The 71,562-nt window shown below is 42.4% G+C and overlaps 4 protein-coding genes across 5 annotated transcripts in view; all 4 read left to right on the top strand.

Annotated features, from left to right (window-relative positions):
• Positions 1-6,802, top strand: part of znf219 (zinc finger protein 219) — a 14,842-nt gene extending 8,040 nt beyond the window's left edge. The window contains exons 1-4 of one of the 2 annotated variants that reach the window (XM_070929789.1): positions 759-851; positions 1,105-3,427; positions 3,620-3,766; positions 5,448-6,802. In XM_070929789.1, coding sequence (XP_070785890.1) covers positions 1,108-3,427; positions 3,620-3,766; positions 5,448-6,649 — 3,669 coding nt within the window. In that variant the 5' untranslated portion in view covers positions 759-851; positions 1,105-1,107 and the 3' untranslated portion in view covers positions 6,650-6,802. Of the gene's footprint in view, positions 1-758; positions 852-1,104; positions 3,428-3,619; positions 3,767-5,447 lie in introns of those variants that run through there. The other variant, XM_070929788.1, reaches the window with a different exon arrangement.
• Positions 6,803-45,013: 38,211 nt separating this feature from the next.
• LOC139305844 (E3 ubiquitin-protein ligase TRIM39-like) lies at positions 45,014-55,094 on the top strand. The gene is made up of 8 exons (XM_070929798.1): positions 45,014-45,056; positions 46,405-46,877; positions 47,248-47,439; positions 47,758-47,853; positions 50,512-50,745; positions 51,971-52,118; positions 52,922-52,948; positions 53,745-55,094. The coding sequence occupies exons 1-8, from the start codon at positions 45,035-45,037 to the stop codon at positions 54,281-54,283; spliced, it is 1,731 nt and encodes a 576-aa protein (XP_070785899.1). The 5' UTR covers positions 45,014-45,034; the 3' UTR covers positions 54,284-55,094.
• A 2,079-nt stretch (positions 55,095-57,173) lies between these two features.
• On the top strand, positions 57,174-61,159 carry LOC139306239 (E3 ubiquitin-protein ligase TRIM39). Its single transcript, XM_070930189.1, has 7 exons — positions 57,174-57,434; positions 57,816-58,109; positions 59,071-59,166; positions 59,260-59,490; positions 60,122-60,269; positions 60,484-60,510; positions 60,606-61,159. Exons 1-7 carry the CDS (start codon positions 57,174-57,176, stop codon positions 61,157-61,159), a joined length of 1,611 nt encoding a protein of 536 aa, XP_070786290.1.
• A 1,371-nt stretch (positions 61,160-62,530) lies between these two features.
• LOC139306238 (E3 ubiquitin-protein ligase TRIM39-like) lies at positions 62,531-67,053 on the top strand. Its single transcript, XM_070930188.1, has 6 exons — positions 62,531-63,109; positions 63,194-63,289; positions 63,385-63,618; positions 64,469-64,616; positions 66,350-66,376; positions 66,473-67,053. The coding sequence occupies exons 1-6, from the start codon at positions 62,531-62,533 to the stop codon at positions 67,051-67,053; spliced, it is 1,665 nt and encodes a 554-aa protein (XP_070786289.1).
• The last annotated feature ends 4,509 nt before the right edge of the window (positions 67,054-71,562 follow it).

Here is a 71,562-nt window from a genome sequence, read left to right as displayed (position 1 = left end):
ACAACGGCAGAATAAGCTTACATTTGTACATTACTTAAACAAGTAACCATGACTAAGCAGTGCATGGGTCAAAGCCACCACACCCAGGCAGTAGATTTAACAAATATCGCCGTGCATAAAGTGCATGCATACTGTACGTGAGTGTGTGTGTGTGTGTGTGTGGTTATGTGCATGTGTGTATAGAGTCCTGATTTAAGCAAAAAAGCTGCTACTGTATGAGAGTACAGGAAGGGTGTGTGGGGAAGTCAAAACATCGCTCGCCCATCCTGTTTGGGACAGTCCATGTCCTGTGGTGGTGCCCTTAACTCCTAAACACACACTAACACACACAGACAGATACACACCGGTGCACATTCACACTCCGGCTAATCATCCCATATGTGCTAACAGTATGCTGGAGTGCATTGTGAATACATGCAGGAGGCAGAACAGGTGCACACCTGTTACACATTCAAGCGCATGCATACACCTACGCAGACTGGAGAGTAGATGAAGATCAAATAAAGATTTGCTTTGTACTAAACATTTACATGCATTAAACCACATTCAAAACAGTGCTGTAATAAGTATGCATTTGATTCTCTGCTAGTAGCATTTAAGATGAAATACATTTGAAGAGTCTCGTCTATATTGACACTAGTATTGCTAATTTCTTCTTTAATAAAGTCTTTATTTAGATAATAGCTATTTGATTGCAAATAACTCATATTTAAGTGAAGTTTCTCATTTATCATCAGGGGGGGTTTTGTTTGTTTTTGTCCCCTAGAAAATTAAAGGAGGAGGCTGCCACAGAAGTGTGTCCACTGTCAGCCGAGACACTAAAGAATGGCATAACATCACACACACTGCTGGTAATTCCCTATTGTTCTCATACGTACACATATACAGACATATGAATGTATGTTAGGCACACCAATACCTTTTGATTATGGCTATTTCTTTGGCTATTTTCCAGATCTGGTCAAGGTCATATTACAGTTGACAATTATGCACAGCATGCAAATTTAACCTTTCCTCTAGGTTTTTAAAGTTGTAACTCCTCTTAAGTCATCAGTCCCACTCACTATCTGCCTCTCTCCTTCTCTCTGTGTTTTGTACTGATAGAGGATGGATTCTCCACCGGAGTGTGTGTTGTCTCTTTCTTGTGAGCAGCCCCAGTCTCCCCCAACACTGCCATCCCTTGACCACAGCCCCCAGGCCTCCTCTCCTCACACCCTGCTCTCTCTGCCTGACAGCCCTGTTGTCCTGCCCATTCACAGCCCTGAACCTTCCCCTCAGAGCCTGGAGTCCACGCCTTATTTCCCCCTCTCTCCTTTCCCCCTCCACGAGGACAATAATAACAATCACCACGATGTTGATGAAGAAGATGACGACGAAGAAGGGCTGGATGGAGTTCCTCCGTCCCCAACCCCGGCAGTGGCTCTGTTCCCAGGAGGAGCGGGACAAGAAGCTGGACGCAGCCCTTGTTTGGATTCCTCTCCACCGGACACGCCATCAGCGCCACTCCTTGGGTTTGGAGCCCTGGAGCTGGCCCTCTCATCAGGGCAGAGTGGAAACTGCAATGACGAGCTAGACCTCCAGCTGTTCCAGAAGGATACTGTTACCAGGGCGATACCTGGAGTGGGAGGGGCCTCATCAGGGCCTGCACTCAGGTTTCCCTGTCACGTGTGCGGGAAGAGATTTCGATTCCAAAGCATTTTGTCTCTTCACGCCCGAGCTCACAGTCTGGACCGAGACCGCCGAGCTTCAGCATTATACCGGACTGGACTCCCCTCAGCACCCCTAAAGCAGCACCTCAAAATCCAACAGAATCACAAAGACTTGAACCAGAATCACAGAAGTCACCCAAACCAGCGTTTACTGCCAGGGACTCTCATCCAGCATCTCACAGAACAAGAGGATGTTGATGGTGAGGTCAAAGGTCTAGATGACGGCCAACAGACAGACCAGAACCCAAACTTTTTACTGGATGACAGCACACCATTGACCCCTCCACTTACAGAGGACCCTGTTTCTGTGACCTCTCCCTTCTCCTCTACCATTGTGGAGGGTGCTTCTACTCCCATAGCGCCTACGTTTCGCTGCCATGCCTGCAAAGGAAAATTCCGCACGGCTTCGGAGTTGGCGCGCCATGTCCGCATTCTCCATAACCCGTATAAATGCACTCTTTGTCCTTTCTCTGCCAGCCAAGAAGAGAGCCTGGCTTCTCACTTGCAGGAGTGCCACCCTTCCCCTGAGGTACCTGCTCTGCCACCGGCCTTCAATTCCAGGCTAGTCATTGCAACCCCTGACACTCCTGTGCCCACCCCAACCCATACCCCAGCCCCAACCCCAAGTACCCCACAGGTGACATCAGCCGCTACAGCAGCTGCGTCCCCCTCACTGCCAGCATTTCGCTGTGATATTTGTGGACAGCGGTTTACCCAGTCTTGGTTCTTGAAGGGACACATGCGAAAGCACAAGGACTCCTTGGACCATAAGTGCCAGGTATGCGGCCGTGGCTTCAAGGAGCCTTGGTTCCTCAAAAACCACATGAAAGTACATCTCAACAAACTTGGGCTGAAGGCTGGGCTGGGAGCCCTTGGAGGACCAGGAGGTGCTGAGCAGCAGGCCAAAGGCTCTGTTAGTAATCAGTCTCTGAATGCCCTCTACTCAAGCCTCCTTCTGGCCCAGCGAGGAGGTGGCAGAGGTGGACAAGGAAGATCAGACAGGGAAACTGGAGGCAGAATTGGGATGGGCTCAAGCAAATCAGCCATCCTGGGCTACCTGGGGTTGCCCAGTGATGGCAGTGGGGCCAGCTGCATGGAGAGACTTCAAGCAGTGGCTCAGGTGGCAGAGATGGGAAACGGTGGTGGAGGCATTAGTGGCTTAGGAGGAGGGGGAGCAACTAGAGGAGGGGGCACAGGTGAAACTACAGCTTCAGTTTCAGAAGGAGGGGACCAGGCAACTTGGTGGCAGCTGGTGGCTCGCAGCCTGGCAGTAGCTCAGCAGCAGCAACAGAGGCCCCACCAGCGAGGCCAGCAGCAAGGCCAGCGAGGCCCAGGTCGGAGCTCGGTGATCACAGAGGCCGACCAAGTCAGAGCCTACCTTGGAGGCCTGGATCCGAGAGAAGAGTCTGGAGGAGCGGGAGGGCCATGGGAATGCCCAGACTGTGGAAAGCTATTCCGCAGCCTGCAGCAGGTGGTGGTTCATGCTCGCGTTCACACTCAGAGGCCCCAGAAAGGAGGTGGGGGCGAAGAGGAGGGGAGTGGTAGTCGTAGAGGAGCGGGGCTTGGAAGAGGAGACAGCGGTGAGGGGAGACAGGAATCTCAGCTACACAGTGGTGGATCCCAACAAACGGGAGAAGTGAGACAGGAATCAAAACTGCACAGTGGTGGATCACAACAAGCAGCTACGGGCTTTCACTCTGTCATCTCAAGCTTCAAAGGTACAATCATATCTGCTATTTTTTATTTTGTGTTTTGAGTTGTGTTTGTTTGCTCACATATAATGTAATGAGTTGTTATCACAAGTATAATATTTTCATTCTGCTTTTCTGTTGTAAATAGAAGCTCTCTGGGGGGGGCTTCACACCAGCTGTTATCTTTACATTTTTTCCACCCTTTTTCTCCACTTGCAGGAGAAAATGGCTTGACAGCAGTCTCCTCCATACCTTCAGTTCCCACCAGGGAGCGAGTGCGTGGTAGAGGGATAAAAGACTGCCCCTACTGTGGTAAAGCCTTCCGTTCTTCACACCATCTCAAAGTGCACCTGAGAGTTCACACAGGTGAGAACTGCTGTGAGTTTAACAAACTACATTTACTTTTTTAACCTTTAAAAATCCCTGGAAAGGTTTCATTGAGCATCCTCGCTTTAATGGCATTACCTTTTTCTTTTTTCTTTTTTTACATATTTACCCCAGAGAGCTGGCCAGCGCTAATCATAGCCCTCTACTGCAGGCAACCGAGCAGCTCCAGTGGAGCAACTCCTGGTTAAGTGCCTTGCTCGAGGGTATATTAACAGTAGTTTTTGAGGAAAAATCAAACCATTCCAGGGATTAAAATCTCAGTAAAAAGCTCACTTATCTCACTAGCCTGTAACATCACGCCCAAGAAAGGTACAAAAAACCTTTTATTTATTTTCCAGTAATTAAATAGTACTCTTTTTTTTCTCATCTTGATTTGCCGAACTCTAAATTATGCAAAGTGAAATAGTTTTTTAGATAAAGTATAATGATTCTTATGTAAACATCACGGCATGAAGTATACGCTCACAGATTTCTCTACAATACATTTTTTGCCTTTAATCTTTCTCACAGACTCACATTCTCTCACCTTATCTTTGAAGCAAGCCAATCTGCAATTTACCTCAAATCATTTCTAAATTATTCTGACTGTAGAGCAGAGACACAGGGCACTCCAGCAGACACTTTCAACAACAGACTCTTAACAGGATTTTCCAAGACTTAAAGAAACAAAACAAAAATTAAAAACCTCATACTGAATTTCTGGTGACAAGTGAGTAGGACTTAAATGAAAAAAAATGGGAACTCTCACAGCACTCACTCACACTCCATATGATCCATATTCATTATCAGCATGAGCCATTGCCATTTTTTATTATTTGCCTTCGTTTGATGTATTTGATCAAAATTAAGACGCCTCTTCCATTTCTGAGATGCCACCAATCTCCGGCAACTGGTAACTGGAGCACATCCAAGTCTTTCCAGTGAGACAGTGCCCAGAAAGCATTCAATGAAATCTATTTAGTATTGCCATTATGAATACTCATCTATGGCTGACAGGACCTATCACATTACAGCTATATTATTCATGATAGCATACAGCTCTTTTTTTCATGCACTATTGCTTCTCTGTGCCATCAAGTGATTACCACATGGTCAGTAATTTAAGTGAAGGCATCAAATTATCATAATACTCTCTTGATATTACTGTCCTCTTGAGATTATTGCCCCTCGAGACTTACATCCCTTTATTTCTTTTTGCTTCAGCAACAAAATCAAATTGTTCATACTTTTTTTGCTTGCACATCTGCATTCATCAATAGAGCTGTGTTCTTCCTACTGTGTTCATTTTTTTTTGTTGTTCTTGTGAATAAGATAATTTACGCTTTTCATATGCAATACATTTCCTGTTGTTGATATGCCTCATTCAGCATGATGCCCCCTCCTCTTTATCTTTCCCAACAGTGTAATTTTAATCAGTGATGGAATACTGCCATCTCCCTTTAAAATGTGTAACTACATCTCCCACTCACCACAGTTTAAAAAGGACCATACCAGTTATTTTACAATTTATTGACCATTTGTTGTCTGTAGTGTTTCAGACTTTTGAATGTATTTTTCTGACTTTTCAGGCCGCTATTCATTTCATTATGTTTTAGGTGCTACTTGTTGAAACTCCAATACCATTTTCCCCATCTTATTATGTTAATCTTGTTTTCTCTAGGTGAGAGACCCTACAAATGTCCCCACTGTGACTATGCAGGTACCCAGTCGGGCTCGCTGAAGTACCACCTCCAGCGTCACCACAGGGAGCAACGCAATGCCTTAGCAGCCTCCTCCAATTCCTCCTCCACTGGTCTCACCTCCACTATCAACAGTCTGACCTCTGGAACCTCTGGGCTGGCCAAGCAGCGCCGATCCCAGCTCAACCACTGCCCAGTCAACCGAAGCCCAACCGACACCGCCACCTCTCGGCCCAGCCAGCAGTCCTGGCTTCTAGGACTTCCAGATCAGCGGGAGCATCGGAAGGCCTTGGCAGCTCTAAGGGATGTCGACTTGGAGACCCAGTACAGGTATCTGTCTGGGGTGATGGGGGCCCTTTACCAAGGTGGAATGGAAGGAGGCTGGATCAGGGAGTCTCCCCCATCAAAGGCCCCTAAAGTGTCCCGTCGCAAGCCCCTTACTACTAGCCGAATGGTTCAGCCGTTGAGTGACAAGGAAGGACCTGCATCTTCAACTCAAGAGGGTGGGTTTGAACCCCTGGATCTGTCCCGTCGCCCCTCACCTGGCCTTGGAGGGATGGAGGAGGATGGAGGCATGAGCGTAGGGGAAGGAGGAGGTGTCGGAGGAGGTGGAGATGGCGGAGGGGATAGTTCAACAGGGGTCAAACTCAGCCAGTGTTTGTTCTGTCCTTTCCGTACGTCCTCAGGAGAGCTGATGGCCATGCATCTCCAGGTCAACCACACCAGTAAGTCCAGGCGCAAGAGAGGCCCTTCGACTACCTTGGATGATGATGGAGCCTCAAAAGCTACCAAGCCCAGGACGGATCACTCCGACCTTGACCCTCTGACAATATGGAGGCATGTGAGCGAGGCAGAGTCCCAGGCACCCCTGGGGGAATGGTCCTCAACTCAGGCCAAGACCCTGAACGGGCTCTCTGAGGATACAGCAGAACACCTGGACAACATTCTCGACCACCCAGACTCCAACGTGGCCTCAGTATCCAACAATGTAAGAGACGGCCTGGCACTCAAGGGGAAGGTGGAGGGGGATGAGGAAGAGCAAGAGGAGGAATTGGAAGAGAATTTGGAGAACAGCAGTCTGGAGGATTCGGAGGACCAGGATCTGAGGATGTCCCTCACTCTTTCACCAGGCCTGAACTCCAACCACATGTTGGGAGAGGAGGAAAGAGTCTTAACAGATTAAAATGATTTTGGATGACACCATTTAAATTGGAGAGTTGGGTTTGATGTTTTCAACTACATTTGACACAGAACTGAAGAAGGGGCAGGTAGCTTTTCAGAGAGAAAAGGGGTTTAAGGCTAAATTAATAATTGCACCATTATACTTTCATTTCTGGACAGAGGATTCTTGACTCCTGACGTTTTGAAGAGGACGGGGACCACTGCTGTTATGGTCTCTCCGACATTATTCATCTACTTCAGTTCTGACAGTGTGGTCATCCACAAAATAACCTTCCTGTATAAAAGAGCATGGATGCATCTTTTCAGGATCTTGTAGGCCACTTTTTCTTCTTTTTTTCGCCCAAGCTTCCCTCCAAGATGGATGATTTTTAAGATTTCATAAATGAAAGAAACATGTATAAGATTTAGGGGCAGATCCCGCATCATTCCACATGCATTTATTTTACGCGAATAATGGACTGTATTCCCCAGACTACTATACTGACCAAGTTGAAGCCAGCTGTGAAGAGATGCTCTCCGGACTGACCATTGAACAGTTTGAAACCTCAAACTTCAAGCTCCTCCTCAGCCCACACAGATATGGAGGAAAGTTTAGTCTAGAAAAGTTTCAAGCTGTGAACCTCAGCTAAGCTATTTGGTATTAATTTAAGGCATGAGGTAACTTGCAGGCCGTGTGCTTTCCCTCAACTATATATCACTGCCTTGTGTGTCTGAAAAGTGTTTCTTGACGATTGTCCTAAAGAAAAACTGAAAGAAAAGTTTGTAACATTTTTTTCTTTTTCAGTTAGTGCCTGTTCATGTATGTTGTCAAGAGAGTCTCTGGTATTCCTTCGCATCAAGGCTCTGTTAGGTCATTCATTTTATCTGAATATACAGTTTAAAACAATTTAAGTACAGTATATTTGTTAAAAGTGGTTCTAGGGTGTTGTGAATAGTTAAGTTGTAAAAGAAATGCTACGTCGTAGCGTGATGTCCTTGACACAGACGGCAGCCGTTTTGTGGCTCAGCTTGAAAATAAAACAAAAAAAAAAAAGCAGTAGATATAAATAATGTATAATGCGATAAAAGAGGTCAAAGGCTGAGTGATAAAAAGGGGTCACAGTTCAAAATTCAGTGTTTACAATGGTGCCGGATGCAGGTTGGGTTGCCAAGGCAATGTAGATGCGTGGAAAAGAACAAAAACACAGAGCGGGAGTCTGTTTGAGGGCTGTAGGGACGCCGCTCGAGCCCCTGAAACACAATCAACTGACACACCCTCTTTAAAGAGACAGAGACTTAGCGACTGTGTCAAAAAAGGAACAATTTCATTTTTTTTCTCCACAGGAGAGAAGATACAAGGTAGAGAACGCAAAAGAAAGCAGTATCCCTGCCAAACAGGACTAAATCTGAGAAACAAACTGTACTCTTGGGGTATGGTGTCTTCTAGATGAGTAGATTCCCTCTCTTCTTCTTTTTTATAAGAAAAGACAATGGTAGGAGTAATTATTAAAACACTAACAAATGCATAGACATCCCAGTAGAATATGTGTAGCTTTTGTAAAGACAAGAAAAAAAAAGCAGATTTTTGTTTATTTTCATTTCAAAATGCTTACAGAAAAAGGTTATCAATATAGGTAATATTGATTATAATGTTTGTGAGCTAAGACTAGTTGGAATGTCTATACAGAGCACTGTGCAAGGTTTGAGTTCCCAAAGTAGTTGTTTTTATTTTGACTTTATCGATAGACCAAACGTTTTTTCAATGGAAGTTGTCACTTTCTGTTGTCGTTTCAAATGTGTAAAGCTGTGGTTTCAATAGATTTACCCCATCGATTAGCAAAATCGGTCAATCAGTTGATCAGTGTATCAGATATCCAACCACTGAACTGGTTGTTAAAGAAAGTTCAAATTCAAAGTGCATCATTTTTGTGTGAACATCAACACATCCACTGCTATTAATTGAAAACAATCTTATCTTGAATTCTTGTGTGTGAGAGAGTAATATCCCCTTACGCTGGTTATCAACCACTATTTATCTTAGACGACTTTTTGATGGGGTATTCTATGGTTGCAACCACACCATAATGTGCATTAATGTGTTTAAGTTCTCTTTTTAGAGCACCTTATGAGTTTTGTAGTGAAAGTCCCTTAGTGGTGTCTCCTTAACAACTACTGTCAATGCCATCGTGCCTTCTGTTTCAAGCACTTCCTGGTGTATTTTGTAAAACTCACCAAAAGCACTTAGCCTATATCTACACACTCTCTTTCTTCCTCTCTGTCTCTGCCCTTACACTTCCCTCCTCTCTTCCTCTTTTCTCTTCCTATCACCTCAGCCCATTTTCCTAATCCTTTTCTCTAGTCTTTACCTCCTGACCTCTCTCTCCTGGGGGGGGAAGCCGTCTTCATACCAGATTTCTCTCCTACTGTTCAGGCCCGTTCGGCCTTAAACGAGGTCACTAGGCCTGATTACAATCTAGCATGGCTAGACTCTTGAAAGAATGGACTACCTAACCTTTAGACCTTTAAATCATTATAGATGTAGGGTTAGACTACTTTTGGTCTTAATACTAACCCTTGGTAAACCAAAGCCCAAGTGTAAGTCTAATGGATATTATATTTAATCTCATACGGTGCCAAAACATGTCCGAGGTGACACTAAAGCATGTATCAACTTGAGAAAACAAAATAATTCACCTGTCTTCTCTCTTTCCTCATACTTATTCTTTAACCCCTCCTTCCTCCTTTCCCCTCTCATGCTTGCTCTTCTTCCATGCCCCTCTCTCGTCTGTAAACTGTCTATCTCTAGCACCACTTGAAGGTGACGTGTACTATCTGGTATTGAGGCCTTTATTAGATTTTTATTTCAGTTTGTGTGGTGTTTGTTCAATGCCGTTGAGATGGAAAAATGCTCTTCTTATAATGATAATTATTATTGTTTTGGCATTATGGTTAAAAAAAAAAAACAACAAAAAAAAAAAAACAAGAGAAATGTGTTGTTGAATGTTGTACAGATAGCACTAGAGATGTTGTGTTTTTTAAAGAGAGCACAAACCTGAGTGATGGTCCCTTCTACTCCTCCCACCGGCAGACGGGAATAAAACAGCCTGCCAATCAATCTAGATGTCTAATGACAGAAATATGCTCAGTGATGACAGATTTTCAAAATAAACCTTTTGTGTAAGTAGCGTTCTTCTCTGGAGATTTGAATGTAAAACAGCAGCCTTTGACTCAAACTCCATTCCCCAAAAAAAATATCCTCTCTGAAAGACTTAAGCAGCACTTGAGCCAATTTACTCTTTTGAAGGTATATTTTGATTTCAGAGAAACTAAACTATCTACTTACTAAGAGTTAGACAAACACATGGGAGCCTTTTTTGTGTCTATGTGATCAGTAGAAGTGTCTCTGATAACTGGTGAAATATACCTTCACATTTGTCCAAAGATGGACAATTGGTCTATTAAAACCATCTGTTTCAAGAAAATGTATTTATAAAGTTGCTAATTTCACTTAAGGAAGTGAGATAATATCAAAGTAGCAGGAATATGAACTCTTTTTTGGATAAAATAGTTCCAAACTCCTGAGTGTTGAAGGTGTATTTCCCCATTTTTGAGAGGAGCTCCTACTTAGACACCCATTGGCATCCATTAAATGAGCAAAGCAAAGGTGAGTTCACTCTTCAAATTACCTTCAGACTTCACAAAAAGACCAAGAAAGCATCCTTGAGTTCGTTTGACTCTGAGTTAAGTTGGAAAAACTATCCTGTCACATTTGCACGTGTTTTCAGCTGAATACAATGTGGCTCCCTTGTGATTTTTCAAACGTGTGAAAATTGCACCTTATTTTCTCTGGAATGTGAATCAGATAATTTCACCAAAAGGATAACACTATAATTTAGTGGGTATCATATGGGCTGATCCTACGTATACAGTATATATAGGTATGATTGTTTTGAAGGTGTTGTTTATTATGAAATGACAAATCTTTGCGAGGTGAGGGGGCCATGCTGGGTTTGGGCTCTTGTGTAGTTTACTGCCATTGCAGTGAGGGAAAACTGATCTAACATAGTAGTGACTAATATGACTTTGTGGACAGATAAAAAAAAATAAAAATAAAACGCATTAGAAATAAATAAACACGAACAAAATAACCTTGTCTCTCTTTTTCATGTCTTTCTACACCAGACGCCTTGTCTCTCTTTTTTGAAGGTTTATATGCTCATATATGTGCTTACATAAACCCCCAGACTTCTGACGGTCATCTACCCTAAATATTTGTTCATATCAAGAGTTAAGGATGCTGAAGTACAATCCACAGTCTGAACCAAGCAGTGCTTGTTTCCCAGAGAGCAAAACCAAGTGCAACTTTTGGAAAAGGGAGCCCTCTTGTGGCTTTGAGTAGAAATGCAGGAGGTGGGACTCCCCATTCCTCCCCTCCAACTTGATCTTTGTTTCTACACAGGTTAGGTTATAGATATAGCTCTAAGGGTGTTACAAATGGCGAATAACTCAATTTGAGTTACCTGTAATAAGAGGAGAATGTCTACATATACATACAGTTAGGGACCACTGACAATGGGTTTGTATGGTCGGGACATTATGTATTAGAAATTCAGGAATTTAAGCTTGTTAATCACAGTTTCATTAGTATTCTACAGCAGTGGTTCCCAACCCTTTTGACTTAATTGTGGCCCCTTAGAGGAAGCAATGTGATGAGTGCTTTTCCTTGCTATGGGTATATCTGAAAAGGTTTTTGAGCTGTGAAGATGTGAAATCATTCAGTAATTCTCAAAGAAAAAAACCCCAAAGATTTGAATAAATTCTGAAAATTAAATCTAATTTTGTTTGCAGAAATCATCTTGTGACCCCTCCAATTTATCTTGAGACCCCACGTTGGGAGCCACTGACTGACTCAGAAGGTTTATGTTTTAAACTTTGAACTGATCGATGTCAGAAGGAAGGTTATTGCTCTTGCTGGAGACGTGAACAGAAACACTTCTGATGTTTCACAGTCCCCATGGTAAATCAGCAAATGTTCCACAACGACTTTTTCATGTAATGTCTCTTGTCTTTTCAGAAACAGTTTGCAGGTTAAACATAACTCTCACTAAACCATAAGCAAGTACAGAGGCTTAGGGGCCAGACCCTTTGTATGAAGCGGTCTGGTTTAGGGGCCCCTTGACCCGTCGGGTCCCAGGGTTTGTACCCGGATGTCTCATCTATCCGTGTACCTCGGCTATTCTTCCTAACTGCAACAGAAATGTTGTCAACTGTAAAGACCACTGCAGTGTCTTCAGGCATCATCTCATTAATTAATTCCTAATTACGTGTACCTGGAGAGAGTTTACAGCAGCCTCGAGATCCCCAACCAGGAGCAGTTTGGGATTTCTGATGGTGTAACAGCGCCCTCCAGTGGAGACACTTATAACACGGTTGAAATAACCAACTCATACTCTGGATTATAACTATTAGTGACACCAATGACATATGACATTAATTAAACAACAGCACTATTAACTGTGTAGGTTAAGACACATTTTGTATGGCCCACCTCAAGAAATGCAGTCCAACCAGCGTAAAGTCAGCAGTTTGCACACAACCAGATGTCATTGGTTTTTCTTTCAAAATAACATACAGAACACTATGTCTTTTAAAATAAATACAGTACTAGATCTATGAATATGCAATCAACAGCGCAAACGGAAGAAAGCAACAAGTTTATTATCATTTAACACCGATTTCATCTTCAAAATATAATTTATTTGTGCTTTTGTGGTTTAATAAATGGGATTTATTTTGAAAGACATGAGAGGAAGTCGTACATTAATTGCGGCTGGCTTTACTTAATCACTCTACTATAATGGACAAACATCAGCTCTGTGGCAGGGGCTTCAGGAAAAGGTGCAAAATCCACCTAAACAGGAAGTCGACCTCCACACCTTTTAATTTGTGAAATCGTCTCTCTGTAAGCTTCTGGACTAAATAGATTCAGAGCACAGAGCTCAGGATATTAGCACAGGAAATGAATAGATAAATAAATATATATAAAACATCAATTAACACTATTCCGTTAACGGCAGAGTTAAATGCTCCAGGGTTACCCTTCTTATTATGTACCTATTAGCCTACATCCCTCTACTAGGGCAATAGTCTGCTCCCTGGTGACTGGTTGAGACTGAGTGGGCGAGACAGCGAGAGAGAGCGAGGGAGGGAGGGAGAGAGAGAGAGAGAGAGAGAGAGAGAGAGAGAGAGAGAGAGAGAGAGAGAGAGAGAGAGAGAGAGAGAGAGAGAGAGAGACAGCGAGAGAGAGAGAGAGAGAGAGAGAGAGAGAGCGAGAGAGAGAGACAGCGAGAGAGAGAGAGAGAGAGAGAGAGAGAGAGCGAGAGATCCTGTTGCCCATAAAGCCCTCCGTTACAGCCACTAAAGCTTCCTTCCATCATCTCTACCGGAGGAGAACTGAGCATCACTTCACTCTGTCAGCCCGCCGCTTGACTCGGTCTCGGAGCATCCACAGGCAAACAAGACTGTTTTATCTTTTGCCACAGCTTCTTCCAACACACACACACACACACACTCACACACTCTCACACGCATACATCCACACACACTGCAGCACTCTTTTACGGTTTGGCATCGGTTCTGAGAGCGGCTGAGCACGGAGAGAAGAGAAGACTGTGAAGTCCACTTCTGCTGCAGAACTCCCTCCGCACACGTTTCCAAGATGAGCGAGGTGAGTGTGTGTGTGTGTGTGTGTGTGTGTGTGTGAAAAGCATAAATCATGACTGGTGTTAAGATCGGATCCGTTTGGAGTAAGTGGTGCAGGCTACAAGTGCAGTTCTTGGAGTTATTCCGCGCTGCAGTCGGCGCTCTACTTCTTTCCTCTCCATCATATTAAACCCTGTGTCCACATCGTGCACCTGTGTGGCATTAACCGTGTCATTTCACTCCAGCAAGCATGCGCAGGCGATAGAGGCTCGTGTCATTTCAACGTCCACACCGTCATCTCCCCCCGCAAACCCCGCAGCCAGGGTGCGGGATCAGAACACAATGTTTTAGCGCAGCGCTCTCCACTCTTGTTGGCTTTGGTCCCAAGTCTGGCAGAAGCACTGCAACGAGAGGCGAGCAGCCGCGGTGACACCAGCTCACATCGCCAGTGGGCACTATGAACATCTGGTGGGGCATGAGGGTTTCCCCAAAGTAGGGTCCGGGGACCTCCGGGGGGCCCTGTGGAGGTTCCAGAGGGTCGACAAAATTCTGATTTTTAAAAAATGCACTACATTTAAACTCAGTTTTTATTCCTCTGTGCAGTACATTCCATGATGCCATAGTGTTGGAGGGTATCTACGGAAAACAATATGGAAACATTTTAGAGATGAGAGCCGAGTGTGTATAAGAAAGCTGACTTTACATAAATCATGCAGTATATAAAGTGCTTTATTTCCTGCAGAACTGCTGCATGGATCCTTCCCAAACTGGCTGCATATGCATCATGTCTGTCCCTGCATAATAAAGTAGCTTTTTTTTTTATGATGGATGTGGGGCTTAATGCTGCAGGCATCATTGCTAATGGAAGAAGACTTGGGGGGTGTAGTCATGTATGATTGAAGAAGGGCTATAGCAATATTTATGGACATTTAACTGACCATTGATAACGTTGATACATGGTTGAAAAGAGAAAGTCTATATGCCTGTACTGTAGGTTAGCATAGCATTGAACAGACCAGTTTTAATGTTGAAAACCGTGATAAAACTCAGCTTTAGTCTGACTTGCATTCAGTTGTCTGAGGCTCTCTGTGAGTGCTTCATTACTTCTGGGATACACTTCTAATCCTTAAAGTTTAATCTGCAAGTTGACGTGGAAGTGGCTCCACAGTGGAAAAGAGAGGAACGATTTATTACAGGCTTCAGTGTTCACCTCTCCTTAGCCCTCTTAGTAACAGCTTGTGTAACATCAGTCTGACATTCATGGCATCCAGGTGTTTCTCTACATTGGCTGTACAATGAAAACGATAATCAGACAGATGAAAGCATAGTCGCGTTACGTAACCTACAAACTCATACAGCATTGTGCGTCTCCTCAGCGATGGCTGCTCAATCGATCAATTCCACAGCGATAAAAATAACGTCATGGAGGTCCCCGAGGAGCGATTATTTTCACTTCTCTGTCACAGAAGTAGAGCATTGCTCCGGTGGGACTGTTCATTCTGTAGATGTGCTGTGTTTCGACGGCCCTCACTACGCTCAGCCCTGGGCAGATGGAAAAGTGTCGGTGTCTTTTGATAACGTAGCAGATGATGCCGCTGCTGCACATGGGAGTTTTGAAATGTAAACACGCAATGATGGACAGAACATCTGCAGGTCACGTCTGCACTTCACCGATAACACGGAAACATGCATTTTGGAAGCCTGCGCTCTGAGAACGGCCTGAGCTGAAGCTGACGTGCCACTTATTGCCTTCAGTTTGCCTGCACAGCTGTTTAGAAGAAGTGCACTTACTGATGGAAGCATCTGACACAATTTTCTAAAAGGTCAGAGAAAATATTGCTGCATTAGTTTCCAAGTAATGATGCCCTTTAATTACAATAATTCTCAAAATTTGAGCTTAAACGAACAGTTAATCAGGTATCAGTAGTCGAGTCATTTTTCAAGGGTTAGGGTTATGTCCAGCTTATTGTTTTTGAGGATTTGCTGCTTGTTTCTTTGTCTTATGTGATAGTAAATCAATAATTAGGGGCTATTAGAAGACATCAATTGGGCCTAGGGAAGCTGTATGGGGCAGTTTTCACTATTTTTGGACATTTTATAGACCAAATGATTGAGGGGTTAATCAAGAAACGAATCAGCAGATTAATTTATAATAAAAATGATCATTAGTTACTCTCAAGATGGCCGAAAAAAATCTAGTTTTATGTTAGTCGATTGCTAAAATCTAGTTTACATCTTTCATACATTTTCTGTTCCCCTTCAAGTACAAACCGGCATTTTAAAAGCAACATGAGGTCCCCATCATCCTTTTCAAAACATCCATGTAAATGCAGCAGTGTTCTGGTAGAGCAGCTGACTTGGGAGACCTACAGCGTACATAGTGGTCCTTCTCACCAGCCTGTAATCTCTGGCGGGACATCCGTGCCATCCTACTTCTGAAGCACGCCATTTGGACGGATGCAAGTTGAACCCCTGACCTCGTGCATTAGACTGCAGCCATGCCACAATCCCAATGGATGAGGCACTAAGTGGAGTGTAAAAAGCATTTCTTGTTTTTCATTTCAATTTTAAAACCTTCGTCCTCTGACACTGGATCATGCAAACACACATGTGCATGTACACGTTTACGTAATACAGACGCATAAGTACTTACAAACGTCCACTTTGGGTCTATGTAGAGAGAATAACATTTAATCGCTTATTTATTACTACAAGAACATCCTAACGTAGATGATCTTAATATGCACTTCCTCTTCTTTTTATGTGCTGAAGAAGACGAGGGTGTGTGTCATTACTCTACAGTGAATACAGCGTATCTGCGAGCTACATACACTCTCATTGAAGTAATGGCGATGAGCTATCGCACTGCACCTTCCCACTGCTTTGACAGGCTGTCTCCTCCAGCTGAAATCTTGTCACCCACTGCCTCATTTCCTCCTCTTTCTTTTCACGAGCGTCTATTCATCCCCCCCCTCTCTCTCTCTATGCTTTTTTTTTTTCCCTCTAAGGGCTTGACTGTATTCTCCTTAGCAACAGCGAGAGAGGACTCAGGCAGGGTATTAACACTTGCATGCGCACATCCGGGAGCTAACATCTGCACAGCGTGAGGCGTAGAAGAAGTCAAAAAGAGAAGGGGGAGGAAACGGGGGAAGAGAGAGGGGAGGATTCGACACTTTTAATTTGTGGGAATATGAATGGGATATGGAGGGAATTAAATGAGTTTGGGACTGTTATGTAATTCGTGTTTGGCAGAGGTTCCACTTTTGACAGCTGTTTGGCGGATTTTCCTTTTATCCCCGCTCGCTCTCGAAAGCAGGGCGGCATTAAGAAGAAAAATAAGAAGTCATTTTTAATACTTTTAAAATAAGGCCAGTAATCCAAAAAGTGCCTTCTTGTACAGCAGAGAGCGTACACACACACACACACACACACACAAAGTAAGAGAAAGGTAGCTTTCTCATTATGCTGGTAATTATCACTTAGCAGGCTTACCCCTCACAAAAAGCCACCATATTCCTAGCAAGCTGGCAGGGGATAATTACCAGGGTCTGATGTGGCTCGGAGGCCAATCTGAAGCTAGTGAAGAGAGCGCCAATCCTTGTTTCTCTTTGTCAACCTGCCTCTCTCCATCTGTCAATCCCTTCCACTTTCTCCCTCCTCTTCCTCTTCCTTCCCTCCCCTCTGCATCTTCCTCCCCACCCCCGCCTTCCCCTCCAACTGAGATTGTATAGCATCTGGCATGTCTGGAAATCACTGGCTTTCCCCTACTCCTTCATGGAGGTATAATCCTTTTATTTCTGTCTATAAATACATTTCTGCTGAGCTTTCAGAGGCTTTCTGCCTCTTTTGCCTCCTCCCCCCCCAACAGCAAATGCAGCACTAAACCCTGTGTGTGTATAGCTTAAGAAATGTACTGTATGTGTGTTTTCAAAGAAGACACTGTTGAGAGTTGAGCAGAGACAAGCACAAGCTGAGAAAGGGGACCAGGAAAGGAGGTGTTTTTCTATCACAGGAAACCTCAATACGTGCTGACAGTCCCTGGGTTGTTGCCCCTGCTTTTTAGCCACCGTTTTTCAGTCCCACCACGGCTAGTCTTGTCCCCTCCTTTGGTCTTCTACCCAGTCACCTCCTTCCATTTCCCAGAGGGGTGAAGCTGTGAGTGTTTATCCGATATCAAACACTGAAATGTGAATAGGTGAATGTTTGATGACGGGAAAGCGTGCTTTGAATATCAATTGCAAATTACTTTGAAGATGTCAAAGCCACCACTGAATCTTCCCTCCTTACCAGCAGCACTTATTCCTCTCAATAAGCACATGGATGTTTAGTGTCTTTTGAAATAAAAAAACAGGTAGAAACATGAATCCATTTTCTGTAAACTGGGATCTCACGTATAATAATCACTCTCAGCGAGGGCTGCGATCTTTTGTCTACAAAATAGTGAAAAAGCCCTGTCACTAGTTCACAAAGCCCGAGGAGACGTCTTCTGATTGCTTTTTCTGTCTCACCAAACAGTCAAAAACACCGAAAGACATTTTCTCATATCCTCACATTTGAGAAATACGCTAGCGGTGTCAGGTGGTCGGACCACCGCTTTGGTTCAGACAGAAATATCTCAACATGACATGGATTCCCATGAAACCTTGTACAGACGTTCATGTTCCCCAGAGGATGAATCCTCATGTCTTTGGTGACCCTCTGGATTTCCATCAAGCACCACCAGCAGGTGATACGTTTTCACTAAACCAGAAATATTTCAGCAGCCACTAGAATTAAACCTGAGACGTTTAAAATAAAACATAATACAATATACTGTCGGTTCTATAGATTCTGGTGCACTCTCTCGATGCTCTTTCATTGTTACTTATTCTATACCAAGTCCTCTCACATGTAACACCAGCCATTATCCCCATCTACCCCCAGGAATCATAACTATTTCTGAATCGCTCTCTCACCGCGCAGACCCACACCCACTGACTTATATAAAGCCATTAACTGGCATTGTGCTATTTTTAGTGGGCAGGTACAGTGTGTTTCAGCATGAAGAGATTGTTACGGCTCGAGAACCGAGGCTGAGGGGAGCCGAGCTGCACAATTTAACAGATGGAGGAATGGGCTCCGGTTTTAAAAATAAAAGTGGTCACAAAGTCACAGGAAACGTGTGGATGGGTAAATGATGGCTGAATGCACCAAAACCGAGGCTTTTCTTATTTTCTCGCATTGTCAGAGGATTAAATGTAAACGTTACATAATGCTGAACATGTTCACTCTATACGGATGCAAATGTTGGCTTTGAGGGACAGCGAGACGGATTATAGCTACATATGTAAGTGTATCTACAGCATTTCTCCCCATGTTGAGCTCTTAAGTTAGGGGTCATCTAGTTTGGAGCCTAAAGCACATTTAATAATACATCCATGATAAGAACATAATCTTGTGAACTTTTGTTTGTCAGACTCGATCTTTACAGCTCAAAGTCCAGCTCTAATTCTAATCACATCAGAGCCTAAAGTTCATTAGAAGCTACAGCCAATCAGTGTCCATTAGAATCTGTAATTAAGATCTAAAAGCAGCAGTTTGAATGCACAGAAGTCCTGGCTGCATGGAGCCAACCAGAGAGCTTAACAGCTTGATCCACTTTATGTACAGTGAGCAGATGTTCAGCTCGTACAGTAGCACACACTCAGCACCGACGCACATCTGGGCTGCCCGGCCAAACGCAGACCGTTAGCCGAGTGTCCTCAGAGGAGGGATGGAGAGATGAGGAGGAGGAGGAGGACAGCGTAGATGAGATGGAAACAACAACTGGGTGGGTGTAAAATTGAAGGGTAGAGTGCAGAAGAGGACAGAAGAGGAGATGAAAAGAGAAAAGAGCATGAGTCCGCCCAGGCAAAAAAACGTAAGCACTCATGGAAACTATAAGGTGGATAAAAACACCCCCCCGATGGCATATGTTACGTAAGAGAAGATGAAAAAAGAGGCAGAGATACAAGAGATGGATAGTTGTAGACAAAGAAATCCCCAGCTAGAGCCTGCTTCCCTTTTTCTGGGCACAAATAAAAAATTAAAAAAACAGTAACAATGTCGCCTCCCACAAATGATGCATCCTCCCTCTGGACCAATCAGTAATGTACCCAGTACGGCATTGTTTTGACACGTAATTATTGCGCCCCCCCCAGCTAGTTAACACTTTTGTAGTACTCATTTATTTTTTAGGCTAGTTTCCCAGGACAACATTTTAATTTTATTATAATGTAGAGACAGAAATATTGTTTTCTCATGCATGGGACTAAACTACCTCATAATCTCTTTATTGTCCTATTGATGATGCATAAGAGTCTAGTTATTGTCTACATGATGTTCATCACGGAGGCGTTCCTCTTAGCAATTAAAAACTTCATAATGATTGAAGTAATATTGGACAAATCAATCAACTGGCTGGAGAAGTGAAGTTTGAGTTCTCCTCACTTTTTGTGTAATACTTCGGCTATTTTTCCACTTTTATCAAGAGGATAAAACCACTGTTGGACATATTTGTCGCATCTGAACTTTGAGCCTCTTGGTGGGCGTTTCTCATGGCAGCGGTTATCTGACATCGTGAGAGCTTTTTTTAACAAGCAAACATAGCAATGGTTGTTATCCTTTAGCAATTTAAGCCATGTCTGTTTACAGCAGTCAGCATCTGGACCCATCGTACTGTGAAGTGGAAGCTAGTTAGCCTAGCTCGCTAGTACTGATTCTACTTGTTCATATTTTTTTCAACACCTGCTGAGTGCTATTGTCAAGCTCATTTGTTTTCGTACAACATTATACAAAAGGAGGGGGGTTTAGCTGGCCCCATTTGTGACCTCACTTCATATGTTACTCTGTAATTTGGTCACATCTTGTTTCCGTGCGCAAACCTTGGCAAAAAGCTTTAGCGGGGCAGTAATGTTACAGCAATACTCTAAATATCTAAATATCTAGATCTTTTTTTTAGGATAACAGGGTTAAATAAATATTAGCACTACAACTGTATTTGCAATTTCACACTGTAATTTTAAGCGCTGAAAAAGTACAATAAAAAGGTATCGGCTCTTGTGCTGAAGCACTAAACACACTTTTGTTTTTATTTGTTTGGGAGAGATTCAGTGACATAGAGGTCTTGTTTCTTTGAGTCAAATGAATGTAATGTGATTTAAGCTAACTAGATAATTAAATATGTGAAACCACCACAGCTGCTTATTCTACCAAAGTTTGATAAAATCAGATGAGTAGTGGAATGTCAGATGTCACATGCAACAAAATAAAGAATGAACAAACAAATAAAAGATTATAGGAAAATCAATTAGATTAGAAGTAGATTTTTCTGGTTATTTTTTTTTAATTCCTCTATGATAATAAACATCATAAATATCTTTGAGTTTTGGATTGTTGGTCGACCAAAACAAGCAGTTTGATTATGTCAACTTGGGCTCTGCAATTTTTCAAATTTTTCTGAAATTTTTTGACCAAACGATTAACCAGTCCTCTGGAAAATAACCAACAAATCAATCAATAATGAAAATAATTGATAGTTGCAGCCTTAAAGCAGATTCGGACAGACAGAGATGATACATAGTCAACAAAATGATGACCCAAAATCCCCCCAAAAACAAAACAACTCCTCCAACAAATGAGTTTGGATTCAGCAGCAGACAGGAACCGCGCGCTGGGCTTCGATTTGAATCATCCCTGACAACAGCAGGCAGCTCTCTACAACCTTATATAACTAATCTAATATTTATTACCTTTATTCCAAGAAGACTTGGCTTTGAGATCAGGGGAGGATGGGAAAAAGGGGGCCAGCTAGGAACGGATAAAGAAATGTGACAGAAGTGCGAGGAAAACAGCTTGGAGAGGTGTATACCCAGGAGGAAAACCTTGTTGTAAACGAAGTGCATCGCATTGTGCGAGAGGAGAGAGTTGGGAGGGGGGGGTGCGCATGTGTTTCTTTCTTCTGTATATGTGTGTACAGTACGAGCGTGTGCGCGTGTGCGTCCATCTGGACTCCATTTACGCCAGCCGAGTCTTTTCTGAATAGGCCGTGTATGTTCCAATCTTTCTCACCGAGCCAGTCTGCGAGCTTATTTTTTTTATCACGCTCTTGCTACAATGCATGTCTCTTTCTCTCTATCTTGCCTCCCTCTTCCTCCATATGTGTCTTTCTCTCTCTCTATCACCTTCAGCGGCTCCCCAGGGCAGGCTGTTAAATGCTGCAATCTGTCTCTGTCTCCCATCCTTACCCTCCCTCCCTCCCTTTCTCTCAGCCTTTCTCCGAGGCTCGCCGCTCATGAATCACAGCGCTAACTACTACATGTAAAAGAGGGAAATCCCTGACTAAAAGCAGAGGGTGGAGGGAGGTGGGGGTGATAAGGACATATCTCAGGGGGGGGTAAAGCTAGCTCATTTGTGATTAAGACGGAGGAAGTGGAAAGGACAAGAGAAAAAGAAGAAAGGATGGGACAAAAGGATGGACAGACGATATGAGGATTATTATATTAGGATATCAAGGTCGGAGGTCAATTTCTAACTGCATTTCAGCCAATTCAGAAAGCTCATTTGTGACACCATTAGAAGCAGAAACATCTTTGCGAGGAGAAAAGTGCTGAATTAGAAGAAGATAAGGTTGTTGTGCTTCACATTAATACAGTTACTTCCTTACAGGAGGCTGCTCTGCACGGTAACATCAGTCTTCTGTCGATCACAGAGCAGCTTCACTGGAGTAAAAGGGGGTTAAGTGCCCTTCAAAACTAATGGTGGTGGGAGAGGAAAGTGGTTCTTACACGCCATTTTCAGGCAGAAATATCCCAGAAGGTCCGAGACACAGAGCGACGACCTCACGTGTCACAGATTCTTTAAACCCACAGAGATTTGGTTTGTGTTTTAAAAAAGGGGGGCGAACTGACTGCCACTCTGGACTGACCACTTACTGAAAAGACAAGAGAGAAGGCGTGAGGACAGGGGACGGCTGTGAGGGAGACGATAATGGAAGCACAGATGGGAATAGCGAGCAATGCAAGCTTGAGACCAGGGGGAAACTAAACCCGACTCCCAAAATGGTAATTAAAAACTTGATGGTGGTGTCAAGAATTAGTGTTGGAAACTTGGTGACGAAGCGACTGCAGTTGGTTGTGGCTATTTTTGCTTGTGGCAAAATGACTCCATTCGCCTCACTTCTCGTTTAGCAAGCAGAGCCGTGTAAAATTTGACAGTTAATAATGACTGCTAATTGGTCAATGGCAGGAATATGTGTGCACAGTTCGCCGAAGTTGAACTCTACACGAAAGCACCAGGCGAATTTACTCCGCTTCCATGACCGAATCCACTGACCGTGGGTATTTCATGAAGATGAACTGATTTCGATAGACATTTCACTGTTAGAAATGCTGACAGAGGTAAGTGCATCGGTACCTCTAGCATTTAGAAAAACAACATGATTGGCTTGATGTGGAAGCTGGCTCGATTAATGACTTACATTTACATGCATGGTTAGGCTACAATTCAAATGTTTAAAAAGGTCATGAGTACATTTCATGTCCAGCATGTCCATAGTTCGGTGTTTGGATGCTGTTTTAGCAGGTGCCTTTGGAGATTTTAAAATATGGTAACAGTTCAGTTCAGATATTCTTTTTTGCAGCGAGTAAGGATAAAGATCTTCGCTCTTTCTGCCTTCATCATCTCTAACATCTCTCTCTAAGCGTTAAATTGTCCCTCTCTTTAACCATCTCGCCGTCTCTTTCTGGCACTTGCTTGTCTTCTCAGTCTCTATTTCACTCATCTGCCATCCAATCCCATCTCACTGCAACTAGATGCATGCTTACCCCTTTACTCACCAGTCATTAACATGTAACCAACAGCACACCTACAGATACGTCCAGTGTTCCCCCTCACACACACTAAAAGAGAAAGACTTAAGGAGGAGATGATGATAAAAATGTATTCTGACAGTCCTGACAGGTGCATTATGTCAAGCTTTAATTCTGAGCCACACGGTCAGGTTTGAACAATTTTTATTATCTTTCCCATGTTCTCTGCAAGTGAGCTTCATTGACGCTATCTGTCGTCTGCTAATGCAAAAAACTAGACACAAAAGAACTGTCTCAATCATTTCAATTTGATTAAAAAAAAGTCAACAATTCAGGGACTCATCTGCATGTGTTGTGTTTCTCCACTCATTTATACAGATATTTCCGTCAGTTTGTCACCCATCTGTATTTGTGTTTTTTCATGCTTCCTCTCCATTTTCTCCAGCACCTTCTCCTGTGATTTCTATCCTCGTGTTTGTCAAGGCCAAATTCAGTCCTCTCTCTCAGCTTATCGGAGGATCCTTTCCGAGTAAAAGCCTGTTTTAATGCCTCCCTCACTGAAAGCGTCTGCACTTCTCCCTGTGTGATGTGTGCTAATGCTGAACATACAGCCTCCCTCTCTCTCTGCAGTGTTTCACCCTCTTGTTGCAAACACACTCGCTCATATCTCTGCAGCCCCCCTCTCTCTTCCTACCTCACCGTGTCTCACTTCTCTTTTTTTGTTTTATCCCCTTGTTCTCGCTGCCTCTCTTTCTGTTGCACCTTTGCTGCTCTTTTTTCTTTTTTTGTTTGTTTGTAGTCTGCTGCCTTGATGGTTCAGCATGACTGCAGTGGTGCAGTAACAACTTTTTTTTCTCCTTCCTCTCCCTCAAACAGGGCTGAATCATTTGAGGGGCAAATCGAATTGCTGTTTTTCTTTTTCTGCAACTGCAATTTAAATCCACATTCATTTAATCTACATTTATTTCTATAATATGGTACCTTGCCAGATCAGTAGATTTGGCTAGTAGCTGGTAACTAGCTTTCAACAGTCCCGGCCAACTCTGCAGTGAAGACACCTGACTTGACACTTTATGGGTGACTGCAGTCACTTAACCACCTTTAATTGTGGCTGTGGCTATGTGCTGGCTCTCATCACACACCCTAGGGAAGACTCACTCCCATAACGAATTCGCTAGGCTATGTCACACACACACACACACACAGGTAGCCATGTTCTGACTGAGGCCACCCATTGCTACCGTTGACAACTCTACACTGTAGCTGCTTAAGCTAACGTAATAGTGTCGCCGACGGACAGGACGAGCTGCTTCACAGCGCCCAAATCCTGCAGGCCCTAATTCGGAGCTTAAATGATACCGTAAGCCTAAAATGATGATGTAATGTGCTTTAAAGTTTAACGGGATTCTAACAAGTATGTTCACAAGCTGTCAGTCATTTACGCTCAAGAGCTACTTTGCTAACCGCTAGCTAGCGGGCTGAAATTGACGCGATCACCAAGAATATTTGGGGAAAGACTCACCACTCTCACCTTCTTTTCAAACATCCAAATTATACAGATGTGTGTTTCTTTCTCGCCAAAACCACCTTTAGTCAAGCATAAACAGTTAAGACACCGGCATGAGACAACAGACATGTCACAGGTGTAAATAATACAATTATTGATGGCTGAATTCCATTTAGCTGCTTTGGTTTCAGGGTCCTAGCACTGTGCATGCTAACTCACTTTCATGCTACTGGGACACTCAGAACAGAGCCATCGTTAGCGTTATTAGTGACATCTGTGCTTGACATGACAGGCCAAAATGTCTGCTGTGAAAAAGGCCCGTTATAGCTGGCAAAATCATTTGAAATTGCGGTTTTGATATAAAAACGACACACATTCACTTTGTATACGTATTTGTTTTCTTTCTGGTTTGCTTTGTAACTCTACCTCTGCCTCCTTGCCTGTCATTTGAATGTCTTCTCTCCCAGCTCTTCCTCTCTCCCTCCTTTGCCTTACCCTCTCGCTCTTCCTCCTACCAGACACATACTGTATACACTCGCAGTCACTGAACATTAGTTTTCTTCCCTGTCTGGCTTTGAACGTGGGCCCCCTGGATTGGCTGTTGACCCAATGGGTTTCTTTTGCACGTGTGCACACACACATTAATCACGCACATCATGCTCACAGACTGTATGAGCTCAGAAAAAAAACTCCCACACAAATCAGCACATCAGCACACGCATGCTTGAAGACATAGGTGCGCGCGCACACACACACACACACACACACACACACACACACACACACACACACACACACACACACACAGACTCTTGCAGAGTTATTGGCAGGGCAGGACTGACAGGCTCTCTTCACCAACTCATTCACGCTCTGTTGGAGATTGTGTTATGCACGGGCCATTTGCTACGTGGATGATAAAGTGCAATAAGGACAGAGTTAAACAGGGATAGATGCACAACACACTTAAACTCACGCACACACACACTTGGACATGCGCAGACTTCACGATTTTTTTTTTCTCCATCTGACACGATATTGCATAATCGCAGAATCTGTCCAACCCCCCCACCCCCCCACATCCCCACATCCCATCCATGTCCCTCTTTGTCAGTTTTCTTCACTCTCCCTCTTGTATCACTGACTCACATGTCCGCAAGACTAACACTAATAGTGTGGTAGCAGAAAGGCAAGTAAAGCTTAAAAGGACGGAAGGAGAAAGTAAAAGAAAAAAAAAAGAGGAGCAAGAGGGAGCCCAGGAAGGGAAGCTGTTAGAAGTATGACAGCAAATGGAGTTAAAAATAGCATTCTTAACAAGGGAAATGAGTGAAGTGAAGAAGTGTAGAAGGAAAAGTGTTAAAGTAAAAAGCTCAGAGGAGAGTGTAAACTGGGGTTTGCATCTTCTGCTCCACAAAAATCCAGAAATAACAGCAAGTGATTCCTTATTGCACAAGAACACACAGTACATCACAGTGGTGACGATGAAACGTTTAGTACACAACTTAAACGAAACACACTATTGGTTCCTAGTTAACTTTAGTTCCAAGAAAATGGATAGGAATACAATATATTGTTGTTTTAAGCAGCAGAACAAGCTGTAAACACAACATTAACATATCATCACCACATAAAATGCACATGGCAACGTTAGCATTTATTTGGAGTTCAATGTAAGTCCAATATTCACTCTACTTTCACTTCTGGTAAGTGTAACTTTAAGGAGAACAGTAGTGGTAACTCTTATACTGTTGGAGTATAAATATAAAAGAAATTTAAACTGTGAAACAATGAGAGCAAAGAAGAGAATTTACCTAAATAGAGGGATAACTAGGATAACTATCCTGAAGAAGAGGTCTGAAAACAAATTGGATTTTAGTGAGAAAGAAAAACAGAGAGATGGGAAGATAAAACATGCTAAAATTAGACCACTTGTTGTCTGGAGATGGTAGAGATGCCATAGTTCGCCCCTCGCCTTGTTCTGTTTTTCCTCTCCGACGGTAAACTTGAGGCAAATTTGGCATGTGACAAAATGTAGGCGATCCTGGCTTACACTTGTTCAGCTACCTCTCATTCAGCTCTCTCTCTCTCTGCACAGTGAATGTGTCATTGTGAGTCCCTCACAGTCATTTGAACAGTTCCAAGAAGACACCATCCAGTCTTCTGCTTCCCACCCAGTCTGCCAGGAAGCGTTTCTGAGCTAAATATGAGACCGTCGGGGTGTGTGGGAGCTGCAATATTAATTAATAAAATCACACTTGGACCATTCAATTATGACTGAAGACACTTACATTTGGCAATCAGGAAGTTGCTTGATTGTGCATATGTTGCATTACACAACATGCTTTGTGTAAGTGTATGTGTTTATGTACATGCTTGTGCACAATAAACGTCTCCAATGCAAACGCCTGTAAGTGTCTATTGCAGGAACTATTAAACGATTCCTCTCTATAATGTATACAGTTACAGTACATGTTGCTCAAAGTGTTCTTTCTTCTCTACAGCTGGCATCCACTAACTCTGCTAACAGCAGCCAGACGACTGCAGCTGACAACAAAGGTCTGTCTGAGTTTTGTTTACCCGTCTCTATAATGATGTCCAACTTGCTTTTGGTGGGGATGATTGGTCTTCTGCGATAAAAAAACATTGTCTTTGTCATTTGATCTTTTACTCTTAGCAGAGGACAAATGCTGCAATGTGATCAACGTCACCGTAGCCAACTTAGCAACCTTGCTGCTATATTTGGCAACTTTTCAGACAACCCTTTAATAGCTTTATTCATAACGAGCTGAGCTACGGTTTTTAGCAGACATCAATGACTTTCCTTGACAGAGTTTCCATTGAGGTTCTGAGAGTTTTCAGGCTTATTTGTACTAATTTCTTCTCTCAAACTCACATTGTGCCTGCAATTGAGAGGTTTTAGGAAACCCCAAGTAGATTTTTCATTACTGGCTTTATAATCACTTTTATTAAATCATGCAAAAGGAGAGGTAAAGGGTGCTTAGTCTTTGTTTTTGATGGTTAGTACATTAAGTCATAGCTGTAGATAGTTGCCTGTCACTCTGGAGATACAAACTCACAAAGATGTCTGAAAGGCCTGTGTGCAGCTGTCTCTCGTCCTCAACCTTTTTTTTCCCCTCCCCTGTTTATCTCTGCCTTTTTCCTCCTCTGTCCTGCTCTCCCCTCTTTGAGCTTCCACAATACAAGAAACTTGACATTCTGCTTTACGGAGGTCATACCACTGATTTTTCCATGAGCTAAGCAACCGAGACAGAGGCTTTTGGCAGGAATGGCCAGGAGTGTCGGCCAGCAGAAGTTGGCTGCAGCTTAACTTTTGTGCAACGTTGCTCATCAATAACCAATTTCAGCACTGCAGTATTTACCATCTATCAATGCACCACCTGCCTGGATCAGCCAGCGGGATGAATATATATGTTATATGGGATGGATATAAGATTCTGATATGGATACTCAATATCCATGTTCCGTAATTTAATTATTACAAACAAATCAACAAACAGTCCATTCTGTAACTTCCCTCACATTTGCATATTGATGGCTATTTTATCTCATTCCCTCTCGTTATCAGTCGTATCTAACATTGCATAGCTTGTTTTGCTTTTTCAGTTGCCAGTCCCTTGACGATCCTGAGCATCCTTACTTCTTTCTGAAAATCAACCTTGAAAATGATTCTCCCTCATGCCGTCAGTCTTAAGTATTTTACTTCTTTGGGAGACATGTTGGAATATGAGCATTTAGTCTTCCAGCACTCCGAACATGAGGGCTGCCGACTCTTAGTCTGTCTCAATGGTCTTGGTCAACAAAGACATCTATAGTTGGCTGAACATTTCTTTTATGGGGTATAAGCTGTTCCTTATAACGGAAAATTAATGGTGACATCTTTGGTTTCAGAATAACCACAAATGTTCCTTTGTCTTCAATAAACACAAGATTTTAGGAGATCCTTCTCCATGACTGTGCTCATCTTCCGGATGTGCTGTTTGTTCATCCACACAACTCTTTGCAGGAGTCACTACAGATTAGACCGCCATGCAGTGTGGTTTTTAAAGCACCATCAAACACTGACTTGTTACTGTCTGTTAGGCACATTTATAGTCTGTAGCTTTTTATCACCCCTATTTTCTTTGTCTTTCTTGTCGTTTTTCTCAAATCGGAGATGGGATGTTTTGGAAAGACTTGAGTGGTTGCAAACTGCTGAAACTACCTCTTGTACAATGGCAGGCACTTTATTTCTGGGTCTTTGTCTGAAATCACTCTCTGAACTCGCTATATAGCATTTTTTCCAAGAACTGGAACAATCCTAAATCTGGTCAAGAAGAATTGACTAAAATACTGCTAATAAACTGAAATATTGACAGACTGATTGACTTCCTGTCTGCTCTGCTGTGTATTAACCCCCACCCTCTACCCTCCGCCCCCTCCAGAGAAGGCATCAGCGGTGAAGCCTCAGGAACAGGAGGAGGAGGTCGACATTGACCTGGAGGCGCCGGAGACGGAGAAGGCAGCGCTCGCCATCCAGAACCAGTTCAGACGTTTCCAGAAGAAGAAGAAGTAGAGTTGAAAGAGAATTAAATGAGAAAAAAATGAAAAAAAAAACAACAAAAAAAACTTTCCGCAGATGTACAGATATACAGTAAATGATTGAGATGATAGTTTGGGGGGTGACGGAGCAGGGATTTGAATTGTTCAGGATTTATTGTCATATTATGCAAAGTGTCATGAAACGCCTTTTTGCATGAGAGATCGACTGATATCAAGGATGAGGAAGTTGGAAGAGGAAAGAAAGAGGGAAAATGATGAGAGAAAAAAGGTGGAGATTTGGAATTTATAATCTAGCATGACGAAATACTGTAACCTCCCGTCACCAAATTAACCTTTGCAAATGTCTCCACATATCACCCGTGTGTCCCTCTACGCTCCCAAACATGCAACCCCCGATCCCTTGTCCTCGCTAGTCCCGCAGATGCAACACAAGCAGACAGGAGTTGTGCTTGAAAACACAGATAAACACTTCTCTCTGCTGACTGACAGAACAAGCACACGTCCTTCAACGTTGATGAAACAGGAACGCACAAAAAAAAAAAAAGACGAGAAGCACACTCTCTAGTTTCCAGGTAATTTTCTTTCCGCCTCCTTCGCCATCACGCGCTTTCTTTTATTCTCCGTCTCTCTCTGCGAGGATGGAAATAACACCGAGTAACAGTCTCAGGTGTAAAATCACCTCTGTATCGCCTGCCGTGTAGGCCAGATATTGGATCGCCTCTGCCAGTCTGATCTCACAGGTGACGGAGGTGGTGGTCATGGAAACTGGCTGCTAACTCGCACAGTCAGAGGCAATTTGCTGCAGGCAAGATCAATATGTGATGGAAAGTAGGCACACGGCGTGCTCACATGAGTCGTTAACACCTCACTCGCACATTACAGCCAATGATTGACACATTAGTGATCATCAAGTGTTTATGTGTCTACAGGGTCCGCACCTTTTAACGGCCCCCTCAGTGATACCTGATGCTGTTTAATATCAATGAGTGCTGGACGACCCGGTGGAAATTCATTCAAACATTCATACCCACTCGTTTTAAAAACAACTGTTCAAGTGGCTTTAATGAAGTGCGTGTTATTAGATCTGAAGTGGCGACTGCTGCCACTGCCTCTGTCACCGACAGTCCAAGGACAAGAAGTAACGATAAATAATTCCCACTGTTTGTTTCTATTTGATTAAACTAACAATGGCATTGGGTTTTGGCACAGGAGGAGAAGTCTGACAATGTGAGATAATGTCGTCTTTCACACATCTTGCCTGTAAATGTACTTTTCTCTGTGCCAGTTAAATCTTGAGAGACTTGTGAGAATTGAATCGTGTCCTTAACCATTCACTAAGCACTGACCCACTACTGTTGCTACGCCTGTGGGTCGTTGGTCTCAGAGTTAAACTAAAGAAGGCTTCTTGCCAGTAACCCTCCATTTTGGTGGGTGAAATTTGCTGTCGCTAGCTAAATGAGCTAAAGTTAGCTCTATGAGTTGGTTCTGGTTGACTTTTTGTGATTTCTAGCTTCATTTAACAACAAATTCAGGGCTTCAACCATATATCATGCTCTTCCTCAGCTGGTGGAGTTTGAGATGGTGATATGACATAATATGAGAATCTCCATAACAACTGGGCAAACTCTATCCTCTGAGAAAGACTGAGATGTGGTTGAAAGCTCCGGAAAAAGCTAGTAAGGGCACCTTGTGTAAAGAGTTTTTAAGGTAGATGATATTGAGGAAACAGTTTGTTCCCTCCCAATAATTTTTTTATGCAAAAAAAAAAAAAAATTCTGAATAAGAAGAGGCACTTAATGCAAACAAAAGTGACCAAGTAGAAAACAAAAAAGAAACAGCACAGTGTGCATTGTTATCATGCCACAGCTCATGGCCTCAGCACCTTTCTCCTATCTTTACACAACCAAGAATAGCTTTGAACTCCACCACTAACACAGACAGACGCTTGCTTGTCTATACAACTGGCATTATATTGCTTCTCTGCCTGAAGTCACATTTACGGCACTTACACAGCGTCTGCACGGCCGAGCGCTCTCAACCACGCTCGGTGTTGGGTTACTCAGTGCCCCAGTAGGTAACTCAAACCTCCGCACCCTTAAATAAACACTTGATAATGATTCGGAGCAGATGCCAGCCATGAACCTGAGCCCTGTCACCTTTACATCGGACAGGCAGGGAGAAAGAGAGACACTGCAGCTGTTGGACAGAGACGGAAAGAAAGACACTGGACGAGAGAAAGAAAATGAACAAAGACGGACTGCAGCAGTAAATATGAAGCACACTGTACTAATGAATGATTCCTACAACATACACATACTGTACATATGTGTTAGAGTTAACGCACACACTCCTGTTTCATCCACAGCCCCTCCCCTCTCCCCCCTCGATGTATGTAGCACACTGAACTGCTTCGAAAAAAGCCAGACTTACTCTCCATCGCTTTAATAATAATCTCACTAATTACTAGAATTATTATTGGAATGTAACCTCTTTTCTATTTCGAGGACAGGAAGCGGTTGCAAAAAAGCGCAACCAGCACAAGCCAGCCGCCATCACCGCCCGCTAGAGGAGATTTGTTGATGACATCACCTGAGTTTGCTATCAAACTCCCTTTTTTTCTCCCCTAACTGGATTTGACATGGTTTTCAAATAATTACCCAACATACACGTAGTAATACGGATTTAGCTGGATTTGACTTGGCAGGCATTTTGAATAGACACCTCAAGTAAAAGCATAGCTCGTGTATAATTCTTTAAATATTCTTATCATGTTTGTGTGGCCTGTCCAGAGTAGATGTATTTGTGCTTGAGCTGACAGGATTAACAAGTCAGAAAACAGCTCAGATAAGCTTACTGGACACCACTGAGATTCAACCTGCTTTATGTACATCCCCCTTTATATCCAGCTGTTCAACATCACCCACACTGCACACTTAAGCAGTGTTTGAATGTCGTATGCCGGCCTGCAAATAGTGTCAATTCTGAATTTGGATAACATAAAACACATTTTCTCAACCAGCTTCTTACTATGATGTGTTCCCACATGAACACACTGTTTTCAGCCAAAGTTTGAAGTCTTAATTCATTCAAATTAGATATTTCGGGAGAATCATGGCACTGCTATAACCCGCGGTGCAGAGGTCACAGCCGAAGGCGTCAGAAGGCTGCTTTTTATTGCTTGCTCTTTGCTAGCTTGTACTCCAGACCAAGACCAAAGTTTTCTGTACAGTTTTCCCTCAAATTCTGTATTCTGTTGCCCAACTCTGTTCAAAGTGTCTGTCTGGAGAAATATCACCTACTGGAATGTGTCTAGATAACACTGGAAAAGCCTGCACAGCCAATAGCAGTCAGCCGGCCGTAAACATGCTAGTAGGTCACCTTGCTAGCTGTAGTGCAAGCCAGCGGTCCGTCCAGTCTCCCAGAAATTTCTGTATTTCCTTAGTTAAACTCTTAATAAATAATAAAATGTTCTTTAAAAGCATTTTGGAACTTTGATTGCTGCATATTCAAATCATAAATATATATAATGTTATGAAGAAATACTTAAAGATTTGATGCCACGTTTTCAGAGGCTTCAAAATGGCTTTTAGTCATCAGGTGTCAAAGTCACATCACTGAATAAAAATAAATTAAAAACTTGCATATTGGCATCAGTGCAACGATTTTAGAATCAAACTAAGACTTCAAACTAAGACCAAGTAAATAAATATTACTTGAGTCCATTTGAAACTGTGTGAGAAAACATGGGTTTTTGAAAGAGCACTGATAATATACAGCATGTACTGCATATAAAGAGGGAAGATTTTGAATCGTCATTGGAGGACCTGTTCAGGAGCCAGAGCCATGTAATTGAAAACAGAGTCTCTGTCTGGAGGCTGTAAATAGCTACCTGTCAGAATCTAAAGAAGCTTAATGTTGCTTGGCAACAGACACAACTCAAGAAAGTAACGCCAAGCTGGTCATTTCAATGTGAAATGTGACTTGTGATAAGCCTCGTGGATTTGAGGCTTGCGAGATCATTCGGGCGGTCAGATAAAGGTGACCCGCAACTGAAAAGGACGCGGGTTTGATCCTTACAGGAGTCACGGTCTGCGGCCATGTTCCTCATGGCATCGAACAACATCAGTGGATTAGTGCAAGCTAAATGCCTCAACTCTAAATGTCACTTTTGCCCACTTCAGAGGGCGGTGTTAAAGGGGAGAAAGGAGTTCGATACAAATTCAGCATAAAATGGAAAGTTGATAAAGCCATCAGAGTGGCAGTTCCCTCCAGTCAGTGATGAGTTTGCATGTAGTCAAATCAAAAAAAAACTGTTTAAATCTCCTAATTTTGTCCATGTGTGACTTTTTACTCCTATCAAGCAGGGATATCACCCTTTTCTTTGCGATATCACAACAGCCAATACCTTTACCAATCCAATAATTGCTTCTCTTAAACAGCTATTTAACTGTTAATAAGCCATGCGTGTGGATGCACTTTGCTAACACAGCTACAGTTTGTTATGACATGACAGATGCTGCTACTTCAGCATGTTGTTCAAGATGTGCAAGATGTTTCAGGTTAGATTTGTCAAGGCGTCATATCCCATCCTAATTTCTATATTTTGTCCAATATCTGATACTGAGCTTTAGCTAATTTTACATTTAGCTCCCCCTAGTAATATACTGCGCCACATTACAGGATATAAGGACACTGGTCTTTCTTTATTTCTGTCTTTCTTTGTCAATGCTGTGTTTTCGCTTTGCTTTGTTAGCCTGACCTCATTTCACTTTCCCCCGAAGGCAAGCAAATGAGGGGTTCGGCGAGCACAGCATGGTCGCTGTGAATGAGAGAGGAAAGGAATGGGTGGAATAAAAAGCTTGTCTCACTGCTGTGATCGTGAATGGAGCAAAGCCGCATACAGTTTGTCCAAGATGGCTTAAGTGAAGTCCCCACATCCTCCTTAAAAAGCTCTTTGACGTCACAGCAGACAAGAGCTTGGCAAACAGCGGCCAGGATTTTTGTACATACCATTTATACACTACAGTGTCTGTACAGTGTCTCCCCAAATCCATGCTTGCTAACTTAATATTCTCCTCTGCTTGTGTATGTTTATCTACATTCACTTCTTATTATGCTTGACAAGAATATAATGTACTTGATAGTGAAAAGTAATTGGTGCGGTATGCCAACAGTGGATATTTGGGCACAGCTTAACAGCCTAGAAATGACATCAAAGCCATACTTTAGAGAACAAAAACATGTATATTTAGATAATCTTTTCTTGTGCATCCCTTCTGTTATGTTGTCTGTAGTGCCGTAAAAGCAACAGTCAAGCAGCCCAGAAGGAGAATAAACCCAGTGCATCCCGCTGAAAAGAGTCATGCTACCAAAAGAAAGCATGTAAAGTAGGACTTTAGTTTGTGTTTGAGATGATTGTACGTTCACAATGTGGCGTTACGGTGTGGGCTTACCCTTCACAGCGTGGCCAGTCAGTGACCACTGTCCTTTCAGGGAGGCATCTGCCAATCAGGAAGCTCTACAGGGCCCCATCCCACCACCCACGAATCTTCTTATTGCCTCATCACTTCTTCTACCATGATGATTGATGCTTTTATTTATTGCTGGTTTATTCGATTATGTTTCTACAATTTATGTGGATACCTACGTTGTTGTGAACTCCTTCCAACTTGTTTTGTTGTGTTCCTGATGTGAAGGCATGTGAAATCCATACTTGTATGTTTTAGGCTATGAATTCCCTCTGTGTATTTTGACATTTCAATCTATAATGTGTTGTTGGACTTTCAGAAATGGCGGCTAAGGCGAGAATGCACAAGAACACTCCCTGTACTGTGTTTTCTGCACTAAATAAAATTTGCTGCATATTGCTTTGAACTCTGTACACTTTGCTTTTGTCAGTTACTTGCATTAAACATCAAAATCAGACAGAAATAACGAAGGGCTCTTCTTCCGTTTGTCCATTTCAACTGACGGACATACATTTTTATTATCAATAAACACACGCTTCATTTCTGTAAGCATGTTAAATATGTTAAATCAATCTGAATGTGGAGCTCCCAAAGTAATTTATATTGCTTGAAGAATTATCCTCATGACCCAGACCCTTCAGGGGATGCTAGTATTGCTATGAGGACCCCCGTAGGAGCTGGTTTCAATCTAGTTCCCTCTGGGTGCTGTTCCAGTTCAAACCGGCTCCTGGATGACACTACAGAGCATGACTTCTTCATTACAGTGCTGGAATTTAGGAATTTGGAGCACTCAATTATACGCAGGGTAAATAGGACGCTTTGTCTTTTCACATCCTCTTGACACACATGAATGCATATACTTGTGTCACACCACAGGGGTCAGAGGGGTCTTGCATGATTCAGTGGCCCCACCCAGAAATATATTTGTGTACATCAAAGCTAAATTTATACAGCTGAAGAAATCAAATTGAAAAAAAATCACAAATGCTTAATTGTGGTTTTGCTGAATACTTATTGCCAGTATAAGGGTCCAGTAATCCAGTAACAACCTCATTTCAGTTGTGACTGTTTTCATTGAAAGAATTTAATCCAAAAACATCATACTGACATAATGACTTAAACAAATATACAATGCAATAACATTTGATTAGATTAGATCATAATACTTAATTCCACACTAATTGTCTTAATTCCAGGGCAATATTAAGTTTTGGCAAACAAAACAATCAGAAACTCAATCCAAAAAAAACGAACCCTTTTTTGCCGCTAACTTCCTGGAAGGAAGGCCACCGAAAAAGTTCTGTTTCTGAAAACAGCAGTGCACCCTGGGATTTTTTGGTGAGGCCTAACATACTTCAACTGAGTGGTTGAGTTTAGAACAACCAAAGATAGTACAACTCAAAATACTATCTACCAAACAGTTTACCTTTGACTACACCAAAAACGTAATTTGATAAAGAACTTGCAAATACACTGCTACATAAATTTCAAGAATAGACGTCATCATTATAATGATTTTATTTTGTTCAACTTAACTTTGTTCACCCAGCTGTTTTTTGGCAGTAGAGTTCTGGACGTAGATGAAAAGAAAACAGCTTCAGCATATTTAAATGCCAGACTTCAGGCTAAAAGGAAATTCCCTTCTTTCTTGTACTTTCGTCTGATAATTCAAGATTCAGGAATAAAAATCAGGAAATGTGTCTTTCGTCTTGGACATAAGGCTGTCTTAAAGAAATAGACAGACAATTGCAGTGCAGTAACAGACTTTCACAGTTTACATCCACAGAAGAGTTTGTATTCTGCAAATAAGGGGACATGGGAGAGGCCTAACATCATTTTACTGAAGTGTGTCTATTGTTATTTACAGCGAGTGGCGTTCTTTAACCTATAACCTTAACCTCTATATAGCTTTGTGGTAATTTTAGCTTAACCAACATGTTGTTAAGTGCTAATCGGACGACATACCCATCTTACAATCAATGCAGAACCAACTTCTGAATTGAGGATTGCGAGCCGGGAACTGAAAATCTTCAATGATGGATTTATTATCAATCAATTCTTTATTGCAATTTTCCCTCTCTCGGGAATCAATTTTTCCCTTTGCGGATCAGTTTTCAATGTTTAAAGATCAATTTTCCCCATTTTGTCAATTTCCCAATAAAAGATCAATAAAGTCATTCCTGGAGTGGCTTTAAAGCTGGAGTGCAGGATTTACATATAAATGAACGTTAAATTCATGCAGTTGCCAAACGACTTCACACTATGCTGATTAAGCCTCTCTGTATTTCTCAGTATACCAGTTTTTAAATCTGGTGTCTAAGAAGCGTCCAATCAAAGTTTCTGATGCTGCAGATAAAAAAGACACTCTGTGTTCAGAGGGTTTGACGACGAGGACAAATACAGACAACTATCGGTGTAGCTTTTCCTCGTTTAGGGCAATCAGCTGATTCTTTAAGTTAGCGTAACTGCCAACGTGAGTAAAACTAAGCTCAACTTGCTTATTCATCAACATCAGAGGGCTGAAAGACGAGAGCGTCCAGACAAAGCATTTCAGAGAAGTCCACGTTACCCGAGAGCATTTTTGGTTAATGCATACAGTACATGTTAAGTGAAGACATACTTTAGGGGGTCAGAAGTCATGCTGCTTTATTCATGGAGCTACAAAAACAAAAAAGGAGATAATGAGGAAAGTGTGCTTGGAGGTAGGCGAACATCAAGATAATTTCACCAAGCCATGTTTCATACACACTGAGGAAATATTAAAGTCTGTCTTTATTTGTTTGGATATGTTGCGCGGATCATGAATAATGAAAAGAAAACTGTTTTTCCAGGAGCTGGACTTAAGTTTTTGGCTGCCTTCAGCCTGAATTGCTTCTTTGATCTTGTAGTTTCACCACTCATCTTAAAGAAAAGAAAATCCTGCCGCTAGAAAGAATCATTGTTTTCAACAGTCCTATTTTGGGAGTCCATAATTTAAAGGATGGGATTTCACATGTGTATTGAACCGCACGATTTTTAGCCTCAAAACGTCTCACATGATGATAAGACATGCTGCGTGCCCTTTGTCTTCCGTGGCATTCAGTGTCTTTTATTAAGACATATGTGGAGAATATTTCAAATTCAAGAGGAAAGACAAGATCAGATCAGACGGCATCAAATTAGATCAGATCACATCTGAAGGGGGAGGAGATAATGTTGCTGTCAATAGCAGCACTGTGTTTGTGCTGTGTAATCAGAATGTGGTTTAAAGAAAATACTACATTGGCCCGGATGCACAAGCTTTCACGTCTCAATTACATTTGAAAAACACATATGAGTCATCAGAGCCACAAAAGCCATGTGATGCATGTAAAGGCATTACCTGACACGGGTGTGATACAGATATTACAGGGAAAGAATCACACACACACACACACACACACACACACACACACACACACACACACACACACACACACACACACACACACACACACACACACACACACACACACACACACACACACACACACACACACACACACACACACGCGGAGAGAGAGAACATACAGCAACAGGCAAGAGCAGAGAGAACAGAGCGGTTTACAAATTGAGTGCTGCGTGTGAATGAAGCACTGCAGTGTTGTAAGCTTTTCATCAGCTGCATGTGTCTGTGTGGGGAAACTACAGGCACTGAAAGCACATATCGTCACACATTTATTTTTTGAATGATGGGGAAGGAACAAAAAAAAAACGGCTTTTCAGTGATTCATTGGCTAAAAATAAAATTCTTTCTGAAGCAGCATAGCTTCAGCATGGCTGTGTGTAGGCTGCTGATGTGTATGGATGCCTGGGAAAATCCTCTCCTGCACAAGAGGTGATGACTTTTAATATTTAAAGACGAAGTGTTTGGAATAAAAATAAAAAGGAGGGGGGAATTGTGACATTGAGTCTACATTGAGCCTTATTTATTCGTTTCGGGGAGCAGTATCCACTGTGTGCCAAACATCAAAGCGATGACTAACACCAAAATCAACAGAAGCAGGAGTCTTGCAGATGATTTAATGGTACCGTTGAATGAGAGGGGAGCTGGAGATTGATGCTTTCATTACTCCACTCAGAGTCCCCGAATCCTCCAGTCATTATCTCTCTTCTCAGACCTTTAAGCTGCCGCCTCATGTAGACGATGGGGATGGGTCAAAATCACACTAGACAATCCAGCATTTACTTAGTTTGGTACTGAATTAATTGATACTTTACAAAACAGCCACACTTGCTGCTCAGTGTGGCTGTACTTAAGCACAGAAACGCTTTGAGCTAAAAGCTAACACGCTGATGCTTAGCAAGTACAATGTTTACTTTTACTGTGTTAGCTAACATTTTCTAACTAGAATCAAACATAAAATGTATAACTGAGGCTGATTAGTGAGTACTGTCATTAGTTTTGAAGGTATTTTGTCATAAAAAAGTATTGGAAAAGTGAAATTTTGACCTTATGATGGCACTAAAAGTTTAAGAAATTGTTCGACATTTTGGGATTATATCTTGTTTGTTTAATCCATACAAAAACTGAAGCCTAAATACGACACACAGTGGTTTTACAGGGAGCTATTTTGTTATTTCTGAACGGAGCCAGGCCAGTTGTTCCGCCCTGTTTCCAGTCTTTTTGCTAAGCTAAGATAACCGGCCGCGGGCTCCAATACAACCTTACCTCCTTTTAACCTGCGCTGGCCAATTAGTTTGTCTATTTCAGCAATGCTGAATATAAACAACATCCATTTTCAGCCACTGAAGAAGCTAAAACGTCCATATGCAAGGTCTGAGTGAACTGAATTCATGTATTTATCAATTTTATGATAGACTTCTGATGAGTAGTAAGTGCTCTTATTTTCATTTGGCATGAGCTAATGAAGCCCTTGGTGCTTGGATCGGTTGTTAATGGTATTGATGCTGATGTAATTTACATGTTATGTCACTGATAATCAGCTGTGCCACAACACACTGTGGAACAATCAATCAGTCTGCACCAATACTCTTACATAACCATTCAGCAGCAGCAGGGTTAGTTGAGCGTTCAGAAACACCTTTCAAGTTGCAGGCGTGGGCATCTGCTCTGCTTTAGCGCCCTTGAGCAAGACGCTCAGTATCAGCTACTGAGCTCCTGATCTCACTTCCCCTAAAAAGTCCAAAGAGAATATCCCAACTGGGATTAATATACAGTCTCACGGCGTTATTAGAAGTGCTAACGCAACACGATTACTCCATTGAAAAAAGCCACATGATCAGATCCAGGAGGCATCGTTTCAGCTGTGGGTTTTGTCCTCCAGTTACCGGGGCACAGCGAGGTTATCAGTAACATAGAGAGTGTGACACTATCCGCATTGACTATCAATAATGCTCACTAGCGCTACCGTATCCCCCGAAGGAGGTGAGAGCACTGATACCCTCTCTGAGAAACCAGAGAGCATCAGGAGGAAGGCGGAAGATGACAGAGAAGAGGTGAGCTGGAGGAGGGGAGAACACAGAGGAAGCAACATGCTGAGATATGAGAAAAGTATATGGAGAGCGAGCTTAATGGTTTTTCTTGTGCGTTTGAGAGGGAAGAGGAAGATGTAGAGGAAAAGCGAGACGAGTGGGTATCCTAAAGCTGCATTTTCTTGAGAAAGACCTGCGTTTATCTACAAGCAGGTTTCTTTCAGAGTTCTTGAAATTATGACATGAAGAGAGAGAGATATGGAGGTGCAGCACGAGGGAGTTTAGAGTGAGAGGTGTGTAGAAAAGAAGGGGGGGGTTCAAGACAGGAAAAACACAGCGCAGTGTAGCTTGCAGCAGAGACTCGGGTTGCAGGGAAGGAGGGAAAAAACAGGAAGCAGTGGAGAGAACGAGAAAGAGAGATAGCAAAGGAGAAGGGTATAGCTTCTATTTTTAAATCTGAAAGACAACCTTTGGATTGGGTTATGGAAAATAAAAACAGAGAGAAAGAACAAAGGGGGAGTAAAAAATAAAAGACAGGCAGACGGGTGAAAAAGATGAAAAGATGGATGGATACAAAGAAGAGCTGGAGCTACCATTGGACAGAGAGAGAGAGAGGGGAGAGGAAGAGAAAGGGGGAGGAAAAGGGGGGAGGAGGAGGAATACATTTACCTTGACTGACACTGCGACAGGGAGAGAAAGCAGAATCCCCCACTCCAAGAAATTGTAGCTCCATAACATCATGCGACACAATCTCTGCAGTGGGTTTGCTGTAGGGCTACACTGAATATTATAGCATGCACACACAGATGCATGCCCACGTGCACACACACATGCACCTATACAAACACACACTAATGCAAGGATATGGTTGCAATTGTGCAAAAACAAGTTTTTTGGGGCAACTTTTCAAATCCTCAAACAAAATTTTAAGTGAAGGAAAAACACAACACAGAGCACAGACAGTTTCTCAATAGAAACGGAGGGACATGAAGACATATAAGACAATCAATAATAACGCAACAGATAAATAGAGATGAGGTGACATTTGCAGGAAGTGAAAGGGATCAATAGCATCTCAGAGACCTGGACATGGGGTCGTTTTTAGAACAGAGCCCCCTCTTCAATGTCTCATTGACATCAATACTGTCAATATGTTGCAGTGCAAAGAAATCAATCTTTTTGAGAGCTCGGTGCGTGGTGGATTTGAGGGTCATAATTCAAAGCTGTAAACCAGAAATAGAAGAATATTCTGTAAAATGACATTTACTGCAACGTGACTTCAACTATGTTTTCTGATTGTAAAGTATCTCACAATATTGGTTCTACAGCATTTGGTAGGTGCAGCAGCTTTCACCCCAGCATTGATTTCTTTCGGATGTCTGTTATGTGAATAACCTGAGAATTTTAGCCTGCTCTATTGTTGTGCTCATTCGTTGCCATGGACGACAGCATCAGCTACTGTATAGGGTAAAAATGCAACATGAATGTAAAGTGTCTGCTGACAGAAGCTGGTGTTCCCCTCAGTGCCAGGCCAAGGCCGCCCACTAGTGGTGGAGATGAAGGACTGCAGCTTCTAACACATCTGAAACATGGCAGGGGGCTCCAACTGGACACTGCTTTTTTGTAAAGGGTTTTTTTATTGTATCTTATAAGCTTATCATATGTTTAACCATTCCATTAAACCTGTTTTATGAAAGAAGGCGCTAAAAGTCAGTCTGCCATTGCAACACTAAAGCCTGAAACATTTTTAATTGCACAATTTGATGCTATAACGTTCCTACTGGCCTTTAAAAAGTATGATATTTAATTTAGTGTTTTTTTGCTGTCATTTTGTGGGAGTAGGTTTCACATTTGTTGGGACTTTCAGACACGGCAGACACAGTGGTTCGTTGTTCTGTGTGTCTGGAGCTTTGCACTGACCCAGTCTCGAGTCCATGCATTCTGCAAGCTCAGCATTAAAAAGTACTGGGACAGCAAAGAGGGTGTGTCACTGTCCCCTGTGCAAGGACACATTTTACAAGAGACCTGAGCTTAGGACCGAGAGGTTGTCAATCACTTTAAAAACACAAAATGCAGGCCCAGTGACGAGAGGTGAAGCCAGTGAGGCCAAAGCTGGTGAAGTGGTGTGTGATGTCTGCACAGGTGGGAAACTACGGGCCATGAAGCCCTGCCTGGTGTGTATGGCATCTTACTGTGACAGTCGCCTGGAGCATCACAAGACGACGGCAGCCATGAGTAGAAATAAGCTGACTGAACCAGCCAGGAACCTGGAGGACAGGATATGTAAGAAGCATGAGAAGATCCTGGATCTGTTCTGTAAGGAGGAGGACAAGTTCGTGTCAGATTTGTGCCGAGAACAACCACAACCAAGTTGTGATGGCAGAGGCTGAGTTACAGATTTGTTTTTAATGCAGAAAAGATCTTACAGATCAAACAGAAGTATTGTTATATAAGTCATTACAGGACCTCAGTGGAGACATTAGTTACTGTTTTTCATAGTAAAATGAAACAGAACAGAAATGTTAGCTTCTAGTTTCTTGCAGAGAAAGCGGTATAAATAATGACAGATGATATAAAAACACGTCTTGTAGCATTTGTCCTCTTCAGTACAAAGAGACACCGTGGTCTGTATTTGAGGAGTTAAGGTCAAAACAGCAACATTTTGCAGTGAAGTCTATTTCAGTTGAATTACTTGCCTACTGCTACAGCTAGCAAGCTTTTTCTTAAACACTTTCTAAAAATAAAATATGACATGACATTGGTATAATGGCCATAACTTAACAAGACCACGGCTGACAAGAAGACTAACGGCATCTTCACATGCTTTAGCAACATGGTCCAGATGGGTAGCAAAAATGATGAATTACTTAACAGCACAAAACAGAGGATGCCGTTTAACAGCTTTTACATTAGAATAAAGGTTTAAGTTCTTTGCAGTAACACGTGGTAGAAAACCCACAACTGAAGATGGATGTAAATCACATTTTATTTTTATTCAAGGACACACTGAGGTTTCTTGTAAATGTGGTCTTTGGGGATTCAGGGTTACGGTTATTTAATTGTGCCATTGGCTTAGGGTTAGGTTTCAGACGTTCTCAGTCATGGTCTCCCTGGTTTACAGCAGTGGTATGGTATCTCAGCTACTTTGATAATGATAATGTGAAAAAAAAGTGTATCATAGCATTGAGAAGACACGAGAAGCTGTGGGTTTACAAGTCGTGGCAGTGTTTGTATATACATGCGTTTTCTCCACATAAGTGTTTTCACTATGACTAATGTTTTCCTTTCCCTCCCATATTCAGATTAAGAGAAAAGAGGTTTTGAAAAAGAAGCACAAGGAGGACCGAAGGAATCAATCTCTCTCAAGGAAACAAACCAAAGTTCAAACTCAACACAAGAAACCACTTAAAAGAAACCTGGACCCCTCACTTATCAGCACTGTCTAAACTCTGGAGGAAGGTGTGTTACAGACAGCACAGAGCAGCTCCTATTTATCAGCTGTGCACACCTGCCTTAACTCATTAATCCCCCACTTTCTAAACCTGAGAGTCTCATTTACACAAAGAAACGCTCCCAAATAACCATTTATGGTCGCACACCTTCCTCTCTGACTCAACATGGGGCTGCCAGAGTTTGACCGTGGAGGTGAATCACTGAAATCATATTATATCTTTATGTCCAGCAAGTATTTACCACATAAAATAAAGTTTTTCTATTGTGAAGTGAAGCAACAAAAATAAGTCCCAAGAAGCAGAAAGTTACACTTATGCTGTTGTCTAATTTCCCCCTGGGGATCAATAAAGTATTTTGGGGTGAAAGAGAAATCCAAGATTAGAGAAGTGGCCAAATCAGTTTCTTATCTTGTCTCATATCAGTGGACTCATTTAAGCTCATTGGTTCAATCATTAATTGCCTATTAAACACAGGTGTACTCACGTCTTTACTACTACCTTACCTGAAGACATGAAACACTGTCCATCTCTACTGTTCCGTCTTCCTTCATCAGGCTAACGTTACAGGAATGAGCGACTAGCTAAAAACACACCGTTAGCTTGAACACAGAAAGCAGAAGTAGTTTTGGAGCATGATAAACTGTGTGTGTGTTATTAAACTTATTCGCATTAACACAACAGACACTTACTGTCAGCTCAGTGTCAGCACGGTTGTCTGATGTACTGACCTCGGACCAGCGCTCACAACGGAAAGTGTGTGTAAATATTAGCCGCTAGCGGCTATTTGACACATACACCTGCTGTAGCGTCAGCCATTACGCTGCACGTGGAGGCGTGGCTGCGGTAGCATAACAGACCTGGGACCAGCTGACCACCTGCCGCCCCGAGCAGCCTACAATTTACTCCAAAAGGTAACTGAAGTTCATGTAACTCGTTACTACACACCTATGCACACAATCCAACACGAATAGACGATAAGCACATTTTATTTCAAATTTAGACCCTGAATCAGTGTGACAGAGTAGAAGAAAATACGTACAAGTCGTCAAAGTGTGCAAGATTTTGATTTTTTTTTTATGATCCCACACACTTGCAAGATTTTCACAATGATACAATGACAGAATCTGCAGAAAATTGTGGAAGACGACAGCAAAATGTTTTAGCTCACTCTACAACTGCTAGATTGTTTCCACCACAGAGTCAAAGTCAGAGTCTTTTCAGGGAAAGATCTATTCAAATGGAGAAAACACTCCTTTGGTTTAGGGGTTTTGCATAACTTCACCGGAGAGCCATAGAAATCAGCTTGTGATGATAAAAGCAGGGCATGTGTGGAGGTTAGGGTGTGTCAGTGAGAGTGGGCGGGCCACTTCAAGTTTCAGGAAGAGTGCAGCTCCTGATTCACAGCAAAGTACATGAAGTGAAGCAGGACTGCACTGCTCCATGACAGAGGGAAACATGCAGAGTAAGTTCTACTTTACCTTACATGTTTTTATTCGTGATTATCTCTTCTTTCCACTGTAGGATGTGTTTCCAACTTAATCAAAATGAACTTGTCTACATGAAAACATCTGAGAGAACCTCTTTCAGAGTCTAACTTTAATGACTTACAGCTGAGCACATGTGTTTGTTTAGTTAGGTTTAAAATAATCAAATATATATAATTATATCTTTTAAACTGCTCATGTTATTTTCGCTGACTTAATGTCCTGAAATGATTTAAATCTTGTCTCAGCGGCTGTTACATAACATAAAAAACTAACAACATGCGTTACTGTCAGTACATTTAATTACAAAAATACATTTTACATTCATAAATACTGATCCTGTAACATCTAGTTCATTTGTATTCAACTAATGATGAGCTACCGAAGCCGATTTTAAAAACACTAACAGCAGCGGTTGCTTGTCGTAGCTGGTACAGTATGAATTCCCAGTTTGAGTCGTGTTTTCTTTTAAACCTGAAGCAGGTGCTGTAAGCTAGAAGGTCCTGAGTTTCTGCATTCCTCAGATAGCTTCTCACCCACAACTGGACACAGTGACGCGCTCAAATACACTTCCTGCTTGTGGCTGAAAAGGCTTTGTGTTCTCCAGTCCTCAGTATCAGATGAAAAAAGTTGTTTTCTCATCTTGCAGCTTTTCTATCCTAACTAAAGAGACATTATGCTTTAAATTAAATTAAACTTATTGTGAACTTTTCCTTTGTTTCAATACCTCAGACAAGATATTGATTTTCTTAAAATATCTAAACATAAACTACATCTTCACTTTGTAACCAAAACACATCTGGATTTTACAGGTCATGATACAAACCAACCTCATTACACTAATCACTTTTTCTCCTCTGTGACTTATGACCTAACTAAGTGTCAGAGGAACAATACCAGATATATATAGCTGTGCACACTGACCTTTGACCTGGTAGCCAGACAGAGGGAAACACAGACGCCATAAACCTCAGCTTGTTTCTCTCAGTTCGCCTCTAAAGGTTTCCATTCAATAGCACCCAGAAAACAACATATGTCATGTTTAGTCAAATATTGAATCATGTTTATCTAAATCTACAAGTTTAACTGCTCTGAAATCCCCTCTTAAGCAGTTTCACTGCAACACTTCTGTCTGACATGACTGCTGTGTGAACTCATACATGACTTAAAGGTGTGAACGACCCTCTCGGACAGGGGGCGAACAAAGTCTTGATTTAGTATTTCTAGATATGGAGTAGTTTATCTTACCTGGAAACATACAACAAAACAAGACTTGTGCATCTAATCTACATCAAGTCTCTCTCATTTCCTTCCTCTTTCTTCCAGGTATAAGCTCTCCGGGAGGCCGGGTGCTCTCTGAGGAGCAGTTCTGCTGCTCAATATGTCTGGAGGTGTTCGTGGAGCCCGTCTCCACACCCTGCGGCCACAGCTTCTGCAAGGCCTGCCTGCAGGGCTACTGGAACCACAGCAAGAAGTTCACCTGCCCCATGTGCAAGAAGAGCTACTCCAAAAAACCCGAGATGAGTGTCAACAGGGTCCTGGCTGAAATCTCCTCCCAGTTCCAGGGGCTGATGCTGGCCGGAGGAGCCGGAGGTGCCGGGGCTGCCTCACGGGGATCCACACTGAATCTGAGCTCAGATACAGGCCATGGGAGCTCTTCAGGGGCCGACACCGGGGAGTTTGCCCGAGCTGGGGAGGTTCCCTGTGATGCCTGTATCGGAAGGAAGGTAAAGGCACTCAAGTCTTGCGTGAACTGTCCTGGATCGTTCTGTGAGACCCACCTCAGACATCATAAAAAGGTCAGTTTCTTTCTTTTTTAAGATTATTGCTTGATTTTTCTGCTGTATCACTGTATTATTTATGTACCTGAACTCAAACGTTTAACTTTTTTTGGAGCTTCAAAATAAAATAAAACGCACTTTATCTACACTGTTTCACATACTGATGTCATATTTTACAGATTATAAATCACATATTGTTGAGACATTTGAAATATTCAAAACAAAGATGCATTTTTAATGGTGCACACTTACATTCGGAACAGAATTAGCAGCATTTATGCAGCTGATATCCTCAGAGCCTCCCAGGTCAAATGTCCTGCTGAGTTTGTTATTCCTACATTTGCCCATTCAAATTCATGGCTCTCTTCCTCAATGCACCAACTCCCAGGTAAAGTCTCTGATATCTCACCGTCTGATTGAACCCACTTTCCACCTGGAGGAGAAGATCTGTAAGAAACACGAACGTCTCCTGGAGGTCTACTGCCGCACGGACCACACCTGCATCTGCACGGCCTGCGCCGAGGCCACGCACAAGTCCCACGACATCGTCTCCACTGACCACGAGTGGAAGAAGAAGATGGTAAGTAATAAGAATATGTAGTAAGTAATGTTAGAATATGTAGCAATGAGGGGAAAAAGCCTAATGGTGACACATAAAAACCTTTTAATGAAATTCTACTTTAACTACTTTGTATTGTATGTGTTCACAACATTTTTTTTCTTTGCTTGATGGGCTTAAAACCCAATCACACGTTTGACATTTAGCTGGTTTTGCCTTGAAAGCAGACGATGAAGGCCTCATTGACAGCTGCGAGGACTGTTATGCGACTTTCACGGTATAAAGCTGTGTCGATATTGATTTCAGTCACGAGCCACAACCCTGATTTTCTTCTTGCAGACTAATGTGGGTAAGAAGAGGTCGGAGCTCAAACATTTGATCAAGGAGAGATCCAAGAAACTGGACGAGATCAAACAATCCATCAAGGTCATCAAGGTGAGTCGGCTGAAGGCTAGAAGAACACTAGTAAGGAATCAAGATCTGGCCTGTGAGTTATTGTGTGTCAGTAGAGCCCAGGCCACCTGCGTCACAAAACACAGAATGTTTGAAAGTTTTGGTGTCAGTTTTCAGCCCTTTAAAGTACAAGTGCAGTGCAAATAACAGCTTTTGCGACGATGCCTACAGCTCCTATTTGATCAGATCCACATAAATAAAAGTGAACATAGGAAGCAAATCTAAAAATCTCATGGATTGAATGTGTAACAGTAAACGATTCCGGTCAATGGGATCCTTAAAGACTGAGTGTCTTAATAAATACACTGACATATATGACTGTAAAATCTGAACCAATTAATTTTTCTTCTCACTGACCGATATCCAAATTTTATTTTTGTCTCCTAATGTGGAGTGACTCAGTAGTTTGTATGTTGATTTTAAACATGCATGAGTTCATGTGTTTTAAAGTCTCTGTTGATCGGGCTGTCTGTTGTCTCTCATGTTAAATATTTGCCCAGTCTATTCTACTGTAATGTAGCGCTCCTCATGTGCCGAAGCTCTAAAGCTTTATTTGCACTTCAAGCGGCACTCTGATCCAGGCAAGCATAGAAAATGTGAGTCTTTCAAGGGAACTTTAACAGCACAGGTGTTGATGGGATTTACATCTGCTTTGTTAGAAAATCTGCATCACATATGATCAGGATCTTGCCCACATCTTTCTCATACCTGTCGTGCTCTGCGGTAATAGAGAGGGCGGCCTGCTAATGCAGTTTGTTTTTCTCTTACGTACACAGACTCAGATACATGTCTGAGACCGTCCAACCGGTGTAACCAGCGTAAACATTTACCTTTAGTTTCCCACACCCTGGTTTTACCTACAGCCTCATTCCAGTAAAACTTTCCTTGAGTATTAGAAATGAAAACATGAAGGATTACCTGCTTTTGTTCCTATAAATTAAAGGATTGTTATTGTGGTTGTAAAACGACTGAAACGTTATGGAGGTTTTGAATGGTTTTCCACAGCAATCCAATATATGTGTATGAGCAAACTTTCCCAGGTTCAGTGCTGCTCTCGGTTTCCTGCTTTTCATCTACTTTTACAAATACAATGAGGATTCAGTTACCAGAGGGTTGAATATCAGGATGTCCACGTCTGTGTGTGCGTGTACAGTACAAACACACGACTGCACATGTGCATGTTGCTATGTGTGGTTTCAAATGATGCTACTGATGGACTTGGAGATAAAGACGATGATGCGTCACCGGGTTCTTTTGATTTTGAAGAGGAGACATACACAGGTGTGAGCGAAATAAATGAAAGACACGAACCTCTTTACACAGTTGATTCATTTTGCTTTTTTGTTGGAGCATTGAAACACAACCGGAGATTAGAGAGTAATGTTGAAACCTATGCAGGGTAAGTTGTTCCAAGAAAAGCTGGATAGTTTCCAAGGCTTGGCTGGGGGAAGACGGAACCTGTTGGTCCAGTTGCACAAACAGCCGACAGACACTTTGTGAGCCACTCAGGAAACAGTAGATAAAAACGAGCTGTGATTACAGAAACCGCAGCATTTCACAGGCTAATTTGTTGGCTAATTGTTTTATTTTAGGTCAAATGCTTTTAGTCACTAGTTGAGGGAGAAAGAGAGGGAACGAACAAGGCAATTCAAATTTGCACATAAAAGACGAGATGAAAAAAAAGGCATACATAAATAGAATTTAAAAAGAGTAATATAACATAGCAGATATGATTATATGACATTTAAATTAAATTAAACAGGAGAATCAAAATAACAGTGCGGTTACAGCACAGAGCCCATCAATGAATGGTTTCAAATTTCATTTCATAAAAGGCAGAAAAGTTTGAACCCTCAATTTAAAAGAACTTCGAGTTGGAGCGGACCTCACTTTGTTCCAGATATAAATCTGCAACCATTTAGATGTTTATGCAGTACATCCCTCTTGGGATCAGTTTAATTAAAGGGAACCAACAAATAGAGATATTAAAATAAAATATAAATTACAAAATAAGATGAAATAACAGCTTTCACATGGGCAGAAGAAAGTAGTTTGTTCTTTTCCATAAAGTTGGCGGACTCACAGATTTAACAAAATGAATAGTCACTTTTTACAATTTAAGCTGTAGAGGCGGAAGTATCCTGACTTTTAGTCTATGGTATAAAATATGCTCCAAAAAGTGCTCAATCCTACATTTCCCACAATGCAACCAATTGAATCTTTTCCTTGGACTCTCTCTGCCTGGTAAATGCCCCCGTTTTTCAAACCTCAAGTTTGTAATGGAGGCTTTCAATTCATAAATAAATATATGTTAATAAATACAAAAATTGTAGTCTCCCATCCCAAGCTGAGGTAACCCTGATGACATCGCTGTCACATCATCAGGGTGATTAAGACTTAATACAACATTATACACAGAACTCACAGTATACATACAGTACTCCCAACCTGACCTTAATGTGTACAGTTCGTAGAGTAGAGTAATCATATTTGGCTAATATGCTACTTTTACTCTTTGAGGAGGACTTGATTTATCTGGACTCCCTTTTGAGTTGAACTCAAATTTGCTTGAACTTGCACTCGACAGTGGTTTTGACAGTATTCGCGGTTCGCCTCCTCTCCATGTCCCCTCCTTTGCAGGCCAGCGCTCAGAAGGAGTTGGAGGAGAGCTGGCAGGTGTATGCGGAGCTGCAGCGCATGGTGGAGCAGTGTCAGGCGGATTTGGTGGAGCTGATCGCCACGAGGCAACGGGAGGCTGAGCGTCACGCTCAGGAACTGGCCCGAGGTTTGGAGAACGAACTCAGCCAACTGAGGAGGAGGAACAACGAGCTGGAGGCCTTCGCACAGACCCAGGACAAAGTGGTCTTCCTGCAGGTAACACAGGATCTTAAGAGACATGACACGCCCTGTGGCAGCCATGTTGGAGGTCCAAGTTTTGAGAATCAGATACGTTTTTATGTTCAGATGGCAGCTAAAACAGAAAAAACATATAGAAAAAAAGTTAATTAGATTAGTTGTTAGTTAATTTCTTTCCAGTAATGTTATTGTTTCCAGAGCTGCCATTGTGCAACAACAGGAAATGACATAAGAAACTTCAAGAAATTTCAGAATAATACATTTTGTTTGTGTGCACCATCCTCCACAGTGTCCCACTTTTCTCCAGCTGCTGGTGTAGCTCTTCAAGTCTTTTCATTACTATTGATGATCAATATTTTATATCATGACCGCACTCCAACCGTAATTTTAAAAATGCATGCTGGCATTTTAAGTATTACTTCATTAGTCGTTTTTTCCGGTGTGTAGCCTACATACACAAAACACATTTAATATGCATTTAGGGCACAGCAAGGGAGCTAATTAGTTAAAAGACGGAGGCTAAAGACATTTCAGTGCAAGCTGCTATACTTACAGTAAAGGAAATCTAAAGGATATCTACCATAACAGACTTTATACTGTTATTAATAATGTTACAGACTAGGCTGGAAAAAATATGTATTTTTAAAATGATCGTCATTATTTATCCAAATAATATCCTCACAGCCAATTATCCACTGGACCCCCATGGATGCACCAGCTGTAGTTGCTAGGAGATTTGTGACACAACATCAAAAGCCTCTATGAACAGAGCCAGCTGTTATGGAAGCCCCCCCCCCTTGTGCATTTATCCTGGACTGTTTACTCAGATAAAATGCTGATTTTCTCTCATGAAAGACGTCTTTGAAGTTACTAGATTAGAATTTTTTACCAGATAGTAGGAGGGGAAGCAAAGGCACCCAGCCACACATACCCAAACACAGTGTTTGTAAGAAATACAAATACAAATACATTCCCTGTCCCTGTAACTCTACTGAGCTTATCTGGATAATATCCCACACTTCTTCTGTCAAAGTGATGAGTGATTTTTTTTTTACCCCATAAAGATGTGTAAATTAATAAGACAGCACTGAACATTGTGGGAGTTTTTCCAACTTATTAGGCCTCCTCATCAGTGTCATATTTAGTGTGTTCTTTCCACTGCCGAGACTTTATTTCCCCTGAGGCATCCTTACATTTTAATTTCGTTTTACCTCGCATGACCTTGCTCTTCCATTTCCCGTAGAACCTGGGGACGCTGTCGCCCCCGCCCGAGCCCACTGATTGGTCGGCGGTCAGCATCAACACTGACCTCTACCTGGGAACCATCCGCTCCTCCGTCAGCAGCCTCATCGACAAGTTCCAGGAGGAGCTCAAGAGGCTGTATGGGAAAGGTGAGGGCAGCTAGCCGAAGTTAACTTCCCCGCTCTGTCATGATGATGACTTTGTAATTTTGTAAAAGTGACTTATTACTTTTAACCCTTTTACCCTGTATAACAAAATGTCACACAGTACATTTAATACTGATATTACTGATAAATGGAACTTTTTGAATAAATTATTTGGAAATGAGATAATCTAACATATCATCACGTTTTATGTGGTTAGTGCAAAAAACTTTTCATAATGCTCATAGTGATGTGCAGTGTTTTATATTCTACATGTACTGTATACTGACAACATAAGAGTAAGTAAACTGCAGGAAACTAAACTGTAGTTCTCTAACTTTTGGTGCTTTTTGGTGTATCTATCGCTGGGTGCCTTCATCATCTACGCAAAGTTACAGCACAATCCATCCTTCCTCATCTAATGCCAACCACACTTCCTGTGCAAACTCCAAATCAGGAATATGTAGGTCACTGTACGAGCACTTTGAAATAGAAAAGTGACTCATCATTGCACCAACCAGCCCCCCCCCTCCTCCCCAGCCCCCACCACTCTCACACGTTCACACATACAGGATGGTCGGACAGATGGAGATAGTGTTGATGCCACAGTTCTCTTTGAATCACTGCAGAGGCAGCAGCAGAGAGCTGACTGACAGCAGCACATGTCTCGAGCTCTGGATTAGATCCACATGTTTACCCCCCACACGTGCCGTCTGCTTTGACTTTGACTCTTTGGCTGAATGACTTGCTAACTTGTTCTCTCTCTCTCTCTTTCTTTCTTTCTTTCGATCTCTCTCCGTCTCTCTCAGAGCTCCGGAAGGTACAGAACTATTCAAGTGAGTAAGACTTTAAATTGTCAGCTTGGTGATCAGTAGTTTGTTTGATGCCGGCAGTCATGACTCTTCTTATAGGAGATTTGTGAAGAGAGCAGGAGTTTTGGACAATCTTGAGCAACCGAAGCTAAATATGACGTTCAGTTCTTCAAATTGTCCACAAGATGGCGTCACGTCTTCACAGCAAAGACCAGCTTTAATCCAGGGGACATGCAGCCCAAAGTAAGCGTCATGGGCGTGCAGGGTCTTTGAACTACTTAACAGATTATAAAATAGTTAAAATTAGCTTCACCTCAACCAGCTGCATTAAGTACATCCATAATTATAATAAACTCCTAATACAATATATTTAATACAGAGCGCCACTAAATAAGCATTTTCTATCTTGTTGCTCAAAATTATCGTTTGTGTGAACAAGAACAAAAAAAAACACTCTGAACAAGGCCATACAGTACTTTTACTTTCGATACTTTAACTACATTTTACTTTTATTATTTCTATACTTTTACTTTTACGTTGTGGTATTGCTTTGTTTTGGGTGAAATTCAGTGACACACTCCTTGGAGCAGCATTAGTTTGGATCCAAGTCATCAAATAAATAGTGCTGAAATGAAAGCGTGAACCGTAACAGGGACATTTGTGACAGTCATGATGAATTTGGGGGGAAATTCAGGCCCTTTGTTTATGCCAAAAGCCAACTTTATACAGTTTTTTCACTGTTGCATGTTCAGGTATAGAAATGTCATTATATAATGAGGAGCTCCTCTCCTAGCCTCATATTCTGCTCTGTACCGTCCAGGTGAGGTGATTTTGGACCCTGCCACGGCCCAGAGGAACCTGGTTGTGTCCGATGACGGTCGCCAGGTGAGATACGAAGAACGCAAGAGCTCCCACTCTGAGGGTCCCAAGCGCTTCAGCCCCGCCCTCTTCGTCCTGGGCCGGGAGGGTCTCACCTCTGGGCGACACTACTGGGAGGTGGACGTGGGACGCAAGACGGCCTGGACGCTTGGCGTGGCCAGCGCCTCAGCTCGCCGCAAGGGTGAGATCAAGCTGAGTCCCGAGGGGGGATACTGGTGCCTGTGGCTGAAGAATGGGGAGGTGAAGGCTTTGGCATCGTCCCGCGAGCCTCTACAACTGCCGTCCCCAACCAGTAAAATGGGAATCTTCCTGGATTATGAAGGAGGCCAGATTTCTTTCTATGATGTGAAGGCTCGTCTGCATCTCTACAGCTTCGTCCATACCTTTAATGAGAGTCTGTACCCAATCTTCAGCCCCTGCCTCACGCAGGAGGGGAAGAACTCATTTCCTCTCATGATAACCCCTGTTAAACACACCTGAGACTGACAGCCAGTCAAAAGCCTGGTAAGTCAGCCAGCATAGGTTCAACCTTTATATCATCTTCAGGGCAAAAACAGTTTGGCGCAAAGTGCAGATACTTTTTTTAAAATTTGAACAGGTGATTTTGTCCTTTATTTGGTCTTAAAATACGAGTCAACTTTATGGCCGTTTTACTTGTTTGCAAAGCACTTTACTTCAAACGACTTTCAGTCAAATTAAATAAGCAAAGTAAGTCATTTTGTTTATCAAAACTACCCATTACAACACTTTCTCATCATATGTGCAGGTTATTGCATTTGCCCAAGTAAAATTCAATACAGATCCCATAAAGGCCACCGACTGTTTCAAAGCAATGAAATGAAGGCAAGCATTGTGTCACTGTGACTGACCACATATTACAGAAATTAAATATATTTACAATATGGTTACTCAAAAGTAGCTAATAGTTCCTTCGTACTGTATACTCGTATGTCAAATTGTACATAAAATAAAGAAGATGGATATCTGGGTGCAAAAACACGTGAAGGACCAGAGAGGATTATTCCAGAGGTCTGCCACTTTCCTTACTGTGTAAGTCCTTGTTTAACTGTAACTATGAGGCTCTGGAGACTTTGCACATTAAAGCAGTGAAGTTAAATAGATGTAAATTTAATGTCTAGAGGTTTAAGCTTGCCTGGGGGACCAAATGAGAGATATTTGTACATTCTGTAGAACTGTGACCCAGGATTGTTTCAAGGACCATGATACTATGTTCTGTATTTTTATATCAAATGTTTGCTTCTTTCTGAACTTGTTCATTAAAGATAATAAGTCACAAACAATTTAATATGTTTTTTTTCCAACTAGTGAGGCAGGGATTTGTCTTTTAGCTTGCTCCTATAAAAAGCTCCGAACAGGCTCTGGAGAGATTGCTGGAGCTAAAAAATGCTTTAATTGTCCTCCCTAAAGCCACACTATCAACATTTTTATATTAATGGATCAAATAATTATATGTAATATGAAAGTGACATACCTGCAGAGAATTATCACCCAACTCTGCAGTTCCCCTCAGCCCTATGGAGCATTTTAGGTTCTTTCAGCTCATAGTTTTGGCTTTACGGCCCACAGCTTTACTGTTTTTAGGCTCTGAGAAAGCCATTGTACACTTGCTGCCCGGCACCAAAAGACAGACAGATCGATTTTGTTTTCTCTTGAGACTCGTATGAGACTCTGAATTGAGAACCTCCAATCAGATTGAAGCCAAAATGAAATCCGAATTATTTGCCACACCTGCAGGAGGTGGCCAAAATAGCAGAAACGCCGCACAATACATTAAAGCAGCGCTCCAATACCAAATTAGTGAAGCGCATGGTGCTTTTATTGACATTTAACATCAAATGACAAATTTCACAGATTGTACCTTTAACAAACTGGCTGCTGCACTGTAGTGTGTTTGTGTTTTGTTGTCCCCCCCCCCCCCCCGTGTTTGACCCCAGCTGGACTGCTTGTATTCTCCGAGGGGTTAAAGCCATTCCTCCTGGAGCTCTGAGGGCCATGGCCAGGGAGTATAAATTTGTATCTGGGGTAAAATGAGAGAGAGGGAGGGAGGTGGGTATATTTTTGGTGGCAGTGGTTACGGCCCATCTCATGTGTCAGTGTTCAGTAGAGCCTTGAGGCAGCTGGTCTCTGGTGAGTGTCCTCATATCTCTGCTTTTTCTGTTGCTCCTCGTCGTCTCCTGCGTTTTCATTTCTATACTGTCTTCTCTGTGCATCACTACGTCTCTTAGGGGAGTGTTGTTTGTACCTTGGTATTCCTTTTTTATTACCGTTTGGCTGCTCAGCTGTGTCCTGAGCTAAGAACTTGTTTTCTGTTGCAGTCAGTTTAGTACAGATTAAAGTAAAATTCAAGAAAAGACTTCAATCATAGCTACACGTCTGTACCTTTTGGTGTTTCCATGTCGAAATTGTTGTTTAGAGCTGGGAAGCACTGCAAGACGGATCACTGGCTCCACCAATATTTTTGGAAAGATGTTAATCTTGTCTGCCACAAACTCCTAGGCCTCAACCTGAGACCTGCTTGTGTTGCTTCACAGACACTCTCAAAGTGTACAAGCTAATTAAACAAGCATGATATATTTAGAAGTTTAAATAAAGATGCAAATGTTTAGAAATATAAATAAAATCAAGTTAGAAAGTCTGAATCAACACAAAATCATTTGAGGTAGCCAATATTAGCAGCAGATATTAGCTTATCACAAATATATTCGTATTGGTGTATATGTTGGCTGACAAGTACACAGAATTTGCAGTAAATGCCAGAAATATGTTTGAGGTAACTTTAAAACAGTGATGCCATTACATAGTTTGTCCACCAGGGAGCACTGACAAGTTCTGACTTATTTTTCAACTGTAAAAGATCCTCCCAGTATAAATCTTAAACCCAGTATATGTCTTGGTCTAAATTTAAAGGATTCATATAAAAAATGTTTGCATATGTTATGTGTTTATGTTAAAATTGAATGTCAGTCAATATATTGTTATCAGATTTTTTTAAGCTCTCAAATATCAATATGGATCGTCCTCAAAAGTCTGGTATCCGTCCTGCTCAAGAAACAAACATAAACACAAAGTCTGACAACACTCCTCCAAGACTCACAAGGGCTCATTTATCAAAAAGACTATGTGGTATAAAACCTTGAATTGACAGAGCCTATATTTTCAAATCTTTGGCTTGAATTTGTAAAGATAAATGAGTCCTGTCATGCTTTGCTTGGTAGAGTTGCATGAAAATGACCCCAAATAAAGTCATGCCATCTCACCCCAGCGACCTCAATATCACAGCAGGTTTGATGCACCGTTCAGAGGCTGGTTGCTTGCTCTGAAAATGACCCTGCCTCTCCGCCGTGCAGGAATGGCCACTACTGGGAACCTTTCTGAAGAGCAGGTGCACTGCTCCATCTGTCTCGACGTCTTCACCAACCCCGTGTCCATCCCCTGTGGACACAACTTCTGCCAGACCTGCATCCTGGGATACTGGAAAACCAGCCCTTTGTACCAGTGTCCTATGTGCAAGAAGTCTTTCCACAAAAGGCCTGATATTAGCATTAACACTGTCCTGAGGGAAATTGCAGAGCAGTTCAAGGAGATCAGGGTTAGAAGTGTGGAAGGGACGGTGAGCGAGGAGCAGGAAGACGTGAAAGAAAAGAAGTGGACGATGGAAAGAAGGAAACAGGAGGATGAGGAGAGGCTTTTGGAGAAAGATCAGAAGCAGCAGCTTCTGGAGGAGCTAAAGCAGAAGCAAGAGGAGGAGAGGAGAAAGAGAGAGAAACCAGGAGAGAAAAAGCCACTACCAGAAGAGTTACCCCCGCTGATCCCCCCTGTGTCAGCACCCAAAACCTCCCCTCCACCGTCACCCCAAGCCACAGCTCAGGGGCCGCCACCGCCTCCGCTGCCCCAAACATCACCCCCACCCTCACCTCAAATCCCTGCTTCTCCAGCTCCTCAAACCTCACCTCCACCTCCCTGCTCTTCACTCCTACCTCTGTCCTGGGAGGAGGTCCTCTGTGATGTTTGCCTGGGGGACGGCAGGCCAACAGCGGTCAAATCCTGCCTCGTGTGTCTGACTTCCTACTGCGAGGAGCACCTGAAATCTCACTCCGCCAGGTTCACCAAGCACAAGCTGATAGAGCCCGTCGCTAACATGGAGGACAGGATGTGTCCGAAGCACGAAAGGCTCCTGGAGCTCTTCTGCAAGAAGGATCAGACCTGTGTGTGCGTGCTCTGCACTGAGACGGACCACAGGGCCCACTACACCGTCCCTGTGGAGAGAGAATGGACAGAGAAGAAGGTGAGACTGATCAAATATTTGCCATACGTAGAGCAGCGTTCGAGGTAGAAACCTTGCATTAGAAACCCACATTAGCTGACATTAGCTGGCTTTATCCGTTGTTCTACCAGAAGAGGAGCAATGCGACTCCCTGTTATGTGTTCTTAGCTGGCTTGTTAACGTCAGCTGCAGGCATGCGGACATTCAGGAGTCACCCAACTTTGTTCAGAGTTTGAGCTGCGGTCGAGCCTGTGTGCAGTCATTGAGGCTAAGCTAGCTGATAGATGGCCAGTAAATCCCTTCAAATTGAAGGGCTTTTTAAACCATAATGTTTTGTTTTCTATTTCTACACATAATTAATGCAAAAAGTAATGTTATAATGTTTTCAATTAGCAGTGTATAATAAGTAACTGATTGCAGTCCTCGAGTATCTTACCCAACACTGGTTATGTTATGAAGCCTTGCACTCGACTTCTTCTATGACAAAGTTAATGTAGATTAGCCTAGTTTATCTAACTCATCTTCCATGTTCAATTTGCTCTATATTCAAGCAAAAATGGCCATGTTTGTGTACAAAATGTGTCTTTTCTCCTCATTTGACCTTCTGTCCTCACTAAACTGTTGTTTTTCAAGCCCAAAACATTGATAGAAATTTTAAGAAACCCCCAATATTCCTGTGTCATGCAATATTGTTGTTGTCACTGTTAGGCTGTTGAATGGCTCACCCCAAGCAAGATTATTCACTCTTCCAGAGAGCAGCTTCAGCGCTCAGGAGTGTTTGTACGACTTACATCTATCGTCACGAAAGTTATTTCCTTGATGGAGCACAAATTTCGTGTATTCATATCAGCAAGCTCCATGGGCAATGCCACATGTGTTTGTCTCTAAAACCAGGGAAACAATCACAACTGTAAAAGTAAATATAGAGATGTGTCTCAAGTTGTCATCATCAGCCTTGTTGGTGTGAAATCATGTTGTGCAGGCGCAGCTGAAGAGGACAGAAATAGACGTCCAGCAGATGATCCAGGACAGAGTGAAAAAGGTGGAGGAGATCAAGCACTCTGTGGAGCTAAACAAAGTGAGCATCAAATACACACCGCTGTCACGGAGCTCGCTGGTACATCAGAGTATTATTCAACGTAGATTTTGTGTATTTGGTCTGTATTTCCAGGCCAGTGCTCAGAGAGAGGTCGAGGAAAGCGTGCAGGTCGTCTCTGAGCTGGTGCGCTCCATCCAGAGGACTCAGGCTGAGCTGGTTTTGTCCATAGAGGAGAAGCAGAGGCAGACGGAGAGGTGGGCTGAGGGCTTCATCGCTGAACTGGAGCTGGAAATCGCTGAGCTGAAGAGGAGGAATGCGGACTTGGAAAACGTGGCTCGGACCGACCACATTCACTTCTTAAAGGTGAGAGAGCATTTTGTATGTGGATCATTTTAGAGTTAAATACAAATTTGCTATTTGAGCTTTTACTTTGACAGCTTTTTTTAAGGCGTAGATCTCGATTTCAAATTCCAATCCATCCATGATTAAGACGTTTGGCGTCTCCATTTCATGTTAAGGGTGCTTCTCTAATTAATACCAGAGTTTCCATTCCAAGAGGAGAGCAACTGTTTTTTGTTGTTTTCCTCCACTGTCTAACTAAAGGGTATAATCATGGTCAAATTAACTATTCCATTGGCTTCCTCTCCACCATCTGCTTTGGCAGGAGAACCAGAGACCTTTTACATTATTTGTGCTGTGAAAACAGTGCCCTCTTCCTGTTCTGAAGTGTAGTGCAATCCAAACATAATTTAAAACACACTGTAAACTGGAGGCTGCCAATCATTTTGGAAATAATCTTATAATCCTGTTTGTTTATAAAGTAGATAAATAATTTAACATTCGTGTGATGTTAAAATCATAAATGGTTTATGTGTTTGAAGAGGAGTCCAAAAGAAAAACAGCTTCCTGATAATTATTCCTTAAAGCAAAATGTGGATATGCTGTTGTTGTCATTTCTTGTACTTTCTCTCTCTCTCTCTCTCTCTCTCTGTAGAGCTTCCCAGCCCTCAGCACTCCTCCTTCTGTCAAAGACTGGTCTGAGACCAGTGTTCCCACTGACATGTGTGTCGGCATGATCAGGAGATCCGTGTCCAAGCTGGAGGCAACGTTACATGAAATGATCGACAAACTGGCAGAAAGTGGTAGGATTTTCTTTAACATTATCAGAATCAGAATCAGAATCAGAAATACTTTATTGATCCCCGGGGGGAAATTGTACAGTACCGAGATTCTTGTTATACATTATAACAAGAATCTCTTTTATATGTTTCTTTCATTTAGATTTTAAAATAAGAACGTCACCAGAATAAGCTGGACGCGGTATCTTAAAATAATCTTGTCTTTTGTTTTTTACAGAGATCAAAAAGATTCTGAAATATACAGGTAAACTTTTTTACTTTTGCATTTGATTTGATCTTTTCATCATCTCGAAACTCTCCAACAAAATAAATCCTTCATTACGTCTTGGGTTTCTGCAGTGGACGTCACTCTGGACCCTGACTCAGCCAACCCGTGGTTGCAGCTTTCTCAGGACAGACATCAGGTGAGACACCTGGGTGCATGGCAGGACCTCCAAGACCACCCCAATCGCTTCGACACAGTGGTCATCGTCCTGGGCCACGAGGGCTTCACCTCAGGGAGACATTACTGGGAGGTCCTGGTGGGGGACAAGGATGACTGGTACCTGGGCGTGGCCCGGTCATCTGTCAACAGAAAGGGCAGGATCTCTGTAAGCACTACCCAAGGGTACTGGGCTCTGGCCATGAAGAAAGACCAGGGGTACCGGGTGTCAACATCCCCGCCAATACTGCTCCCCCTCAACCCCAAGCCCAAGCGAGTGGGTGTGTACGTGGACTACGAGGAGGGGCAAGTGTCCTTTTATGACGTGAGGGCTCGGACCCATATTTACACGTTCAAAGATAAGTTCATGGAGAAGATCTTGCCCTTTTTCTACCTGTACTGCTGCGACAAAGCCTCTGATACCATCGTGATCTGTCCTGTGAATGAGAAAAGCCTGATCAAGCAGAGCTAAGGACAAGTTTGACGAACAAAACTGAAACCCTGTGTTTTATGTTTTATGTATATTTATTACATGTATAGTGTAGCTCAACGAATATATTATTTGTACACCTTATGTATTCATATCAGCTCATTGAAGCAACACAAAGACATTTTGGAAAATACACTTATCCACTTACCGAGGGTTAGATAAGAAGATCGATACCACTCTTATGTCTGTACACTAAATATAAAGCTAGAGCTAGAGTCTTTTGTTAGCGTAGCTTAGCATAAGACTGTGAGCAGGGGGAACACAGCTAGCCTGGCTTGGTCCAAAGGTAAAAAAACATCAATTTACCAGCACCTCTAAAGCTCCCTAATTAAAGGAATAGACTGACATTTTTGGAAATAAGCATTTGTGCTTTCTTTCAGAGAGTTACACATGTTCAATTTCTCGCCGAGTGCTAGATAAGAAGATCGATTAAACAAACATGATATGACTTGTTAATTAGTGAACTAATGCTGGTGCTGGTAGGCAGGTTTACCTCTGTTGCCCCTGTTTCCAGTCTCTATGCTAAGCTAAGATAACCGGCTGCTTTATATATATACCATATGACAGTGGTATTGATCTTCTCATATAACTCTCAGCAATAAGTGTATTTCCTAAGAATGAACTTTTCCTTTAAATGCATGACATGTCAAAAAATGTTTGCAAATGTTTGCATGTTGATTTCTGATCAACCGTGACAGATGCAGCAAAGGTTGTATGCTGAAGAGAGGTGTGTTTATGATTTATAACAATAAATGTTCTCTCAAATATTCCCAAATGTCTTTATTTCTGGCTTCTTGGACTTCTGGAAAATACTTTCAGTTTCATTTCAGCGAAATGATGTCACTTGATCACACCCACTAACGCTACCACACTGGCTTCTCAGGGCTCGTCTGTAACCACTTCCATTTCCATGTAAGAGATGATGAGTATTGAATTGTTTTTGGTGCCACAATTATTGCGTATGGTTTTGCATGTGAGAGACAGTCTAGGTCTCTGGAATTTACAGAAGAACTTCACAGAGTCAGGTGAGCCATTCTTCCAACTACTTCTGAATTTCACTTAATTAAAACAAATGCAGAACTGTAAGGATGTTATGTAAGATTAAGATGTGCAAGCTGATTCACATGAAAATGAGTCATCGGGCGGGTCAGGATCTGCATTGTAAACAGCCTAAAAATAGACTTGATTCCAAAGATTTAGTTATGTTTTTGGCTCTTTCTTTCTACTTTCTGTATGTATATTCAGTATAAGGCAAAGGCATTGTGTTATGTCATGTTACACATGGTGTAAAAAGCCTGAAACAACAGATACATTAAGCATATAAATCACATTTTCTCCACCAGAGATTCCATAATGTCGTCATTCAGTGTCCTTGCTTCATTACCGGAGGATAGTTTCCAGTGTTCGATCTGTCTGAATGTCTTCAGCGACCCGGTTACAACACCTTGTGGTCACAACTTCTGCAAGACCTGCCTCAACGAGCACTGGGACAAGAGTGGTTTATGCCACTGCCCGATGTGTAATAAGAGATTCCACATGAGGCCTGAGATCTCCACAAACATGGTCATCGAGGAGATTTCAGTCCAAATAAAGAAGAGAAAAGTTGAGACACTTCAAAGCATTTTTTCACCGTGGCAGGTGAAGTGCGATGTGTGCACAGGGATGACGTTCAAGGCCCTGAAGTCCTGCCTGGTGTGTCTGACGTCATACTGTGAAGCCCACCTGGAGCCTCACCACAGAGTTCCCCCTCTGATGAGACACAAGCTGATTGACCCGGTGGAGAACCTGGAGGAGAGGCTGTGCAAGAAGCATGAGAGGATCCTGGAGCTGTTCTGCAGGGATGAAGAGGTCTGCATCTGTCTGCTGTGCAGTGAGGCAGACCACAAATACCACGACACGGTGCCTGTTGAAGAAGAAGGGGCTCGACAGAAAGTAAGAGAGCTTATTTTGTTCAACGCCTCACAGAGTAAACTGAACGGTTGATCACTTTTATTGTCTCGAAATTCTTTATTTTAGGGAAATATTGAGTCAAAGAAAGAAAACATCAAAGTTATGATTGAGGACAGACTGGAAAAGATAAAGGAGTTTACAAACTGTGCTGAAATGAGCAGAGTGAGTACTGGGAAACGTTATGCACATGTACTATTTCACACTTAGTACTATACATCTGTGCTAATGCCATGCTTTTGTTTTATTTGTTATATTAGGAAAAAACAAATAAAGAGATTAATGACAGCGATGAGCTCTTCAATACTCTGATGAATCACGTGCGAGTGACGCAAACTAAACTCAAATCGAATATCGAGGAGAAGCTCAGAAAATCACAAGACAAAGACGAAGCGATGATTGAGGAACTGCAGGAGGAAATCATCCAACTGCAGAGGAAGCACTCTGAGCTGGAGGAGCTCTCGCAAAGTGACGACCACCTCCACCTTCTGCAGGTCAGTCGACACTCACATTACTGGTCTGAGATGACGTAAGGAAGAGAGACGAGGATAGATCAAGGCAACAGTATTAATTATATAATTATATATTTGAAGCAGTAAATAATGAGGGACCCAATCAATTTCATGAGGGCAGATGATATTTAAAATAAGAGAAATTACATGCAAAAATGCTGTCAGTTGTTGAATTTCCATCCATTTAATGTGTTTTTTTTTCTTTTTCAAGCTCAGCTGAGCGTAAAAACATTTTTGTAATGTTTTGACCTTTTGTTTTTCAGCCTTTCCACTCAGGTTTTTATATGTGCAAATTGAAAATGTGCAGGAAAAACAGGTGGATGGAAACACACTTAGTGTTCTTGGCCCTTAGCAAGTTGACCAGAAACCCAGAAATATGATGTATTCATTAAAGGAATAGTTTTATATGCTGTATGGGAAGTACGCTTGTTTGCTTTCTTGGTAAGAGTTAGATGAGACGTTGATACCGCGCTCATGTTTGTGTGGTAAATATGAAGCTGCCGACAGCAGCTGGTTAACTTAGCTACCAGCATCTCTGAAGCTCACATGATGTACCTTGTTTGTTTAATCCATACAGAAACGGAAGTGTAAGAACAACACATTGGTTATGTATGCACTGGACTATTTCTTGGCCAGGTGCAGAGAATTAACTCTCAGCAGGAAAGCAAGTAAACTTATTCCTCAAAATGATTCATTTAAGGAGACAGTGACACAGTGTGTTAAGACACATGACTACAAGAAAATGTCTGCTTGGGTGGAGCCGGTTGGGCTCAAAAAAAGATTAAATATATGACTGTGCCACTCATGACCACGAGTTTGTGAATCATTTCAGACTTTCCACGCCCTGAGCACCATATCAGGCACCAAGAACTGGTCCAAGATCAGGGTTTACTCAGACCTGTGTATGCAGACGGTGAGGCGAGCCATGTCTCATCTCGTGCACACTTTCCAATTGGAACTGAAAACTCTGACGGAAACGGGTAAATATCTGCTGCCTTTGCTTAATTAGCGAAGATGTGTGTAGTTTATGAGTTTCCCACAACTGTAAGTTATGAGTGAGACACTTTCAGACACTCGGGATATTTAGATTGACATGTCAAAACATAAATCCACAACAAAAAATATATTTTTAGCGTAAATACTTTTATTGTATGTACGCTGCAAGCAGCAATTCCGGGGGCCACATAGTCGGGGCGTGCTCCTCCACCTGCAGCTGGTGTGCTGCTTTATGAGAAGATCTCATAAAAGTGTAGTGAGTGGAACTATAAGTAAGAGGATGACAAAACCTATGGACAAAGCCAAGAGGAGGATCCCATTCCTAAACAAACGGTTTTCCTCTTTCTTTGCGAGCCGAGCAGGAAAGTCCTTGACGTGAGTCTGCAAAGACTGGACAATGGCTGCGTCCACATCTGGATCCTGTAATATTAGCATAGACTCCAGCAGGCGCCTACCGCCGAACTTCTTCTGCAGGTCTTTCACCACAGCCTTGCAGATTTTCTTGGTGCTCTTCACGTCCGGGCAGAAACCTTCAGTGATAGCGAGTCCCTCCATGGTCTTGTCTATCAGGACCTTGGTGTGGGTGACCCACTCCTCCTGGCTGCGGTTCTTGAGAGCGTTACACTTGGTCAACACTCTCACCGTCAGCAGGGAAACGAACAACCGGAGCTGTTTCTCACTTTCTGTCTTGGTTGAGGACTCACAACCAGAGGCAGAAGGACCAGCGGACTCCGTGGATGTTTGAGGTTGATTCATGGTGGCCTCAGAGCAGTTTTCCTTCTCGAGGATTGTCTCTGGTGTCTCTTTTTCAGACATGGCTCTTGTTTGTGGTGTCTCAGTTTTCTAGGACGCGTACTAGTCTGTAGAAGTTCTGTAGAGTTATGCTGAGATGTAGTCCTGATGTAGGAAACTTTGTGCTCTGATGAGATTTAGATTCTAGAACCCCAACGTGACGTCACAGACACACGCTCACAGACGCACAAATCATAATAAATAATAATAGTACAAAAACTAAAAGTGATTAACAGACACAGCACCAGTATAACACTGATTTTGATCTGTATAAGCAGGATAATCAGCTTCTACTTGTGAATATGACAAATGTAACTGTTAAGACAAGAGGTCGTCAAACCTCTCTTGACTGTGGACCAAATATGGTGTTACCTACATCCAACACAACTAACACCAGTCAGCAGTTTGAATGGTCTAAAATCACTTACTTATTTCAACATTTCTCCGATATATAAATGTGCTTTAAAAGAGCCAACACAGCTGTAACACCAAAGGTTTTCAGTGCTTAAAGTGTTTTCACTTTTAGTGTTGCCTACCTTCTTCATGCACCTTGCCAGGTTTTGCCAGAACCCCAACTCGACTGTGGTTAAGGTTAATGAGAGGCTGAGGCTCTAATTCAAGTGGCTTATTTGTCTCTGTATGACATTATTAGCTACTGCTCTATTAATAGTAGGGTGATTAGCTTGTGTTGTGAATTATTTTTTGGTAACCATGCAGCTTGTCATGGATGATCCCTTACTTACTTGCCAAACTCATGTCATATTCATATATTGTCTGTTATTAATTCATTAATTGACACCAGGGTTATGTCTTCTGAATTAAGAAAGTAAAGCAGTTTGTTAGCATTGTACATGAGCGAGAGATGGAGCAGAAAGTTAGAGGGGGTGGTGTTCCTGTGATGTTGTTGTGTTTTCACTTTTTACAGAACTGACCAGGATGAGACAATACAAAGGTAAGATCATGAATACATTAAATAGACTTTTCTTGCTGATTAAATTAAGTTATTATTACTACAGATGAGAGCTTTAACTGAGCTTAATGTCCTCAGAGTCAGTCACCTTTGACTCGGCCACTGCTGGTTGCTGCCTTGTGGTGTCTGAATTTGGGAAACGTTTGAAGTTCTCAAAAGCTGCAAGCCCCTCGTCACCTGATGGCTTAGAGAGGTTCGACGGTCCCATGATCTTGGGGACGAAGGGCTTCGCCTCTGGGCGTCACTACTGGGAAATCCAAGTGGGCCTGAGAACCGACTGGGATGTCGGCGTTGCCAAGGAAACAGTCTCCAGAACAGGGAAGATCACTCTGAAAAAAGAAAATGGCTTCTTCGCCATAGGAAAGAGGGGTTTAGATTATCATGTTCATTGCACATCTTACACGGCCATTCACCTGAGTCCCAGGCCAAGAAATGTAGGAGTGTATGTGGACTACATGGAAGGCAGAGTCTCTTTCTATGATGTGGATAGGAAGCTGCACATTCACTCTTTCACAGGAGAATCTTTCACAGAGAAACTGTTACCGTACTTCTATCTGTGCAGCAGATACAAGAAATCAGAGCCTTTGATAATTACCTCTATGCAAGATCACGCATTCCTCTTTTCTCGCTTTTTTCCCCTCAAACAAGCTAAAGAATAACTGAACAGCTTCAACATGTGGAGAAACCCGAAGCACAGACCTGTCGTGGCTATCGTTACGGTTGCTTGGATAATCTGTGTTTGGTGGAGGAGTTTAGCAAACAGTCAGTTCACATCAATGATTTGCCTCCATGTCACGGGGTCATATGTACCTTATCTCTTGATAGAATTACACAAAATCTATCAGGTTACAGTTTATCAGTTCAATACCTCCAAACTTCAGAATGTATATGTGTTGAAGTTCAGAGCCCCTCCTCCTTCATTTCTTCTTCTGTGGTCCCTAATATTTCCTTTTGTCCCTTCCCCTCTCCCCTTTTCGTACGATTCCCCTGTGGGAGAGGTGGGTGTCGCTTCTTTTTGCCCATTTACTATCCTAATCCAGCTTTATTTCTCGTATTGTTTTGTTTACATTTTTGTTTCCCACAATGTTATAATGTCCCAGCCTGTTAAATTCATTTCAACTAACTGGCACTTAAAAATAGTTGTTTTAAGAGTGCTGCTATCTTAAGGTTTTGGAAGCAAAGCTAACTTTTGTGTCGGAGCTGGAGCTGTAAATATAACACGGCGGTTGTATTTCCCCATTTCTTTATCAGAATAAATGGAGGTGAAGCACAAAGAGATCGCAGCGTCTTTGTGCCTAATTTATCAACACAACGCAGAAATCCACCGGTTACATCCACGCAGCTTACACTGCCATTAAAATGAATGCAAAGCATTCTTTATCAGGTGAAGGTGTAATCAATACAGTATATCATAAATGATTTTGAAATGCTGCCATCACATGACAACTTGTTTTTCTTTCATTTTAATGTCATTCTATGAACATATGTTGACTTTCTTCATTAGAATAAAAGTGGATTCAAATATGAACACGTGTGTTTGCATTATTACTCAAATAGACATATTTGGTGGTTTTTGCCACCTGTTCTATCAGGTATATGTGGGTTTGAGTCCAAAAGAGCCACCCACTGCTGTCCCGGCAGTGATAGGTGTGTCTGTACCTATATAGAGGAGGAACCAACCGATAACACGACACTGTCAGAGCCTCAGGAGGAACAAGCTGCTAGTTGCCCCAGAAAGGTGGTGAGTTTAATAATCTACTTTTCCTCCAACCTGTGTTACTTTTGGACCTTGATATGGATGTATATAACCTCTGTAAACAGTAACGACCTGCTTGAGTGTGTGTATCAGTTAATTCACATTGTCTGCCTTATAACTCTAATTTAACCCTGTAAAGCCCGAACCATGAAATAAGTGTTTATTGAACCTTCTGACAAATTAAAGAAAAAGAGATGAAATATCAATTTGCATATATGAGTTTTAATTTGTATCATTTTTGTACAAAAACATATAAAACACAACATTTTTAACACATTAAACTTTGAGTTTCAATGCCATCCTTTCTCACATCAGGGGGCACACTGGGGGGGGGTTCCTCCTGCTTCTGGAGAGGATAGTGGTCTGCCACACTTGATTTAGCCCTTTCCTGCACTTGTGAGAGAGGTGCCAACGGCCGCTTCGCAGGGGCACGGGTTTCTGCCTGGGCTTCAATTTCTTCTGGTGCACTGCATGTGTCTGATTGTATGCATCAGGTTTTTCAGGGTAAAAAAATATCACACTGATGATGTAGAGGTGTGTGGGAGGAAACCGGAGTAATCCCAACGCCGACACGACTCTGGGTCGGTGTGACCCTGTCTTTGGTTCTTTAAGGCCACAGTGTTTGCCACTGTGCGGCCCACAGATCTCCTTTGATTATCTCGAACACTTGCCATGTGTATTGCTGAACTGCTGGGCACCCAAAGGAGTGCAGTCTGGAGTGTGAAGTTGATCGGATGAGCACCGCAAACAGCACTTACGGGGGCCAAGCAATCAGGGAGCGCGTTCCTAACGGCTCAGCTCCAAGCGGGCACTGCATTAGTCGCTGCAACGCTGCAAACCTCCTCCACCTGCAGCTGCTGGTGTGCTGCTTTATGGGAAGAGTGCACTTAAAACGATTAAGAGCACGAAAGTTCCAATGACAGCCAAGATCTTGAGCACCTCCTGCCAGGAAATGAGGGGGGCGTCATTCTTTGCGAGCCGAGCAGGAAAGTCCTTGACGTGAGTCTGCAAAGACTGGACAATGGCTGCGTCCACATCTGGATCCTGTAATATTAGCATAGACTCCAGCAGGCGCCTACCGCCGAACTTCTTCTGCAGGTCTTTCACCACAGCCTTGCAGATTTTCTTGGTGCTCTTCACGTCCGGGCAGAAACCTTCAGTGATAGCGAGTCCCTCCATGGTCTTGTCTATCAGGACCTTGGTGTGGGCGACCCACTCCTCCTGGCTGCGGTTCTTGAGAGCGTTACACTTGGTCAACACTCTCACCGTCAGCAGGGAAACGAACAACCGGAGCTGTTTCTCACTTTCTGTCTTGGTTGAGGACTCACAACCAGAGGCAGAAGGACCGGCGGACTCCTTGGATGTTTGAGGTTGATTCATGGTGGCCTCAGAGCAGTTTTCCTTCTCGAGGATTGTCTCTGGTGTCTCTTTTTCAGACATGGCTCTTGTTTGTGGTGTCTCAGTTTTCTAGGACGCGTACTAGTCTGTAGAGGTTCTGTAGAGTTATGCTGAGATGTAGTCCTGATGTAGGAAACTTTGTGCTTTGATGAGTTTTAGATTCTAGAACCCCAACGTGACGTCACAGACACACGCTCACAGACGCACACACGCTCACAGACGCACGCACGCACGCACACACACACACCATAATAAATAATAATAATATAATAAACGTGATTAACCTGAGCTCATGTGATCACATTCATGTAATAATTTTGAGAGTCACTATTATGCTGTTGTTGCACTGTGAGGCGGAGCGTTCGGGTCCGCGTTAGTGGGGGGGGGCGTCGATGAGGGGGGGTCTGTGTTCGCGGTTTCTTCAGAGGCAATCTGGAAGTAGACTGAACACACCGTGTCCTCATGGCTCCTGCTTGTACCTGCTTGACACCGGCTGGTAAAGTGAGAATAAACTGTAATGATGCAGCTCACGAGGCCAGACTACAGGCTCAGAGCGCGTGATGACTGAACGAGAGTAAGTCCGTCCATTTCCCGCTCTTCACTGAAAGGCTCCTCCACGCTGTCAGTGTGTAACACATCTGTTTTCTGCTAAAATAACATGTAACACGCATAAGTTAATACATTTCAGTGGCCTGTAATTATTACAGAAGCTCAATGTCAAGTCTGACAGATTTGAAGGGACATTATTTCTGAATGACACTAGTTCATAATAGTGGTTCTACCAGTTGTATAGTGTCGTAAAAAAATTGTACTTATATTGTTAAGAATGTTTATTGAATACAAAAGTAAATGGGAAAGTGTTTAATCACTAATTGAGAAAGAGCAGAGGGTGAAAATACTGAATGGTGTAATGGACTCTAATGAAGGGAACTGAATGAAACATAACTGAAATGTATAAGACAGAAATGTTTTGTGTTTACATGATATTGAGTTGTTTAATAAAACAACCAGAGAAGCAATCTGGAAGGAAACTGAACACATCGTGTCCTCATTGCTCCTGCTTTTACCTGCTTGACGCAGGTCACATATCTGTTGCCGTAACAACAGCACCAGTATAACACTGATTTTGATCTGTGTAAGCAGGATAATCAGCTTCTACTTGTGAATATGACGAATGTTAAAAGTTAAGACAAGAGGTCGTCAAACCTCTCTTGACTGTGGACCAAATATGGTGTTACCTACATCCAACACAACTAACACCAGTCAGCAGTTTGAATGGTCTAAAATCACGTACCATTGCTCTTAAACATACCACTGAAGAAGCTCATTCATTGCCACATACAGTATGATCTAATGCCCCACTGACGGCTGAGTTGAAATGAATTGCTTTGTATATTTTATGTATATTTGTGTATGCTTAAAGTGTTTTCACTTTTAGTATTGCCTACCTTCTTCATGCACCTTGCCAGGTTTTGCCAGAACCCCAACTCGACTGTGGTTAAGGTTAATGAGAGGCTGAGGCTCTAATTTAAGTGGCTTATTTGTCTCTGTATGACATTATTAGCTACTGCTCTACTAATAATGTTTAAATGTTTATGGTTTTTGTTTTCTTTTACCCTTTTTTGAACAAATGAATAAAATGTCAAACCCAAAACACTACAGCAAAACAATGAAGTGCATTTTTGAGTAAAAATAACATAAATCCCCATTTTTGTTTTGTTTTGTTGGAGTTATTGCATTGATATTGAGCAACAGAGCAATAGTTGTAAACATAAAACCTCCGCGAGTGTCCCAGCAAAACCTTTTGTCAGGCCAATATTTGATCTGTGTGAACTTGCTCAACATGCAACACACCCTGCAGCAGACAAAAAGACGATTTGGTTGCTCATTTACATGCCGACAAACCTCTTTCAGTAAAGGAAGTGGCTGGCGGAGCTAGAGAAATGAAACTTAACAGAGGGAGGAAGTCGAAAAGGAAGGACACACACACACACACACAAGGTGGGAGTAGAGA

The sequence above is a fragment of the Enoplosus armatus genome, chromosome 23 (assembly GCF_043641665.1).
Source record: "Enoplosus armatus isolate fEnoArm2 chromosome 23, fEnoArm2.hap1, whole genome shotgun sequence".
Taxonomy (NCBI): Eukaryota; Metazoa; Chordata; class Actinopteri; order Centrarchiformes; family Enoplosidae; genus Enoplosus; species Enoplosus armatus.
Note: the sequence above shows the minus strand (reverse complement) of the source record. Positions and strands in the feature narration are given on the sequence as shown.

Excerpts from the sequence above, each read along its gene's own strand:
- LOC139305844 (XM_070929798.1), top strand. The coding sequence starts at position 45,035 with ATGACAGAGGGAAACATGCAGA. Across the intron at positions 47,854-50,511 it reads AATCCATCAAGGTCATCAAG|GCCAGCGCTCAGAAGGAGTT; the intron begins GTGAGTCGGCTG and ends CCTCCTTTGCAG. Across the intron at positions 52,119-52,921 it reads CAAGAGGCTGTATGGGAAAG|AGCTCCGGAAGGTACAGAAC; the intron begins GTGAGGGCAGCT and ends CGTCTCTCTCAG.
- LOC139306239 (XM_070930189.1), top strand. The coding sequence starts at position 57,174 with ATGGCCACTACTGGGAACCTTTCTGAAGAGCAGGTGCACTGCTCCATC. Across the intron at positions 59,167-59,259 it reads ACTCTGTGGAGCTAAACAAA|GCCAGTGCTCAGAGAGAGGT; the intron begins GTGAGCATCAAA and ends CTGTATTTCCAG. Across the intron at positions 59,491-60,121 it reads ACCACATTCACTTCTTAAAG|AGCTTCCCAGCCCTCAGCAC; the intron begins GTGAGAGAGCAT and ends CTCTCTCTGTAG.
- LOC139306238 (XM_070930188.1), top strand. The coding sequence starts at position 62,531 with ATGTCGTCATTCAGTGTCCTTGCTTCATTACCGGAGGATAGTTTCCAG. Across the intron at positions 63,110-63,193 it reads AAGAAGGGGCTCGACAGAAA|GGAAATATTGAGTCAAAGAA; the intron begins GTAAGAGAGCTT and ends TCTTTATTTTAG. Across the intron at positions 63,290-63,384 it reads ACTGTGCTGAAATGAGCAGA|GAAAAAACAAATAAAGAGAT; the intron begins GTGAGTACTGGG and ends TTGTTATATTAG.